The 66,448-nt window shown below is 38.9% G+C and overlaps 2 protein-coding genes, 2 long non-coding RNA genes and 1 pseudogene across 10 annotated transcripts in view; all 5 read right to left on the bottom strand.

The window, feature by feature from the left end:
* The window catches only part of LOC147477662 (uncharacterized), a 5,532-nt gene extending 756 nt beyond the window's left edge, over positions 1 to 4,776 (bottom strand). The window contains exons 1-4 of the mRNA XM_086586052.1: positions 4,764 to 4,776; positions 3,334 to 4,373; positions 434 to 1,203; positions 155 to 332 (exon numbers count right to left, since the gene is read on the bottom strand). Coding sequence (XP_086442178.1) covers positions 155 to 332; positions 434 to 1,203; positions 3,334 to 4,373; positions 4,764 to 4,776 — 2,001 coding nt within the window. The remainder of the gene's footprint in view (positions 1 to 154; positions 333 to 433; positions 1,204 to 3,333; positions 4,374 to 4,763) is intronic.
* A 21,285-nt stretch (positions 4,777 to 26,061) lies between these two features.
* Positions 26,062 to 27,181, bottom strand: LOC147477663 (uncharacterized). Its single transcript, XR_015209059.1, has 3 exons — positions 27,009 to 27,181; positions 26,752 to 26,882; positions 26,062 to 26,658 (listed from the first exon to the last, which is right to left on the bottom strand). It is a non-coding gene; the product is annotated as an uncharacterized LOC147477663 (long non-coding RNA).
* Positions 27,182 to 30,693: 3,512 nt separating this feature from the next.
* LOC147477664 (uncharacterized) lies at positions 30,694 to 33,308 on the bottom strand. Of its 7 annotated transcripts, none has more exons than XR_015208554.1 (7): positions 33,233 to 33,308; positions 32,646 to 32,707; positions 32,105 to 32,190; positions 31,655 to 31,770; positions 31,376 to 31,437; positions 31,162 to 31,267; positions 30,694 to 30,958 (listed from the first exon to the last, which is right to left on the bottom strand). It is a non-coding gene; the product is annotated as an uncharacterized LOC147477664 (long non-coding RNA). The 7 variants fall into 7 exon arrangements; XR_015208550.1 differs by having other exon boundaries at positions 31,376 to 31,440; positions 33,233 to 33,300; XR_015208553.1 differs by lacking the exon at positions 32,105 to 32,190.
* An 8,966-nt stretch (positions 33,309 to 42,274) lies between these two features.
* LOC147477665 (secreted RxLR effector protein 161 pseudogene) lies at positions 42,275 to 43,492 on the bottom strand (annotated as a pseudogene).
* A 20,719-nt stretch (positions 43,493 to 64,211) lies between these two features.
* On the bottom strand, positions 64,212 to 65,555 carry LOC147477666 (uncharacterized). Its single transcript, XM_086586053.1, has one exon. The coding sequence runs from the start codon at positions 65,553 to 65,555 to the stop codon at positions 64,212 to 64,214; it is 1,344 nt and encodes a 447-aa protein (XP_086442179.1).
* Between the last annotated feature and the right edge of the window lie 893 nt (positions 65,556 to 66,448).

The raw sequence follows: 66,448 nt of genomic DNA on the forward strand, positions 1-66,448 counted from the left end.
CATCAATTGTTTCATTCTTGCGGGCCAAGATGCTTCTTTCCTTGAGGTACTTTACAAAACCGTGATTGTTTGCAAAATCTGGATAAATATTTGAAACAATATCTTTAATTGAGTCTTCTGATTAAGGAATAAGAAGATCATCTGGAATCTGTACCCATGTTGGCTCGATATCGTTCTCCATAGAAATTGCTGGCAACTTTCCGTCTCCTAGATCTAGAACCCATTTGCTGAAATCTTCTATAGAGCTAGTTGTTTCTGGATCAACATTGTCACTTTTTAATCTCATGTTTTGAGTCAGATGAAAAACTTTACATTCTCCCCAGATTTTAGATCTGTCAAATAGAATTAAACATGGCAAAATTAAAAATTGTTCAAGGTTACTAAATGAATTATTTGATAAAATTAAGATTGTTTGATATATTCAAAATGGTACCTGTTTATTGAAGCGTCAACAATGTCACCTCTTTTACCCCTTGGAATAATTGGCAAAATCTGTCTGAAGTCTCCACCCATTAAAAATGTTTTTCCGCCTAAATATTTGTTATTTTCATCCATTATGTCTTTTAAAGTTCTGTCGACAGCTACGAATCCGTGCCTATGAGTCATTGGAGCTTCATCCCATAAAATAAGATCTGCTTTTTGTATTAGCTTCGCCAGTTCTTCATGTTTTGAGATTTTGCATGTCGACTCTTCATTGGTAGGAATTTCAATATTGAACCTAGAATGTGCTGTTCGCCCACCTGGTAAGAGTAGTGATGCTATTCCAGAAGAGGCAACTGCAAGAACAATTTTACCTTCAGATCTTAGCTTTGAGATGATAGTTTTGTACAGATACGTCTTTCCGGTTCCTCCACTGCCGTAAACAAAAAATACACCTCCATTCTTTGAATATACTGCTTGGATGACTAACTGGAATACTTCATGCTGCTCAGTATTAAGGACTTCATGCATTCTAACGTATTCATCACGTAGTGAACGACAATCATAGTCAAGTTCTCCTGCGATCAGTCTATTACCAGTTGGCATCTGGTCTTTCATATTTGGAAATGGGAAGTCATTGACCTTTGCCAAAGTTTTACCTCTTTTGAGCATGATTTTTTCAATCTCGCATAGAGTGTAGTTCTTTATTTTCTCCTCTGATAAAATCAATGTCTGATTTCCATTGATTCTTCTATACTGAAATAACATGTCATCTCCTAGTGCCTAGTGATGTTTTTCCCATAGTTTTTCAGGAAATGATATCTCGCACATCAAAATTAACGTCACAAACAACTCTCGCAATGCTTTAGGACATAACCATCCGCTAGCTTCTTTTAGTGCATCATCAAGCAAACCTAGTGCCTGGCAGGTAAATTTAATTGAACAATTAAATATGTATAGTTTAAAATTAAAATTCAGCATATATTAATTTCAGGAGTTTTTCAAAATAGACAACAGGAAAAAACAAATCTAAGTGTATGTGTTTCCTAAGTTTATTTGTAAAAGTTTTAGGAGAGTCCCTTTTCTTTATTGTCGGATTAAGTATGCTCCTCCAAAAGTGCTTCCACCGTCTCAGCCAACCTATCCACACTCTTGAGATGAAATCTTGGCACGAAAGTCTCTTAGCAAATGTTTTGTAATCGTTACCCTACTCCCTCCAATAACTGCTACCAGTTTAATTTAACTTCATGTTTTAACAGTAATCTATATATATTTAAAATTTTCCTTCTAGTTATCTAGCGTCTAAAGCAGCTTAAGCTTGGAAATGTGACTTGTAGGGACAGGGAAGACATCATGTGCTCGGGTTATCGCTAATCAAGCAGTAAGTAATCAAACACTATTTCCTTAGGGAAGACATCATGTGCTCGGGTTATTGCTAATCAAGCAATAAGTAATGAAAACTATTTCCTTTTTTCCCCATTAATACACACATTTGTCAGTTTCCGCCTATAAATAGACTTACATTTGTGACCCGTTCTACTTGAATTTTTTTTTTTGCTTGCAAGAAATCCTGTTTTCTGTTACTAAATTCAGCTAAACATGATTTACCATGTTTTGTTGTCATATCTATTCCTTTTACTTTATTTTACTTTGTTGTCATGACTCCACCGCTAAAAGAAATGTGTTGTCGCCAAAGGAAGCAACAGGATACTTAGTGATGAGTGATGACCTAATGAGCGGATGGACTGCCTTTCTCAGTTCAACCTTAACCTGCCCGAGTTTTGGGTTAAAGGTAGGGTAAGTTCTAGAAACCCACAGACATCACCCCCACCAATGCAAACACACATAATCCAAAAAAGCTTGCTAAATCTTTTTACAAAAGACAGGACCGGGGTAGGCCTTCATCTTGTCAGCAGGGCCAATCAACAGCTCCAAACCGGGGTATGGATGAACACTACTAACTTACTTCCACATATGCGTCAGGCCATACTTGCTTTGGTTTCTTCTACGTATATCATGTTCATTGTGAGTGCATGAATCCCAAGATGCACGCTGGCGGTCATTGATTTAGAATCCTGCTACTTCTTCTACATGCAATTATTTCTGCATTATATATGAATGTTGTTCTCTCTATATTGAAATAAGAACTTTATGTGTGTAATGTGCAAAACATTCTCTCTAGTACTTTTGAATAGCCTGTAAGACCATGGTTTACATGAGACAGGAATGGAGGCAACCTGGAGAGTACCGACTGAAATGGCTTTCACCTCCACTTTTCCTTACTTTAGGAGGTATTTGACTACATCCAAGTTGCAACCTTCATATGTTCCGGTGAGTCTTTTATTTTTTCTTCTTTACATTCTTTTTATATATTTCTCATTGTGAAGACAGAAGACTCTAATTAATTTAGGCCTAGATACTAAGTTTATGTAAACAGTTGACACCATAAAAAGCTTGTATACATCTTCTATGCCTGTAATCTATATTTTCGTAATTATATGTGGTGACTCTTCAAAATGTCAACGTAGACTTCAATAGAACTCCTTCCATTAGGATATTCATTTGATAATGTGCAGTGGCTTAGACTCCTCAATTAATACCCAGCTATGGGGTTCATCTCTGGTAATGTGGCTTTCAAGTCGAACCACCTAAAGCTGATGCAAGTGTGTTGTCTCCCTTTTGAGTATTTAGAAGATGTAAAAGCTTATATTAGTACAATGAGTCAGTCAGTGTGTGTGTGGTAAACAGTTAAATTATATTTTGGTAAACAGTAATTCAACAATATAGCATGGTAAAAATGACATTTAAATTATATTCATCTAGAAATAACTATGTGTTGACATGATTATGTTGTTTAACTTCCCAAGATCCAACAATTATAATGATATACGAAAACAAAATTTCATAAGTTACCTCACACGCTGCTTTGAAAGTAGGATAAATAGTTCCATTGATTGTTCTGATTTCTTCAAAACTTCTAGGACCTTTGACAATATTAAGCAACATCCGTAAGTAAAATCTCTCCCCTGATGTAGGGTGAGCATAGTAAACACGGCCGATCTTTCTTTTACCCTTTCCCCGTCTAGGAGTCCACACTCTGTCATTGACTTGCCAAACCCATTTAGTGGGAAATTCCATATAAGTAAGTTCTCTAGCAGATGGATACATGGCATTGGCTTTAAACCATTCTGTAAATTTTGTTTTTGAAGCTTTCTCGCGTTTGATGACTTCTTTTGGTAAATCATTGTCACCGTAGTAGACAATTTGTTCTCCTTCAAGATGAAATGGCAACCTCTCTATGCTTGGGTCTCTGTATTGAATTTCAAAGTTCAATAATCTCCAACATGCTTCAGAAGCAGAAAGATAACGACAATCAAGAAAACGTCCAACTTCGTCCACATCTCGAATGATTTGCTTCCCCGTGTCTACATCTGTTGCGACATTCTCAACAATAAAAGTAGTGGCTCTATCTTTGCCCTTGTTAATATATTTGAAAAGATACTTTATCGACCTTGCCTTATTACAATGCTCAACATTTATGTGTGCTTGAAATTTAACACACAAATCGACATTATGTGGTATTACCCACCTATTGGCCAGTTCCTCAGTCTTATCAAACACTTTAACCGTGACTTTACGACCGTTGTTTCTTCTCATATAAACGGTGAAGTCATTGTGATCAATTGTAGTATCACTGTTGAAAGCCTTCGGATAGTGTTTAGAACATTTATTTTCCAACATACATGGTGAGCTTGGATTTTTATCTCCACAGGGTCCGTGTATCATAAACTGTGTAACTGCTGCATACGCAACTTTATCTTTTGGGTCAGGAAGCTCGGCTGATATTAACTTATTTATCTGAGTAGGAGTCTTGGGCTTGGAACAATTATCCAAGAAAAGCAATATATGAGTATGAGGTAATCCTCTTTTCTGAAACTCTATTGTGTATATTGCTACAAAAACAAAGAAAAGACAATAAAAGAATATAAGGTAAGCTTTTCGTATAAGAAAAGATCATTAAATAAAACAGGGCATTAACTACCAAATTATGCAAAAAAACATTTTTTTTGGAAACTATAGGAAAGTATGGATTTTAGTATAACATCTATTTTGAGTATGATACTGCAAAGTAAGTCCTAGGCAAAATGGACAACTCTCATATTTAAGCTTTCAATAGATACACTAAAGAGCCTTTACGTTAGGGAAATATCCCTTAACAATCACAGTTGTCCTGCTCAGATGCAATCTATGGCAGAAGACATGCTTCGAGGACATTATTTTCTTGTTCGGAAAGATTGAAAGTCGGTGCGTCAATTTCAGTCCAATTCAGGGGTTCAAATAACGCAACTTGGCCATGTTAAAGTTAAAAGATTAAAATCTTTATCTCAAGTATAATGTACAATTCAAATTTACAGCTATAACTACTTCTTATTTTATTTTTATTTAATTGTTACAGGATTTGGCCACTGCCTTTATTCAGGTTCTTGGTAATGAGAAAGCACGCAATCAAATCTTCAATATCTCTGGAGATAAATATGTCACGTTTGATAGGTTAGCAAAGGCGTGTGCTAAGGTAATTATAGCAGATAATATAAAAGAATTTAACAAATGTTGTTCATTTGTTCAGGTTGAAGATTTTTCTTTTTCCCTTATTTGATTCCACTATTCACTATAATCCTAAGGAATTTGATTTTGGTAAAAAGAAGGCAATCCCATTCCGTGACCAGGTAAACACATACTAAATCAACTATAACATCTACTAAATTATGGCAACAAACATTGCAAAAACACATGCAAGGTAAAAGTAAAAAGTAAAAGAAATAAAGAAAAACATCTTGTTTTTTTTATGTGGTTGGTGTGTGTGTGTGTGGCGCTACATGGATGCTAAGTCCATGGTTATTTATGTTGTTTTCTATGCTAAGTCAGGATAGTGCAGGAGCTTGACTAAATGTGTTTGAGTTAGGACATATTTATTGTTTAACTTTTCAAAAGTAGGGTCATTGACATTTAAAACTTATGTGAAAACATTTAACTATAAAGACTGACCTGCCCAAGCTTTACCAAAATGTTTACGCCGTTGCAAATAAGTCATTAACTCGTGCAGTTTTATTTCAAATACCCGAGCAACAATATCAGGGGCATCTTCAGGTTTTAGTCCCTTAGAAACCTTGTCCAATGCCATTTGAATTTCAGACCACTTGGGGTTGCAAGTAAATGTGGTGAAAATGTCAGGAGTTCCAACCCATCTGGAAATGGCTATGGCATCCTGATAATTTTGTACCATATATCTTGGACCACCTGTAAAAGACAATAGTAAAACTAATCATTTGTCATTATAAATTCATTTTTAAAACTTGTAAGTGAATTTTGGGGATTTCAATAGACTTAATTACCTGTAAAAGATGATGGTAAAACTAATCGCCTACCAACAGATGCAGGTTTAGTGTCCCCAGAAACAACAGCATCAACCAAACCTTGGTACAATTCTGCATGAATAGTATGTTGGTTATTTCTAACCCATGAAAGCCTCATCTCCTCAATAGCAGTGTATGCATCTACCCAAAACTAGCTGTAGCTTCAATCGTTTACTTTTGAGTATTGTTAGCCCTTCATTTCCTCTCATTTGCATTCTAAATGCATAGTACTCTCTCATGGTAACATGTTGTCTTTTACCCACTTTACTACCATTTATGTACTTGGTTTCAGGCACATATCCATCAGCTCCGTCAGGAAATAAGAGAGGATATTGCATTGACATAAAACTTGGAAAAGTTTCATCAATTCTCTTTAAGACGTATCCTTTTTTGTCAACAATAATGTCACGGTGACCTTGAGATTCATCTCCATTACCAACAATGAGAGCAACTACCTCATTAGAAGTGGGTAAGTTATAGAGCCTTCCATCAGTTCCTCTTGTGCTAATGAGTCTTATACTAACATCAGCGGTTTTAGATTCTTCAAAACGATCTCTCGCCATTTTGTAAGTCTCAGCTATTCTGTTGTTTTCATTTAACATACTAATGAGTCCTGCTATAATGTTTGGATCCAACGGTTTCTTCTTTTCAATCTTCTTACTAAAAGAGTTCAATCTATTTTGCACTTCGTTGCCTGTATCATATATGTATAACTGCCCAAATTTAGGAGTCTGGCCTGGCACAAAGGGAAAAAACCAAATTAACTCATAAAGAACATGTAAAAACAAAATTATTACGAAAATTCAAATGACTAATTATTTGCTCAATTTTTCATTGAAGAAAATCATATTTACGGAAAAAATCTAATATCCTAATATCTAAGAATCTAATATTTTAAAATATTTTGAAGAGGGTATTGTACTTCATTAGCTGTATCATAGATGTATAACTGCCCAAATTTAGGAAGTGTACCTGGAATTGGTAGCAAGGAACCAATTTTGTGATGATTTTGTCTGCTGATCTTAAAAACATATGGTCCCCTACCATTGTTTATTTTTTTATCGACCACTCCCCCAGTTGATGTGAAAGCAAACATCGTGTTATACGCCCTCATGTTTTCTCTATAATTTGTAGACATTGAACCACCTTCAGAATCTAGTAGCTGGTTTAGGAATGGAGGTGCATCAACTAAAAGAGGAAGCTGAACTTTTCCATGTAGGCAGCATATTCCAAACTTTGGTTTCTTGGTCTGCTTTGTTCTACCAAACCTTTCTTCATACCAAAGTATTGCTCCACAAAACGAACACATAACCTTTGGCTCTCCAAAATTCCAAGCTTCATGACAATTTCCTGTGTTAAACACAAACATATAATTTTGTTTAGGAATTTTTTTCATAATAAAAAATTAAAATATATTGAAAATATTACTTTTATGTTTAGTTTCATTTGATATGTCTTCTTCATCACCATCTGATTCATTACTCCTCATTTGTGAATAATAATCTTCGTCTACTGATATAGACTCATTAAACTCAGCAACAACGGATTTTTTCCTCTTCTTCTTCAGGTCAGCTCTTTTTTGCTTGGAAATTGTTTTAATTGATTCATTTCTTTCCAGATTTTGCATACACTCAATACCAAGAGACCTTTTCCTTTTGTCCACTAAATAACTCATTCGATTAGATCGATTAAGTTTACATTCTGATTTGTTTAAAACTGGATAAGTGCCTGCAAAATCAATCAATTAGTGTTTTTCTGCCGCAATATTTGTGCTAGTGTATAACATAACTCAACAAAAAGAGGAGAAGGTATATGAACTGATATCATGAGGTATTGTGTACCATGACAACTTCACAACCACAGAGAAAAGTCCACTTGAAAGAGTGGAGGTGTAGAGTCAAATAGAATAGTAGCTTAACATAGAGAAGGTTTGTGCTTGAAATACCTTACCACTGCATACCTTTCCCCACAGAGTGAATATAGGTATTAAGATTGAAACAATACCTATTTTTTCCTTTGATTTTATTCTTGTCCTTCTTGCTGCTCTAGGTTTTCCTCTATTTTTTGATGCTCTACCACTGGTTGAAGCACGCTTTGATGTTCCTTTTGATACCATTGAAGCTATACAATTGAGAGTTTTTAGAAAGTTGAGTTTGATATAAGAAGTTGAGTTTTTGGTTTAGTAGGTTTTAGGAATTCAAAATCTAACTTTCATTTTGCTAGGTTTTGACAGTTTTAAGAAATAAGAAGTGGAGTTTTTGGTTTATTAGGTTTTAGGAATTTTGTTTTATTAGGATTCGTAGAGTTTTAAAAAATAAGAAGTTAAGTTTGTACGTGTGTTTTGGAACCTGTAATAATTGATATAAACATGCAATGTCATATAGTCGTTACTAATTGATTCAATTGAATACTATTCTGTTATTTGGACATGCGTAACTAATTAGCTCTAATCAAATAGGAAAGAAGGAGCTATTTTGATGAACCCCAAAGGGTGAATTTGGCATGTGAGTGAACCTTGCTTCAAGATATTGATGATGCAAAGGTAATGGAGGTTATCCTTGAACTTAATGTATGTATTGTGGAATTTGAGAACGGAAAAAAAGTGTTGAATTTATGCACATTATATATTTCCTATGAACTATATTTGGACTTTTTCGCATAAAAAAACATAGATAACTGGACTTGTTATGTTGAAAGATCTGCTTTGTTCTGCTTCTGCCTACCAGCAAACTATTGTGTGATGTTCATACTAATTATCTTAACATTAAGATACTGAAAACGTGTTAGTATGAATAGCGTCATAGGTTGATTTGTCCTGCATCCATCAGTTGATATTTGTTCCTTTTGACCCACCTTTCCTTGGAGTGTCGTAGTTGGTCTTGCGTGTTTTTATTCATCTAGTCGCGTGAAGATCCAATTGGTCTGTAGATTCTACAATACCTTGTGACAGATATGATGCGCAACCACTTTGCGTTTTGGTCAAATAGATGTGACAATTGACTATAACCAAATACCTGTAATTTGCTACTCTGCGTTTTGAAATGTTAGTTTAACTTATCACCATGATTACCTTTTAAGTCTTATTAAGGTATGGGGTCATAAGGTGATGTTCCGTTTCAGGATGATGATGAGGCAGACTGTAAATAGGCAGCGCAGATCCTGGTATTGCACTATTTCTAGGTTTGAGATCAGCTGAGCTGTTATGTATTGTTTTCTGGTCGAAATCAAAAACTTCTGATAACTCATGGGTTCTCAGTTACATCAACATCCCATATAATTTGGGTGGTCCGGTTGACATCATTCCTTTAAATTTATCAGCTCGTCTTCAAGATTAGAAATTATCAATTTTTTTGGAGCATATAAGCTTCCTTAAATGAAAGGGGCATTGATTTAGAATTTCTGTTAAGGTCCTTTTGGTGCATAAAAAATTCATTGGGGGCACTCTATGATTTTGAATCAAGGTTAAAACCTTATGAGCCTTGTTGTGTGAAATTGAGGTTATGGCCTTGTATGTTGAGATCTAGGCCTCAGGGAACATTGCTGAGTACAAAACCGTGAGATTCTCCATATCCTGGCCTTGATGCTTTCTTTTTTATCTTTTTATGCACTTGCTATTTGATTTGTCCAATAGTCAGACATTTTTTTTACCTGTATGCAGATAGCTCTATTTGTTTCTTCCAGCGATGCCATACGGCCCGGGTTGGCTTTCCGACATTTCTCAAGAGTGTAAGTCGTGGGAACATCAAAAGATGAGAGCCAACCTTGCCAAGGTATGTGTTTTTTCCGGGAGTGCTTGATCTTTCATGTTAATTGGTGGGATTTCTGCTTTCCCATTGTACGAACAACTCCACTTTGTGCGTGGAAAATTTGAACCAACAAAGTCGTGGCATTCACATTTTTATTATTAATTTGGAAGTGTATTTTGTGCTCTTTTCGTATAAGCCAGTTCCAGTAGGGGGATGGCTTTAATTTAGAACAAACTTTACTTGATTAGATATGTTCTCAAATTTTCAGTACTCTAGGGCTCCTACTAACCCCGAAGTTGAAACACATGCGAGGAGCCATGGGACCCCTTGAGACATTCATCTCTGTCTGTCTCCCACACATTCTTTACAGCTTGTTTTGTTAATTTCTCAACTCTCTTCTCGGGCAGAGTCCACCTACTTTCAATGGAGCAAGACATAGGCGGACTTCATGTAAATAGGCGGTATGAGATCCCGGTATTGATATATTTAAATAAGGTAGTATCGGGTTGTTGGTTCTATTTGTGAAGTGCTTTAGCTGAGGCAACTTTTTCCTCAAGACTACAATTAGCTTCCATCTCCAAATATAAACCTTCCGATGAATATATCCGGTCCATATTTGTATGTTTTCTCGTCTTCTCTTGAAAATACATTGACTCGATTCTTAACCTCTATCCGGCTTTGGCGGGGAACCTTCCTAACACCTCGCCGCATTAATCTCCTTACTCTGGCGACCTCACCCCGGTTACTGTCGATACAAGGATGTTGCCGAGTAACACATGAGATGCTAAATCGAGCGGATCCAGTTTCCATACACTATCGCTGCGCGACGCTTTGCAACCTCTACATCCCCACGATTTCGACATGCCGCAAGTAGAGTTTTAAACACCACAATGTCGGGATCAAATAACATTTGGTGATAAAGTTCTCGGCTTCCTTCGGACTCCCAAAGACGGGCAAGCATGTCAACCACACAACAACAAGTGTTCCCTTGTAGGTCTAATCCCATAGTCGGACTCCATGATTTTGTAGTAATTGCACCCTTCCTCTACCAATCCAACATGGTTGCAAGCAGAGAGAACCCCAACAAAGGTGACATTGTTTGGCTTGATACCTGCACTTCTCATTGTTTCAAAAGTTTGAGAGCTTCCGCCCCATAGCCGAATCAACAAGATACCCCACAATCAAAGTACTCCAAGAGACGACGCCGGGATGAGTCATTGATTCAAAATATTTTTGCGAGCATCCGCTAACCGGCGTGTAATGCGCATCAAATCCGCTTTTAATCCATTGCGGTGTTATATGATCAATCTTATATTCATAAGTATGCATTAGTTTTAGGAATCAGCAAGTGTCATTGGGCTGGTTGTGGACGAGACATCTTTGTTAGAATTGCATTCAAGAAACTGAATCCAGATTGCTAGTCATCTCGTCAAAGATATTGAATGCAGCAGAGAGATCCAAACAGTTTGTGTACATGGTAATGAGAGTGTTGCATACAGGAACATCAACGTCCAGACCCATCTTAAGAGCATATGCATGAACCTGTTTGCCTTGATATAATGAAGCAAAAGTAGTGAAAGAACATAGCAGACAACGGATGGTGTTCTCTTCTGGCAAACTTTGATCTCTTCATCCTCGTTTAGTATTTTAAGAATTTGGTTTAGTAGTTTTTAGGACTTTTATTTTATTAGGATTCGTTTTAAAAGAGATTAGGAGAACCAAATAAATAAAGAATAAAAGAAGGAGAAAGTAGCAAATCTAGGGAGGTCAAACTAATATATAGAGTTGCCTATTTTTTAGGAGTGAATGAGAATGCACGGTTTGGAAAATAGAGCCATATGGTGAGGAGAGAGGTAAGGTGCGAGCTTTTATATACATATATAGATAGATTAGGGCTAGTGAAGGCTTTGCCTTAAGACTTAAGAAATATGGACTTTATGCAATGCCTGGTAGTGTGGTTTATTTAGGTAAAAGGTGCTCCATCGCAATGTCATACCTGCATTATGATTGTATATCATTTCAAATTACGTAAAACTTCGTTCAATAAAGTGTATTGGATTGACGAGGATGTGCACCATTGTTTTATGATCAGAATCTATTGACAGCCAGATTATGGTATTACCCTCCTTTTAATTTTTTTCTTCTTTCCTAAGAAACAATTAACTTTTTTGGTCCCCCTGATTCACAACGTACGTGTAAAGAACATAATAAGTAGGTGCACCCTTTCGCTTTCCAAAAAGGTGTCTAAAAGGCGCAAATGTTATGTTTGAGAGCTTGAACACCAGATGATACCTTGATATCACGAATTCAAGAGCATGAACCCGCGAACCAACCTCTTACACAACTACATGATCATGTTTATTCAGTTCTCAAATTACTTCCGAAAACATTGGGCCTGACCGAAAATTCCATGATTCAGGATTTAACCTTCAAGCAAGATTTTCATTAGTTAAGAACCCAATTATAATTGGGTTAATTGGTTAAAACCCCCCATTTTTAGACATGCATTTGCGTTTACCCCAAAATTTTGAATCGTCACAAAAAACCCCCATTCTATCTCCGCCCCATCTACAAATCATCTATATTTACTCTATTGTCTAAAATACCCCTAGGGGTAAACACAAATGGTATGTCACCAAACTCTCATGTGAGTGTTCTTAGACATCCACGAGACAAGCTGCCAAGAACAATTGACTTTGAGGAGGGGATCTATTGTATTTCAAATCTGATGGATAATGTTCATCTCCTTCATCTTGCTTTTGACCATCAACAACCACCAATATCTCCATCATATCCGACCACCAACTCCACCCCAACACTTACTGTTGCCAGGGGCAGATCTAGGAGTTGGCTGACTTGGGCTATAGCCCCCCTAACTTCGCTCAAAACAAAATTTGAAGTGGTAACTGTTCATAATTTATACCCCAAAAAAGTAAAAAAAAAAAAAAGTAGTAGTGTGAATTAGTGCTAGTAGCCCCCCTGGTGGAGAATCCTGCATCCGCTCCTGACTGTTGCCACACCGTCAAAAAATCAAGATACAAGAATCCAGTTAAAGCAAAAAGTAAAGATTTAAGTAAATGTCGGTTTTTAAGAGAAAGAGACGCCCTCTTCATCAAGAAATTGAAGCTGTATGTGGTAACATTTATTGGCAGCCATTAATGGTGTTTGGTTCTTTGGTTCGAAAACCCATTAGTTACATGTGTGACAAATGTCATTCTCACTATGATTCAATTTGGTGTGAATGTGGAGTCAGAGTAGAGTATTGGCTCCTGAATTTGCAGTTCCTTTGTGTTTTGAAGCTTTTCAATAACAGCTTGAAGAAAACTAATTGTATATATTCTTATTACACTCTATGAAGTTCCTTGTCTTCTCTTACTTTTTCACTCTTTTAATTACTCTCTCTTTTTCCTTTTTTTCTTCTTTTCTTCCTCTCCTTTCTTTCTTTATATCTCTTTCTCTTTCTCTAACCGCCTCGTGTGGTCCGTTGATCCTCTTTCAATCTAGCGTCCCATGTCCTTCCACATGTCGCGGCGGTTTCAATGCAGTTAGATTACCGCGGATCCGATCCCCTGCTGCCGGTCTTGTATCTCCTATATTGCATCGGCCCACTTGACCCACCAAACTCTCATGTCATGGATATGCCCTATACAGATGCCCCTCTTGGTTTGGTTGGCATTCGGCAGCCCCCTATATGGTCTACAGACAGCCAACGGAACCGAGAACCATTCTCCTCTCTCATCTCCCCTCTTGGCACGTGCTTCGTCAGCATTCACACGAGTTCGAAACGCACGCATATTGACCCTGTCTTTCCGATTTTTGAGGCCCCACGCGTCACCTTCCTCCTGGTCCTTTTTCTCTGGAGATTACCTCTTTGCCCCTATCTCTTAGAATCCCGCTCAAACATCTCTCTTCCCTCAAAACCCCCACTCCAATATTTTATTCTCACTTCATCTTCTAGCTTTTTCCCCTTCCCTTTACTGTTCTCCATTTTCGTGGGCTCTCCAGCTTCGTTCAAGTCTTTCTTCCTTTTCGCTTTGTTGCTGCCTTGCACCTCAGGTTTGTCTCCCTCTTTTCTATCCCATAAATTATTATCTGGTTATAGTCATTTGCGCTTCTTTCCATCTTTTTCCCTTCTTATTTTGTTCTCTCCATTGTCGCTTCAGTTGCGTTCCTCTCTTTATTTATTCCATCATGTCGGAGTCTGAATCAAGGAGCACCTCAGCCACTAGATCCACTGGGTTGGAGTCCTCTACTCCCAGATCTAGCGGTCAGACTGTGGCTAGATTTGAATCCCCGGACTCGGGCTCTACCAGCCCTATTGCTGAACCGTCTACTTCGGGAAGGAAAACAACTCTTTCTCCCCCACCGTCGTACCACTGTAGACCTAACTTAGATGCAGTTAAAGCTGATTATGGTATCCCGGCTGACGTGGTACTTGAACACGTGCCTGGCATCACCTAATTCCCTCATTTGGTAAAGTCACGGCCCGGTTGCCTTATCGCTACCGTAGGCCAGATAGCGGTTGGCTTGCGTTTTCCACTAACCCTTCTTGATGTCGAGGTATGCAACCACTTCAACATTCCGCCGTGCCAAGGCATAGGTAACTTTTGGCGTATCCTTTATGCCGCAAATCATTACAATGAAACCCACTCTCCGAAAATCCAACTCCGTGATATGATAGCTCACTATTATATAAAAAGAGCACCAAACTTGGTAGTATAGGGTACCAGTCTTTCTGTACGCGTCCGCAGAAAAAGTTCTTTGTCCTCCACATCACCACTTCTGATAAGGTCTGGCACTATTATCCTTTGTATGTGTCGGGTAGTTTTATCTCCGCTGACCTTCCCTCTGAGGTTTCTCTAAGGAATCTCAGTTTCCTTAAACGTGGTACGTAAAATCTTTTGATCCGCGATGCTGCCTTCTAACCTTGATTTTAATTTGCCTTTCTTTTCCGACTCAGGTTGGAGACCCGACTTGCGATCCCAAATTTACACCGGCATATCCTCTGAAATCTTTCAAGGACTCCGCGACTTGGGAATTGCCCAGTGTGAAGTTCTCAGCATCAATCCAGAGAAAGGTAACCCTCTTCTTCTCGATCCCTCGTTGAAAAACATTGGTAAATACCAAGGACCCCTATATCGCCCGCCACCTCCCAAAGAAAGTCATCCCAAATCCTCCCCGCTCCCTAAGAGAAAGGCCCACAAGTCCTTCAAGTACACCACCAAAATATACCACTCCCAAGCCGTTGCTAGACGATCCGCTGCTAAATCCCATCCAGCTGTCCCAGATACCGCTGCCCCCTTTTCGTATTCCACTTTAGCGGACTGGGAAGATGATTTTGCTCATCAGCCTTCTACTACTTCTACCCCAGCCATGGCCCCCAACAAGCTGAAATTATGGGACAGCGACTCTGAGAGTGATGAGGCCACCGAAGTTGAGGCTAAAAATCCCCCAGCCAAGAAGGCTCGGACCGCGCCATCAAACCCTACTGAACCACCTGCTGTGCAGGCGCGGCCCATGGGTCCCGCACGCCATCACGGGAAAGACCTCCGCCCATCGGAGCCCCCGTCTTCCAGTGCGGCTGACATGTGGCAACCTCAGTTCAAGGCTAGAGATCGTGCTATTACTATTCGGGACTCAGCCTTGGAGAACCCTGCCGTCGCGGCATCCCTCTTCTTTAGCTCTCATCTTCCCAAGGACCAAGCCTATGGTGACTCTAGCTCACTGGCCTCTCATAGAGCATCTATCTACCATGGCTGGGAAAATGTTTGTTTCTTATCTTCTTCTCTATACTTTTTATTACACCCCTTCGTAACCAGTTTTATTTTAAGCTGAGTCTGGATGTCGGCTATGTGTTGCGCGGCCTCACCAGCACCCTAGAATCTCTGGAGGTCGCGAAACAAGAAATTCAGGGGCCTGACGGCTGGAAATCCAGGTATGCCACACTGGAGAAGGACCGGAACGATCTTTGAATCGTAGCTGTGAAGGCCCAAAGAGCTCTCCAGCAAGCTAAAGACAAGCACTGTGATTATGTAGCGGGTGTTACTTCCAAAATGGAGAGCCAGAAGGAGGCGGATAAGCTTGCCATCCAGGCCACCGTGGACCAGGCTGTGAAGGATGCCGCGGATCGCTTCCGAAGTTTAGCGGAGAAGAAGATTTTCCGCGAACTTAAACAACAGCTTGAAGAGCTCACTGCGGCCGAGAGTCTTCTTCCAGCTCTAGCTCCAGTACTTGAACCTCAAATCTCAGCTCCCACACCGATCATTTCCACAGTAGAAGCTGCTACACCAGTGCTACCCCTACCCACTCCTAGTGCAGCTACCTTACCTATATCTGTGGATGATGATCCTACTTCCGCTGTGGATGTGGATGAAGTTTCCTCTCAGCAAGACGTGGTAGAAGAATAACAGTGATGCCGCTACATTGTTTGAATGTATTTGGCCCTTGTATTTTTGTACTCTTGTAATCCACATACTGTGTTTGATGAAATTTGAATTAGTGTATATATTTTTTGCCTGTTTTTCTGGGTATGCCCAGCAGGTCCTCAATCGAATACGTTTGCTTGGTTCCCTCATCTCATATTGGGCAATTGAAAACTCTTTAAGAAGTGTAATTTCAAATCGTACTTTGAGGTTTATGTTGAGTTTTGAAGCAGGTTTAGTGCAGCTTTGTTTCCCAAATAAACTTCTCCTTCCGCGAAGTTTTCAGCAACCCCCGCTGTCTTTGGGTGGACACAAAGCCTGATGGGGCACTCGATTGCCCCCATCTTTGATTCGGACCCGTGGTCTGCGAAGGGCTCGTCCCCCCCGCTGTCTTTGGGCGGCTGTGAAGCCTAATGGGGCAACTCAATTTGCCCCCATATTTGATTTGGACTTGTGGCCCGCGAAGGGCTCTTCCCCCCCGCTGTCTTTGGGCGGCTATGAAGCCTAATGGGGCACTCAATTGCCCCTATGTTTGATTCGGACTTGTGGTCCGTGAAGGGCTCGTCCCCCCCCCCCTGCTATCTTTGGGCGGCTGTGAAGCATGATGGGGCAACTCAATTTGACCCTATGTTTGATTCGAACCTGTGGTCCGCGAAGGGCTCTTCCCCCGCTGTCTTTGGGCGGTTGTGAAGCCTAATGGGGCACTCAATTGCCCCCATGTTTGATTCGGACCTGTGGTCCTTGAAGCTCGTCCCCTCCCCCCCCCGCTGTCTTTGGGCGGCTGTGAAGCCTAATTGGGCACTCGATTGCCCCCATGTTTGATTCGGACCTGTGGTCCGCGAAGGGCTCTTCCCCCCCGCTGTCTTTGGGCGGCTGTGAAGCCTGATTAGGCACTCGATTTGCCCCATGTTTGATTCAGACCTGTGGTCTACGAAGGGCTCGTCCCCCCCGCCGTCTTTCTCATTTTTTCTCTGTGTGCATTTCTTCCCAGGGTTTCTCCGCTGAAGATTACATTGATGGTACCTAGAATTCTAGCTGGAGCTGGCACCCTCTCCTCTTGACGAACCTCTGCTACAAACTCCCTGAGCATCCCCTTTTCAATCATTCTCTCCACCAACCACTTCAAGGCGTAACATTCATTAGTTGCATGGTTCCTGATTTGATGATATGCACAGAACGGTTTCCCTTCCACTTCCACTGGTGTATTCTGGGGACCCTCAAAATATTGTTTCCCCTTAATTAGAGGCAAGATTTCCTTAGAGGCCTATTGAGCGGAGTCTGCTCCATTTCGCGATATGGTTTCCTTTCTCGGATATCCCTTCTGCCTCGGTCCCCCGTCCTCTCCGGACCATGGCTTTCCCCTCTATACACTCCTCTCTCTCTTTCTTCTACCTTACTTTTTCCTTTCCGTTCATCTCTGTCCACAGTCTGCACTGCCTTCCCCGATCTCTTCTATTCCTTCGGATTCCTCTGCATTATGTCCTCGTATCGTATCTATTTCTCTACCTTTGGATACAGAGCATGCAAAGAAGTGATTTCGATCTTGGACACTGACTCGTGAACTCTAGTTCTCGATCTCAAGCCGTGCTGGAAAGCAATGACCGCTGTGTGTTCATCCAAGTTTTCCACTCGCAATGTCTCCTCTTTGAACCTACACAAAAACTCTCTCAATGACTCCGTGGACCTTTGTTTTATGTTAAACAGGGCCGCGATATCAACCACCCTTCTTTTCTGATGTATGAAGTGGTCCACAAATGCGCGCTCTAACTCTTCGAACCTTTTGATGCTCCGCAAAGCCAACTTGTAATACCAATCTGAGGCTCCCCCCTTAAGACTGGCGGGGAACATCATGCAGCGAAGCCCATCATATTTATTTTCCTGCCATAACGGCATCTGTTGCCGAAAATGGTGCAAGTGATCAGTTGGGTCTCCCTTCCCATCATACCTCTCAAATCTGGGCTGAGAGAACCTCTTAGGCACTTACAAGGTCCATATCGAATCTGCCAGCGAATTCTTGCTGAGGCTTGCTACCTCCTTCTGCACAGCGCTCTGGCTCGTCTTGTCTGCAACGCGGTTCATCTCTCTATCCTTCTCAATCATCACCTGTACCACCTCCAGTGTGAGACCGGCAGTTTGTTCCGCGTCCGGTGGTGGATGTTCCTCAGTCTCATCTTCCCTTTCGCTGCCTTGGTGATCTGCTCTGTCCGTTCCCCCTGTGTGGTTTCCCTTTCCTTTCTTAGTTCGTCATTCTCGTTTCTCAACCTAACAATCTCCTCTTGAAGAAGCCTGGTGGTGTCTACCGCCACATCTGACACCTCTTCCTCCCCTACCCCTTCAACCTCGACACTCTCTGTTTCCTCTGCAACCTCTCTAACCGCTGTTTTTTTTTGTCTTCCCACTCCTCTTTTCGCTACGATGGCCATTTTCTCTCTTCTGGTCCCCACAGACGGCGCCAAAATGTATATACTCTTATTACACCCTATGAAGTTCCTTGTCTGCTCTTACTTTTTCACTCTTTTAGTTACTCTCTCTTTTTCCTTTTTTTCTTCTTTTCTTCCTCTCCTCTCTTTCTTTATATCTCTTTCTCTTTCTCTAACCGCCTCGTGTGGTCCGTTGATCCTCTTTCAATCTAGCGTCCCCTGTCCTTCCACATGTCGCGGCGGTTTCTATGCAGTTAGGTTATCGCGGATCCGATCCCCTGCTACCGGTCTTGTATCTCCTATATTGCATCGGCCCTATGCAGTTAGGTTAACGCGGATCCGATCCCCTGCTACCGGTCTTGTATCTCCTACATTGCATCGGCCCACTTGACCCACCAAACTCTCATGTCATGGATATGCCCTATACACTAATAGCTTCTAGTCTTTCAGGAAACTGGCGAGACACTTTGCCAGCAAAGTGTGAGAGCTTAAGTGGGTTGATCTTAGTCTCAAATTCCGTAATGAAGTTGTTATAAAGCTCAATCAAAGCATTCCTAGCCTATAATCAAATCAGGATAGATGAAACAGAAGGTTGGTTAATGTAAAATCTAATCAGTGATGTATGTACGTATACTTGAAAGACGGGGAGTGACCGAGTGAGATGAACTGATCGAGCTTAAGAGTGAGTTGATGCCAAAGCTTCCTTTTATACAGATAAGCTAACTCAGTGTACCATTCCGCTAGTTCTTGGTGCGCTTCACGCTGCGAATTTAAATACTGCAAACCCGCCGTGCTTTTTTTCTTGGGTTAACTAGTATTACCCCCTACTAGATGAGCCAATTAGGATTTCCCCCAACTAGACAGGAAAATTAAGGTCTCCCCCTGAGGTACACACAAAAAAAAACATGGTCAACCTTTTTCTTTGCTTCGATTTCAGCCAAACCCTATTGAGTAGTATAGAGAGCACTAATTAGACTTGGCTTAGCTTTGATTTTCCCATAGATGCAATATTTTTCTTATTTCCAGATATGCAAAAAGACCCATACATTTGTGTTTACCCTCTAAGAGTACTTTAGGCAATAGAGCAAATATGGATGATTTCTAGATGGAGCCGAGATGGAATTGGGAGGGGGGGGGGGGAGGGGTCTTTTGTGATGATTCAAAATTTGGGGGGTAAATACAAATGCATGTCAAAAAATAGAGGGTTTTTAACCAATTAACCCATTATAATTAGATATTAGGAGGGCAGAGTGCCAGTCAAGTAGGGAATTAAAATATATCATTAAAATCAAATAGAAAAGGAAAACATACATTGCCAAGTTTCTACTCTCAAGTAAAATTTATTTAGATCTCATCTTTTCTAGCTTTCATGAAGCTTAATTCTTGTGTTACCAGAAATCCTTCCATCTTTTACAATTTGCACAAGACCATTCAAGTGCATTGTACGATGCATGGTCACCGAACCCCACTTATGAAATCCAATCCGAGAAACCAAAGAAACTCCGAATTCAGCTGTGTTCCATTTAAAACATCTCTTTAAACAGTTATCCATACTTGTCCATTCACATCCATGCTCTAAAAGTAATGATCGATCTGTTGCTTTCCTACCTTGGTCAAAACCTTCAATGGTTGTCTCCCCAATAGATGTAGTTTCCCCAATTATATAACTTGCGTCAGTTGCATGATACAATATGACCTTTTACTTTTATATCACACTACTACATAAATTTAAGATAGAGCACAGTTGCAAGAATAGTTGAGATCACCCTTTATTTGGAACCGTGATCTATATGATAAATATATTTTGCTTATCTAAACTTATATTTAAATTTAGCATTTAAACGTGGTCTAGTAGCTTTTATGTATTAGTATCGTCGTAATAAAACATAATATACTTTCCAGTTTCTTATTTCTAAACCAAACGAGATTGTGTTTTCGGATTTCCATAAGTACCAATCGGAGAACTAGTATCACAACAAAAAAAAGTCTTAACGAATCACTTTTAAAATGTCTTAAAAAGTGATATGCTTCTCTAATTAATATAAAATTGTCTTACTTGCCGGCATCACTAAAAATTCGCAAAAGCATCTCAAGAAATGTATTTGTTGTGCCGGTTTCTATTTACAAAGTGACACAAAAAAACTGGTTAGTTGCGTCTGTTTATACTAAAAAGCGACACTAAAATAGTTTAAAAGCGTCGCTAAAAAAACACTTTGTTGTGTCGCTTTTTAGTAGCAATGATCTAAAAGGTGTTTTCAAGCCAAAAAGTGACACAATATGGTCATTAGTTGTGACGGTTTTCATAGAAGCAAGATAACATCAATTTTTTTTTAAAACTAAAATTGTAATATATATATATATATTATTACTATTTACTAATAACCTACTGCAATATGGATCACTTGCAAATACAATGAGCATAATCTACAGTATTATTATCAATAAACCTGCCTTAATTAAGATGCAAAACAATCTAGGTAGCAACAATAAAAATGAATTATTTTATTAATTGGAAATTCATCACCGTTCACATTAAGCAATACACTTTTTCACCTACAAAATAATAACAATATGACTATGTATCAATAATATAATCAAGTAAGAAAGAGATTTTAACCAACAATATCAATAACCAATAGTACCGAAAAAAAGTGTAGCCTTTAATCATCTAAGTACACAACATGAAACATCTCAAGCACAAAAGCAAATTCCTAAACCAGAGAAGTGAAAACTTAAAATCTTAGTACTCTCAAAAGGGGAGTTCATCCAAATTAACACGGATTGTCTTTCTTGATGTCTAGCTCTTTCACATGATGAAAGCAATAATAAAGTACTTGAGGCACAACTTATAAAATCCAAAATAACTGAATGCCCATAGTATTATGCACTCTGCTTCTTCAGCTTTGCCAGCTCCTACCTAATTGCAAGAGTCCTCTCACATAAAATAGATGAACTCATTAGCTAATGAAAGCTTCAGGATAATACAGTGTTGTATAATGTACTTCATTCTAATTACAAAAGTGTCACGCCCCAAATTTCATAATGATTGAATACCAAAGACACGTGGCCTCTACAGTCATTACAAAACTTAGGATGTGATACGGACCAACCAAGCAAAACCCTATACAAAGACAGAAAATCCTACAAAAATTTCGATAGAATCTCTTATGTATTTTCAACATTTCATAAACTTAAATCCTGTCATAACCTACACACACACACACATAATATATATATGTGTGTGTGTGTGTGTGTGTGTCATTGTTTAACCCAACTACTTAACCGTCTCGACGAATACCAGAACAGTTAAATAACCCTTACGCCTCGAGACAATTTAGTCCCTTCTCTCGGAAGGCATTAGTTTATCTAGCGCGTCTAAAATATACTAAAAACCTTGTATAATTTACATTAGGACTGTTAATTCCTTTATATACAGTGTTAGACATCCTTTTAGCATAGTTAACCAACAAATAAAATAAATTTACCTTGTGCAAAATCATTATATGATAATCCACCCCTGTAACAAGGTTAATATACTTACCATCCTGCAAAGCATGTTTTAAACGAGTAAAATTAAACTAGCTAACATATATAATAATTCAAACTTAACTACATAGTCTAAAATCATTATAATATAACACACAAATATCCATAGCCAAGACCACGATAGTCACCTCTACACACTGTTGTGACTAACACATATATCCATCTGTGTCTCCTCGCATAACCAGTCCCCATTATCAATAACAAACAACCATCGCAATCGGGGTATCGACTCAGGCCCACAGAACGCTGAGAAGGCTGGATCTATGCGTTTGTGCGCTATATATTATATCTCTCACCTACTCTTGAGGTTGAGGATTAAAACAACTAACCACTCTTTAGGCTAACATGGGCTATACCTATCCACCTTGGTGATCAGCCAATGAATTTTTCTAACACCTTGAACTTAACAAGGAATTTTATCCGGCATTTTCATTAATGCCAAGCCCAAAATAAATATAAAATAACAAAACCAGGAGTCGTGGCGGACTAGGGACAACACACAACATAGAAATTTACCTTGTAAGGTATATAAAAGTTCACGAAAGAAAAGTCCACAATTTATAACATGCCATTAAGTAATCCACTAATAATTAAAATTCTCAATGAACCAAATAATCATATCACAACAAAATAAAATGAAACCAATGTATATACCGATACAATTTCAATTCTTTTCAGGGTATACTTACAATACCCATTTATCAATACACAATCCAAGCTCCATCCATTTCAATTCTTATATCATCTTCGAAACCCCTAGATTCCCGTGGTAACACCACCACCAAATAAATATTAATTAAATTTCCACAAAATCCGAACGTGATCATCACATATAAATATATTACCACATGACCACCATTTAGTTTAAACAGTTCAAAAGAATACAACAATAATATTTAACCCCTACGTACATCACTACATCAAGACAAGTAGTTCCTCATACTTTCCGAGACTCGCGGGATATTTTCTCGTTTAAGTAGAGGCATATAGTTTCTTGACTAATATACGGATACAACAACCATCACAAATATATTAGTCGTAAAAACTAAAAATATAATTAATATATATATATATATATATATATATATATAGCGGCTGCACCTTCAACTAAGGCTACCTACGTACCCAAATCAAACCTTACGTAGCTCTTACAATTAATTAGGGTGTTTCTATAGGAATGGAAAGATAAAGATGGCGGCAAAGATATCTCTCTTTGTGGATTTAACTCTCTCGGTCTTTAAACACTCTAGCTGTTAGATTACTCCTTAGAAATGCCTTCTAAAACCCTTCATAGTCAACAGAGGTGATACACATATAAAACAAAATGAAGGCACACAATATACATACAAGAACCGTATAATACAACATAATTATGATCAATGAGGTTTAAGTAAAATTTTCAGTTTGAACACTATCTTGTAGGATGAATAACTCTTGCTACAATTATTCAATTGCAATTAAATTTACGTCATTTGAAAACACAGATAGTGCTAACTTTTCTGCCTAGGTTATTATAGTTTAAATTTGACTCTAACTATGCTAAAACACAGCTGAAAAACAGTCCAGTACAATAAAAATTCAGTTGGAGTAGTCCACCTATCGAAACCCATAACTTCCAACTCGGTAATCCAAACACCATGAAATTTGAACCGTTAGAATAAAGTAGATACAGAATACAAACTTTACTGCCTAGTTCACAAAAACCCAAATCTAACTCTAACTACTACAAAATCGAGCGCGAAGTCAGTCCAGGGCAGTTTTCCTGGCAGACTAGAATACCATCTTTGAACATGCGTAACTCCTGACTCAGATATTCAAATACCATGTAAGTGGAACTCTTAGAAAATAGATTCAAAGAACTAACTTTTCATCCTAGGTCACTATATCACAAAACCCACTCTAACTAAGACAAATTCTAGGACATACAATAGGACAAATGTTCTCTAAAATTATCAATGTAGCAAGTGGTCCACCAATATACAACGTTCAAGTGAATACTTACATGTCCCTTGCGCATTGATTCTCAGCGAGTAACAAAACAATGGAATCAACCAAGCTTTCTAATGAACATTAACAAACAAGAAAATCCAAATTCATCGACAACGATACCACTGTGTTACATTTTAGGCACCAAAGATGAAACCCACACAAGGAACCTGTTTAGTTTGCTACATCTAGTTTAACGACGTCGGCAATAACCGACATAACTGACTTGTTCAGAAATAATTACAGCTAGAAAACAAGCTCCTCAACCAAAACCATATTATTCTATCAAAACATTGTCGTATTCTATTAGTGTCGTTAAATTCCTTGGTGTTCTATAAGTTACCAACACACCCGAAGGAGAAGAAAAATTGAACCTAAGATAGTATCCGTACAAATCTACTGAACAAAGTAGAAAACTATCATACAAGCAATAATTAAAGGATGACTAATATGCTAATTGAAAGTGGGAAAACAATAGCACTTCTTTTCTTTATAGGTGTTTCCCTTTCCCCCTAATTCATAATGTATTAGAAATTAAAAAAAAATAATAATAATAAAATAAATAAATAAATAAATAATCAACACCCATTTCTAAAATATAACCAACAACATCAGGAACCTATATCTTGAACCTTCATTTTCGATATCTCTCCCTCCAACTAAAATATCTATCTTTAATTATAGGATGAGCATAACTTTCCAAAGTAAATAATCATAGGATGAGCATACCTTTCCAAAGCAAATAGTACCTGGACCTATACAAGTGAGAGGTGGTGTCACTCTTCTTTTTCTCCCACAATTGACCTGACTACTTCTCTTGAAGAATTCCCCCTCCATCAAAGCATGAAATTCGCACGCTTCCTTATCGCCATGTGTTCCCAAAGGGCTATACCCAACATTGAGTCCGGGTTATGAAATGAGACGATGGCCGAACTTCTCACTATCTCTGCCAAACTTTAAATATCGATCCACTCAACAATTATTTCACACTTCCCACAATATTTTTTGACAATAAATTAACCTTTCCTTAACTTAGTATAAACAACCCAACTAACTAAACTTCTCCTTTTACTGATCTCAAGCTTTAATCAAGTCCTTAAGATCGACACTCCTACCACGTGTGCACAACATCAATTAATACCCATCAACTCATCAATGAAACCTCCCTTCAAAGTCTCTTTTTCAATTGTTATTTTAAGGCTTCAATTTAATGGGGAACAAGACAAGGAAATTTAATAGGAAGCAAACTAGAGAAGGAAAGCTTTCTGACGTTGGGATGGAGAACAAAGGAAGTGAACAAACATCATTTTATGCTTAATAGATGATAAATGCTACTAAAATAAGGGATTAAAGTGGTGAATAATTTTGGAGAAAGCTATATAACAAAATAACTCAATGCAACAAATCAAATTACGGTGTTATAAAAAAACACGGGGTGTTACAAGAACTACATTTCTAACTGAATTGTCCTATTTGTTCTACGATCCGATCCACGCAACAACTACATTTCTTTCCACCTTTTTTTTTTCATTTGGAAAAAGCTCCTGTGCGGAGTTTAAACGACCCATACCATTACCAGTTTTTTCCCAACTATTTGTTTTAGCAATTACAGAGCACCTAGCTGAAGCTAGTGTTAAGCTAGCACAGATTAATTGTGTTCTGATTCCATGGAACCAAACAAGTCTTGAAAAAGGGGAATTAGTTGGTTAATAACTGAGGATAAACTAGTCTTGCTCGAACAAATTGTAAGTATCAGGTGTCAAAGAGGCATCAGATTGACTAACCCTACCAACTAACATTTACATACTTCTTTCATCCCCTTACTCAGTACCCACTAGCACTTCTTTCGGTCTATCCACTTGATTTAACTGAATTCTCAACTAAACACAGACACGCAATCATTTCATATCCTTGATCAAGGACTCAAGGTTTTAGCTAACAATTTACATCTTTAACAACAAAGTGATGCCTAAACATAGGGAATCTCTTCCAACTAAATGATCCTATTTCACAATCTCTTCCATAATATCATAAACTTCTACAACTAAAGTAAGTAAATGTGTATATCACCCAAACAAATCATTCATAATGAAATTCACATCAAATGTTATCCACAAACAAAGTTTAATTCATAGCAATTAAGCAGTTAAAATTACAAAATAAGTATAGAAATAAATTTTCAACCTCAACACAATGGCGACCGTTCTTGATAAAACTTAAAAGATAAAGAAGTTTTACTCTGCCTAAACGCCGGTTGAGATTTTCACTTTGTTCAATTGACCACAAGAGAACAAGTGTTCACTTTCCCCAATAAGTGAACACTTCATCATAACAGAAAACCAACATCACTAATAGTACCTCAACAACATATATTCCATCAAAATCTAACCATCCATCAATCTGGAAAAACAAGCTTAAACTAACTAAAAAATATAAGAAAATAGTAAAACAAAAGAAACCCAATTACCAAAAACCCATACGAATAGCAGCTCATTCTTGCCTCAACCCCGAAATTTTTAGGTGGAGCACGAACTACAGTAGCAATAGCAGCATTAAAAGCATCAGCCGTTGAAGAACACTCAGAAGTCTATGAAGCAGCTCTATGATGACTTCCTTTAGAAAACGCTTTCCAACCTGAACTCAAATCTCCTTAAGAGCTTCTCCATAGTTTCCATTTCTTATTCTTATTACCACTAACCTTCTCCTACAAAAAACACAATACCCAAACCTCAAAACTTAGTAAACAATAAAAAAACAAGAAGAAATAAAACAAAAATTGAGTTTTTTTCCCGCTTACTTGGTCATCTTTTTCTGGTTTTTTCATACCAACTGTTGATTTTAGCCATTTCCCTGAAGCACCCATTGTTAAAAAAATCAGATCTTTGAGCTGATTCGAGCTTCAAAACCCCAAAATATTCCTTTCTGCGCCTACAAATAGTTTGAGAGAGAGAGAGAGTGGGTAAGAATATGTTGGTGTGTGCTGCAGAGATTGAGCGTGCGAGGGATAGAAGGACGAGATTGAGAGAGCATGGGCTCTTTGAGAACTGTTCGTACCATAAGATTTTTCTGGGGGGCGCCAGACTCAAAATTTTCACTTCCAATTCGCGCACATTTTGAGGCTTTTCTTGTGTCGGTTTTTTCCCCACTTGACCGGAAGATCTTGTGTCACTTTCATTTAGTGGGAAAACAACACACAATATTTAAGTCTCAATTAATTTAAAAGCGACACATAAAGTTGTTCTGCTAGTGTCACTTAAGAACTTGTTTAAGTGTGTCATACCTCCTCCTCTTCTAAAGCGACAGATTAGGTCATATTGTGTCACTTTATCTAAAAATGGATACAAAGCCTCAAATAAAAAGCGAGACTAAAAGTCTTTTTTTCATAGCATATTCAGATTATAGTCTTGTATATTTGGAATATTGAGATCAACAATTATGTAGATCGGAGGTATAGGATGAAGGTATAACCATAACATGAGTGTAGTAAAGCCAGCACATATGAGCATTGTCACCAAGTACGGTACGGGTTTAAAATGGTGTACTTGAAAAAAACTTACTTCGTGTTTTAAACGGAACGCATCGGAAAAAAAATATGTAAAAAAACGTAGGGCATGAAACACGGGTTAAAAATGGTAAAACGGGTTTAAAACGTATAATACGTAAGGTAAAAACCGGTGATAAATAATATAATAGATAAGGAGTTTGATTTTTTTATAAAAGTGGAAAAAAAATAGACACATAGAATAAAAATAATAATAATACAAATGAAAGAAAATTCAAATACATGAAAGTATCAAATTATAATTACTCATCCAAATACTAGAAGTTCTAGATTCAGTACCAAAACACGACTCTAAATAAGATACTACTAATTACCAACTATAATGGCATAATCAAGTACTACAAATAAGTTAATAACTTTAAAATTTCCAATTATTAATAGTCCAAAGCAAAACATAACTGTCTCAATAAGCCAATCGTTAGCCCACTTTTCAAAAAGGTAAACTCCAAAACCCCTTTTTCTTATCGCGTTTTCTTTTAGATTATTATTAAAATAAATAAATAAACGGGAGCTTTTCAAAATCTCGGGTTTTAACGGTTTTTAAGTTTAAAATGCGTTTAAAATGCCTTTTTTTAAAAAAAAACCCGGGTTTTAAACTGGAATAAGACGCCTTGCCAATATCTTGGGTTTTAAACACATTTTTTTTTTCAAAAAAAACGCCGAATTTGGTGACAATGCATATGAGTATAAGAATAACAAGGCACACACAACAACCAATGTCTCTAAGCTACTTTTGTCTCAAGAAATACAAATGCATATTATATCAATAGGATCACAGATTCCCTGCAATTGTCTTGATCATCTATTAGGAAATACAGTCTATAATGGTGTATGCTTTGTGTTTGGCTAACTTGTCTCTGGTTTCATCGCACTGTATACATATTACATATACAAGAGTGTGATATATGCAAAAACCTGACCGTGTAACCGTGATAATTGTGTACAGTGTTGGTGTCAAAAACCTAAACTTGTTTCCAAAATTATAAAATATTTGGGTATCTAATATAAAACGATTCTTGAGTTTTAACAGGATCTTTTATCATATCACATGTTAATCACATAACAATAATTATAAATAAATCACATACCTTTATCCGATGTCATGTTTGCTTGCGAGAATCTTTAATGGGGGCAACTAGGTTTCTCTCTCTTAGCCTATAAATCGTAATTGTGTGTTTTAATGAATTGAATTGATTGATGGAAATCAATACATATTTATAGGTGGCCTGGAGAGAGGACCTTAGTTTCCTAATTCATAAGATTTCCACTATCCATCATGGTAGGAATATCGTAATTAAGGAAAGACTTCTGTTTAGTAAACCACTATAATCAGCAATTTCTATGTAAATAATCAATATACCATATATTCTCTATGGACCATATCTAGGGTTTCCATTAATAAGAAAATCTTGTGTTTAGAATATTTCCAACAGTCTCCCACTTGGTCCATGGGAAGATAATATCGTTTATGGTTTAATTTAGAAAACATTAGGCCCGCGTAAATGCCGAGTTAACATTTAATGGTTATCGTAAGTACCATAGTTAATAGAATCATTAATGTGAGTCATAGCGGTTCCATGCAAATTAAGCTACATGGTTCCTTCCATGTACCACAACACCAATGATCTTCTCAACTAGGTCTTAAGTAAGAAGTATCAATAATGGTCCAATAATGTCTTATCTAAAGACTATTTTTGTTATCATTCATCCATTCACTTACATGTGCATAAATAATGGAAAACATAAAATTCAGAACATTCTAAAATGAGCTCAAAACGATGTCATGCAATAAGCACTAAAGAAAATCCACAAAAATAACAATTACTGGTTACACTCAAGACCCATACTTTCAGCATGCTGCTTGAATACCCTGGATGATTGCCCCGTACTAATGTGTTCAATTGACACTCTTTGGTTCCGAACTTCTTCTTTGACTGAAAAGTATTTCATTTTCATGTGCTTAATACATTTAGAATACCTATTGTTTCAGCAAGATTTGCCTAAACACACCAGTTGGGTCGGAAGTGGTCTTTTTCGGAGGAGATTGCGAAAGAGATGGTTGTTGGGGAGAGTTAAGACTAGACTTTGGTTTTGAAGTTGCCAACATACCCAAAGATATTTCTTGGGATCAAGTCTCGATTGCGTAGTTCTGGAAAAATGATGAATGTTGGATTTTATAGGTAGGATTGGTGATAGTTACTTCCTCGTTCTCCAATATTCCGATCGTGTGATGAAGTTGGAGAACTGGCGGGAAAACTGTCCAATCATGGGATGAAGTTGGAGAACTGGCGGGAGAACTGTCCAATCATGGAATGAAGTTGGAGAACTGGCGAGAGAACTGTCTACTCGTGGGATAAAGTTGGAGAACTGGTAAGAGAACTATCCAATCGTGGGATGAAGTTGGAGAACTGGCGGGAGAACTGTCACACGATATGAAGTTGATGGAAGTGAATCTTGAAAGTGGATAAAGTTGTGGAAGTTGTTTGACTCGCAAAACATGTGCGCAATTGATATTGATTTTACGTGTAGGTATGTAGGCTTTGAGCATAAGCTCTGAGCGTGGGCTTTATTGTAGATAAGCTCTGAGCGTGGGCTTTTTGATAGATAAACTCTGAGCGTGGGCTTTTTTGTAGATAAACTCTGAGCATGGGCTCTAAGTGTGGGTTTTTTTGTATTAAATTGGGTTTTTATTGGGCCACATTTGTGGGGGTCGGAACATCGCCCTCTCTTTGTTACATGGGCAAAGCTCGCGTGGCAAAGAATAGATTTTTTGGTAGGTTTTATGAAATTGGTGAGATAGTTAATATATTGGAGGAATTCTTGTATGTACTTGGACATTAATTGATAGACAAATAGATAATCTTTTGAATAACTAGCCATTTTGCCCCGCCCATGGCGGGGATTGTTTATTTAATATTGAAAAAATTTGTTTATTATTTGTTTTTTTTATTGGAATTCATATTTTTATTAATAACTCTTATATTATATAACAAACATTAGAAATGGATAACAATAAAACCATTGATAAATATATATAGACATTTGAAATGAAAAGTTATACTCCACAGAACATTCAAATAGTATCGAGTAACTAACAAAGTTTACCAAAAACAAATAAACTAAAAGTTAGGCAAATGCATTGTGGAAATCCTACTATTTGGTTCTAAAAATGGCTAATAAAAAACTTATCTCTATATATACTACAACTACCATTTTGGAATGAAAAGTTGTTGGTAACAACATCAGGATTTCAATCATATGTCAATCAATATCATTACTTGCAACAACTATCACGACACAACATGACACTTCTGTCATAAACTTTCATATATAATCGTCGTCCGAGAATAAAATTGTATTGTCCAATGCTCAGACCTAGCTCCTATCCGCATTCACATTTCGAAAGTCATTGATAATTAGATTTACATGTTTCCTGAGACACCTGGAATAAAAAAGAACATTTTTCGTTATTAGATTAATGCTCAAAACATTTGAGATCCTAAATTGAAACAGAGTGAGTAGTTTATGTTCAATGATAAGGTACTAATTTTCATGTGTGCTAAACAACATAGCTCTAATTAAAATATTACACAATAATTCTTTCCATTATGCTAAGCAAGTTTACATAAAAATCTTTTCCATTACCTGAAATAGTTTAAACAATATGCTAAGCAGTAAAATTCTCAAACAATCGATGCGCTGCCACATGGAGAAGCGTCAGTCATATAGATGGTACTTTACCACTTTATCTCTGAAATACGAAATAAACCCATAAAAATAAAATTCAGGATGGTACTTAACACTCAATATATATAATTTAGGAAAGAAGAAAGTAAGATAAAAATAAAAATTCGCTTACATGATTTGAAGAAAGACATTTAAGATGAAAGCCAACAAAAAAGCCTCCGCTCAGTCTTTGGCCTGCTGAAGAAGAAAGTAATGATAGCTTTGATATCAGCTTTGAGTACGTAGTCTTTTTGCACTTAAGATTCAAGACTCATGGGTAGAAGAAAAAAAAACTAAAATAATGACATGCATGATTTAGTTTTTCTCATTATCAAAGCATGACAACTATACTTCATTCATGCTAGTACAAATGGTAGCCTGAAATTCATGACACCTTAAATAACCAACTTACCATTTCAGAGGAAATATCATTTGTAGCTATACCATTAGGTATAGTAACATTCTGAAGAAGGAATTTGTCTTTGCAATTCAAATCTGATGGTGTCTCCTTTTGTGCTTGCATCGTCACTAAAACAACAACGTAACAACAACTTATAAACTGCAACTCCAAGCATAAAAATGGATCAACACATCAATCTAAGTCAATTCCCTATTTGGTCATAATTTGACAAAATTGTCCAACCAAAATCAGAGCAACACACTACAAAATGGCAAACTTTGTATCAATCACAAACGAATTCCAAAGGATTTTCACCTTCATGTGTATAATGATTTTATTGTAAAATACTGAAATCTATCAAAGCAAACCCTAAACCATCTAAAACAACTATGTCCAATGTTCTAACCTAATTATCCTAGACAAAACCACTTTTAACAAAAGATCAAATCTAACGAAGCTAACCTTAGCTAATATGAGGTCCTTTAATTGGAGAGGTTTGAGTTGAGATAAATCCAGCATTGCCTCCAAAACTTTACTGGTAAACCACACTTTAAAAATAATACGACAATAGAATTAAAAAAATCTTTAACAGTGTCCCATATAAGATATGTCTACTATCTAATGTAGTGACTATATACAAAAAAAATATACATATAAAATTACTCTGCGTTCATAGCTGAAGCCTAAGCTCATAAGCACATACGAAGGTATCCTTCCATACTACATGTTAACAGTAACCATGATAAGGAGTTCCTGTAGGATTGAACATGTTGTCATTTTGTTCTAAAGTTTATCACTAAGAATTTACTTTGCAGATGAATAAGAATTTTAATAATGGTTTAATTTAAGCATAACGACACACACATATCTCAATTAGTAGAAAATGAAAAATAATGAAATCTATCAAGTGTCCTAGAAAGTATTTAGACGGACTTTTGTAAGGAATCCAATACCATAAAGAGCTTCATATTGCTCATGATAACTTTTTAGTTAGACTTCTTACCTGAGATCATTACAAAAATGTAACTCATCGCCCACTAGATCACCTAAGATCGCGATCAATCCCTTGAATGAAACATCAAAAAATTAGTTAAGGAAAAAAAAGTATATTACTCATCGAATTTCTTGTTAAGTCAATGTCATGGTGTGTCTTGCTAATTCAAGGACATAATGAAGATAGATTATCTATAAACTATCAACTCTATGCATTAAAATAAATCAGATATCTATTTCTAGAAAAAGTTCAATTAAAGCTAATTGCTAGTGAGGATCTAACATTACTTATATACACCTGAAATTTAGTTTTAGCAACAAAATCAATCAATTATTAGTTGTGCGTAGCTACCTGGAATTCAGATGTAGGAGCATATGGTTCTCATAATCCGTGCTCTTGATCAAAATCTAGGAATAAAATAAGTGAATAAAAACTAAGAAAAAATATCTAGTGTGTGCCTCGCCAATATAACTAAATATACCTTTAGAACAATGCAACATGTAGGCATGTAACTCTTTCCCGTAGTCATGTTCAACATATGAGAGCATAAAATTGTGCAATATAAACCCTTAGTTGTAATAGACTCTGAAACCCACCTATATCAAACTTCTTGCGGTCAATGTCAACACCAATGACACGTGAAGCACCAGCTGCTTTTGCATTTTATGCAATCTATTGAATTACAACCAAACAAATAAATAAAGAATAAATAATGAAATACTAACTCAGAGCCTATGTAGAATTAGAAGGTAATATGAAACAGTCTAAAATTGACTTTCATCATGAGACCAACGGTATCAAGACCAAGCACAGCCACAATGGAACCTGCATTCATCCATTATATTCTTGTGTGATGAAGATATGGATGCAAGTCCCAAACTAATAGGTCAAATAAAAACATATGAGAAATTGATATGGTCTTTTAATGCTATTTGTGCTATTTTAAACCTCTAATACTAATTGTGATATTGAGGTGGATCTATTGACAGTGACAACATTGTGTTGCTCTCACCTTTGTTTGAATTCAGTTTTCATCTTGCATCATATCATTAAAAAATTTCTTACTTGATTGAACTGTCTAGAACAACCTTTGGTGCCTTCTTCTTTATTGTGATTGGGGGTTTCCTTTTTCTGTTAAGAAGAAGAAGAAAAGTTACATTCTTTATAGTTTTGATTTGAATAGATTTCAAAACGTTAAAAAATAAATACTAAAATAAACTTACAAATCAATGGACTGCAAAATGTATAAATATATTTCGTTGATGATGTATATATATATATATATATATATATATCGATCAATTTGGTGTGCTATTGTAAAACAGAAGATATAACTATCAAAACGTAAACCTCTGCTATTTTAAACCTCTAATACTAATTGTGATATTGAGGTGGATCTATTGACAGTGACAACATTGTGTTGCTCTCACGTTTGTTTGAATTCAGTTTTCATCTTGCATCATATCATTAAAAAATTTCTTACTTGATTGAACTATCTAGAACAACCTTTGGTGCCTTCTTCTTCATTGTGATTGGGGGTTTCCTTTTTCTGTTAAGAAGAAGAAGAAAAGTTACATTCTTTATAGTTTTGATTTGAATAGATTTCAAAACGTTAAAAAATAAATACTAAAATAAACTTACAAATCAATGGACTGCAAAATGTATAAATATATTTCGTTGATGATATATATATATATATATATATATATATATATATATATATATATATATATATATATATATATATATATATATATCGATCAATTTGGTGTGCTACTAAAACAGAAGATATAACTATCAAAACGTAAACCCACTGGGTGTCTCCATTCAAGGCTTTAATCACATTATTCTTCGCTACTTCCTATTAATACCTCCTGGTTTTGTAAGGCATAGCCTACATATTAATCGAATTAATTCATGCAATTAGTTTATGATATACAAAAGGTGAAGGGTTAAATATAGTCTCATACTTTTCATAAAACTTACATATTAGAGTAAAAATTGTTTTTGGTATTTAACAAACACTATAAAAGAGCAAAAATATTTACCTGAGAAAATCCTCGCCAATGGATCTCAACACGGTCCCCCGGATGTAATTAGTCTAAAAAATCCAAGGCATGAATATTATGAGGGGGAATGTCTATTGGTGGTGCTCTTATCCTATCCCAGTGCACACATTTCTCTATCACTGGTGCCGTGAATAATGAGATGGATATCTGAAAACAGAGCAAACATCCAATGAACAAAATAAGTTCCAGAAGGTACATACACCCACTCAAATGAGCTAAAGATTCACTGAAAAGTGTCTATAGTGCTAGTGCTAGCATTTTGGTCATTTTCTATCCATCATTCTATAGCTTGAAACAATTAGATGTTTTGAGGCTTTAAATTTTAAAATTGATGTTGAATTAGAATAATAACAACATGAAATCAACTGTTGTGAAAACGAAAATGTAGGATAAACTTTAATACCTTGCTTGAAAGGTGTTTGAAGCAATCATAGCGAAGTTCGCATCATAACATGACAAATATATACTGAACATGCCCATTTTGAAATGAAAAGACGGAAAGAAGAACCTAAATTTCAGTCATTTTAAAACCATAACCGCCGACGTTGAAACTCATAAACCATTCATTACAAATCAAGAGTCAACCATTGTATTGTGATAAGTGAATCAAAACTAAAAATTAAAATAAGAAAGAAACAAAGGTTGAAGAGAAAGGGAGTTTGACAAAAATGGTCATTGTTGATTTGAGAAGATAGATTGGATTGAGGACGACGATGGTTTCATCCATTACCCAAAACAAATCATACAAAAAGAAATCTCTAACCAAAAAATACGAAAAGAATAACTCAAAATTTAATATAGATCTCAATTTCTTGAAAGAATAGTGGAAAAATAAGATTGGGTGTTGATTAAGATAGAGAGAAGATAGTTGATGAAGACTCCTCCGAGGTTTTGTAGGAGTTTAATTATGAAGAGTTTCAAAATATATGAAACTTGTCGGCTATTTGGGTTTTTAGGTTTCGTAGTTTAAAGTAGAATGGCGTTTTTTTTGTTTTTTGAATCAATTTTGTTGTTTTTACAATTCGTAGATATATCACGAATCCTTTTTTAATGTGGCGTATAATTGTTTTCTCATAATTTTATGGATCTCGAAAACACATAACCAATCTCGAGCAAATCCAATGTCTAGTGTAATTTTTAGTAGGGACTGACTTGCAAATAATCAAAATATTGTCCTGATTTTTAATTAATTTTGGATACCTACTTAAAATTTTTGCTGACGTGGCTCACTATGAGCATCCTGAAAGAACCGATATTAATGTAGATAGGATTTCAAAATATAAGCGGTCGGTCAATTTACATGGTAATTGATAAGTGGGGCTGTTTCGTAAATAAACTGGTAATTTAAAAGGCATGGGCCCATGGGCCTTTTTGGAGGGTTGTTATTTGGTTAAGTTTAGAGTGGGAATCAAAATTAGATAAATGATTGGACAAAATCTAAATGGATCGGCGTGTGATAGTGGTTTTAGGAGATTTAAAGTCAGGTACCCAAAATTGATACAAGAATTGGTTTAGGATCGGCATTCTCTAATTGGACAAAGCGGGTGGTCGGTTAGCCAAATGAAAATGAAGGGTCGTCAAAAAAGAATGGGAGTTTGCTAGGTTTGAAGAACTGGATCGATATAGATCGGCAAAAAGAATATGGTGAGCTTCTTAGGTCGGCTAGACCAATACAAATATGCACAATTACTTGCTTTGGTCGAGAGTAAAATCGAGCTACCAATCAAAGAGATCATGTATAAATTGATCGGGTTTTCATTGTATTGATAGTATTGATCATTGGATTGTATTGGCAGTATTGATCATTGTTTGATTTTGAGTAGTTATTGGATTGGGAATTGAATTGATCGGCAATTGTTTGATATAGAGCATTGGTTTAAACTTGGTATTAACAATGTAATCATTGATTGGCAATTTTGAAAATTGATCAGTTATTGAACGGCAACTTGAATTTCTGCTGTAAATATATTCATCCTTAACTTGATCGAAGTTCTCTTTTCGAAAACCAATCGGTTAAATGATTGATCGGCAACAATATGCATCGGCAATTCAAAGGATCGACAACTCATTCAGCGGCAATTCAAAGGGATTGGCAACACCAGCGGCAATTCAATTCAAAGGGATCGACAATCCACAACTCAATCGGAAATAGAATTGATTGCTAATAAAAATAAAGGAACTAGTAGAATCGGTTGGGTATTTAATACCAAATTGGAAACTCGATATATTACGTCGGTCACCTCAAAGGATCGGCAAATACCAAAGTTTGAAACAGATTAGAAAAGATCGAGTGTTTAAACATATAAGTAGTTGATCGGCAACTTCGGCAAATCGATCGGGATTTGCTTTAAACGGTTAATAAAAATAAATTTATATGTACAGCAATTTGAATGTCGCTGTTTGAAATTATAATATATATGCCAAAACCATAGAGATCTGGTAGGATGCAAATTGAATGATTGATGGATTATAAGGCTATAATTAAGTTACAATCGGCACACGAATTGACGAGAATTGGTGGATTTTATAAACTGTTCGGGTTTTGGAAATTGTTTGTTGGTTATCTGATTGAATTGTTTGATTTGAGTAATTGAAATTGATCAGAAATTTAATGGATCGGTTAATTGAATGCTAAAGTTTGCTTATAGTATGTGTCGGCACTGTTTAAAAAGAATTGAAAAGGAGCCTTAGCATAAAGGATCGGTTTAGCATACAAGGATCTGATAGCTAAAAATAAGTAAATTTTGAATTGGTAATTGGTCGGCAACTTGATTGCAAATATTCCTTTCCAAAAAACTGATCGGCTTAAATGGTTCATCGGGCAAATTCATCGGTTTGAGGAATTGAATTGGGTACAAGCTGGCTTTGAGTAACAAGTTGATCAGCAAGTTCAATTACATTTTCAATCACAACTTCAAACACATATATAACTTGACAAGTTGTTGAATTCGTTAGGCAATTGAAAAGGAAAGAAATTGGTAGGTTTGTTGGGTATGCAAATCAATATGGATTAAGAAATAAAACTTCCAACAAATTTAAAAAGGCAAGGGTTGGATGCTCAGTATTTAAGAAAAGTAGGACTTTTCAATATTGAAAATTGAGCAATTCAATGTGATCGGCAATTTATATAGATTGAATACCAGATAGGTCGGCAAGTTGTTCGGTTTGAGTAATCAATAGATATGCAATCGGTAAAAAGTGTTCAAAAACTTGGGGTGATACCGCCCCATAGCAATGATAATATTATGAAATTTAGGGTGTCGTTGCCCCAGATTGCAATGATGTATTGAAGTTTGGGCAGATTGCAATGATGTATTGAAGTGTGAGGTGTTGTCACCCCCATAGTATACTGATAACGTAAGAAATTTGAGGTATCGCCGCCCTCATATTGTAATGATAATGTATTGAAATTTGAGGTAGTGTACTGATAACGTAAGAAATTTAAACTGTTACCACCCTCATAGTGTACTGATAACGTAAGTTATTTGAGGTGTCGTCACCCTCCTAGTGTAATGATAACGTAAAGGAATTTGGGGTGTCGTCGCCCCCATAATGTATTGATAATGTAATTAAATTTGGAGTGTTGCCGCCTCCAAAGTGTAATAATAATGTAATGGTATTTGGGGTGTCGCCGCCCCCAGAATGTTCTGATAACGTAATTAAATTTGGGGTGTCACCACTCTCTAAGTGTAATGATAACATATGGAAATTTGGGGGGTCACCGACCCCATAATGTATTGATAACGTAATTAAGTAATTAAATTTGGGGTGTCGCCGCCCCCATAATATAATGATAACATAATAAAATTTGGGGTGTCGCCGCCTCTAAAGTGTAGTGATAACGTAATGAAATTTGGGGTGTCGCCGCCCCCATAGTGTAATGATAATGAAAGTTGAGGTGACGCCCCCAAATTGTAACGATTATATATTGAAAGTTGGGGTGACGCTGCCCCATAGTATAATAATAACATAATAAAATTTGGGGGGTCGTCGCCCCCATAGTGTAATGATAACGTGATGAAATTTGGGGTGTCGCCGCCCCTAAAGTGTAATGATAACGTAATGAAATTTGGGGTGTCGCCGCCCCCATAGTGTAATGATAACGTAATGAAATTTAGGGGGTCGCCGTCCCCATAGTGTAATGATAACGTAACGAAATTTGGGGTGTCGCCGCCCCCAAAGTGTAATGATAACATAATGAATTTTGGGGTGTCGCCGCCGCCATATTGTAATGATAATGAAATTTGAGGTGACGCCTCCAGATTGTAACGATTATATATTGAAAGTTGAGGTGACGTTGCAACCATAGTGTAACAATAACGTAATGGAATTTGGGGGGTCGTCATCTCCATAGTATTGTAATGATAATGTAATGGAATTTGGGGTGTCACCACCCCCATAATACAATGATTAAAATATTTTGAATGAAATGTTATATATGAATGCTAATTTAAATGTATGCATGTATGAATAATAAATAAATTATAAATGTAAAATGATATTTAAGATGCCCCTATGTATATATAGTCTTTCATTTTAACTATGTGAGACTCTGTCCAACTTTTGTAATAAAGTGAATGTCGTCATTCCTTATAAATTGCAATATTTTTTGCAGTGAATCAATATGACTTTGAAGCAAAAGAATTTTAAGTATCATCATTCTTTGAGCAGTGGTAAAACACTTCTTGTTGTATCGTTGATCCATTTTTTATTTAGGCTATAAACAGAAGAATATCGATACCATCATATTGGACTGATCAACATGTCGGTGAGCCATAGGCTTGGCATGTTATCAATTATACGAGTTCCTTGACGAGATCAATCACTTCTTGTTGTATACCAATCCATTATTCGGTGAGGCAACAAATAGAAGGCTATCGACATCATCATATATATGGACGGATCAGCATGTCGATGAGCTCTAAGGTTTGGGCTACTATCGACTGTGCGGTTCCATGACGAGGTCAATCACTTCTAGCTCCGATCCTTTCTTTAGTAAGGCAACAAATAGAAGTCTATCGACATCATCATAAAGACAGATCAGCATGTCGATAAGCCCTAAGGTTTTGGCTACTATCAACTGTGCGAGTTCCATGACAAGTCAACCACTCCTTGTTATATGCCAATCCATTCTTCAGTGAGGCAACAAATAGAAGGGCTATCGACCATCATATGGACAGATCAGCATGTTGATGAGCCCTAAGGTTTGAGCTACTATCAACTGTGTGAATTCCATGACAAGTCAACCACTCCTTGTTATATGCCGATCCATTCTTCAGTGAGGCAACAAATAGAAGGGCTATTAACCATCATATGGACATATTAGCATGTTGATAAGCCCTAAGGTTTGAACTACTATCAACTGTGCGAGTTCTATGATGAGGTCAATCACATACTTCTAACGGTATGCTAATCCATTCGTTGGTGAAGCTACAAATAGAAGGCTATCGACCTCATCATATTGGACAGATCAGCACATCGATAAGCCCTAAAATTTGGGTTGTTATCGATTGTGCGAGTTCTATGACAAGATCATCCACTTCTAGTTGTATGCCGATCTATTCTTCAGTGAGGCTACAAATAGAATGCTATCGACATCATCATATGGAACATATCAGCCATGTCAATGAGCCTTAAGGTTTGGGCTACTATCAATTGTGCGAGTTCCATGACGAGGTCAACTACTGTCCTTGTTGTATGCCAACTTCTCGTAGTTATATCTTGATGATCAAGCTAGTCAATATGAATTGATGGCAAACAGATCGGAATTGTTGAACTAGTCTACTGGTCATCAAATTGAGTCTTTTTGCTTGATGACCAAATTGAAAGAGCTTTTTGAAATAAAATTCTTGGAGCGCCAAAATTGAAAAAAAATTTTTTTTTTTTTTTTTTTTTGCCGATCATTTGGATCAGCAAAATATTCTCTGAAACATTTGGTCGATTTTTTTTTTTTTTTTTTTTTAAAGGTAGGTAAAATTAGATATTGGCAATTGGCAATTGAAAAGACCGAGCCAATTATGAAGATTGGTTCTTTCTTCGCCTAGGGTGAACATTTGGAGTATATGGACGGAAGGTTGGGATCCAATCACTCTTTTCATGGTCCTCTGTATGTGAGCCACCATCTACAGAACTACTATTGTCAACTGACATGTAATGTGAAACATGCATTGGTCGACAATGAGCTCGAGGTTGGGACACAACTTGTAGAGGGACCTTTCAGAGAGGTTGTACTACTAAAGCATGGTAAGTGATACATCCAGATAATTTCTTCTAGGAGAGAGCCGATCTCTTATAGCCTTTTGGCTAGGATTGGCTACACCAACATTGTTTTTCTTCATATCTTCGATGAGTTGTCTACCCTTCCATGAGTGGTCGACAGTAAAGTTAGCAGAAGAGTTTTTGAACTCACTCATGATCACACTTGAAAATATCTGTCTTCATATTGTAGTTTTGTTTGCTTCCCTTAATCGCACGATTTTTTTTAGTGCGTAAGGAAGTGCTTTGATTCTGTAGTTACTTTGCTCGACAACTATACATGTATATGTTTCTTTAATTTTCGGAGACGACGGTCGACTTGAGTTGTTGGATCTGCAATATGAATACTCACTTTCTCAGTCGCAGATGACTGAGAACCATCAGACTTGGAAATGAAATTCTCATTCGCAGAAGTTAAGTGTTGAACTTGAGCGGCAAGAGGAGAGCCTTCACCGTTGTTTGTTCTTTGTGAAGCTATTGACACAACTTTTTTGTGGTTGAGGATATCCCCACAGACGGCGCCAAATATGTTTCAGCAAAATTTGCCTAAACACACCAGTTGGATCGGAAGTAGTCTTTTTCGGAGGAGATTGCGAAGGAGATGGTTGTTGGGGAGAGTTAAGACTAGACTTCGGTTTTGAAGTTGCCTACGTACCTAAAGATATTGCTTGGGATCAAGTCTCGATTGCGTAGTTCTGGAAAAATGACGAATGTTGGATTTTATAGGTAGGATTGGTGATAGTTACTTCCTCTTTCTCCAATATTCCAATCGTGGGATGAAGTTGGAGAGTTGGCGGGAGAACTGTCCAATCATGGGATGAAGTTGGAGAACTGGCGGGAGAACTGTCTACTCGTGGGATGAAGTTGGAGAACTGGCGGGAGAACTGTCCAATCGTGGGATGAAGTTGGAGAATTGGCGGGAGAACTGTCTACTCGTGGGATGAAGTTGGAGAACTGGTGGGAGAACTGTCCAATCGTGGGATGAAGTTGGAGAACTGGCGGGAGAACTGTCACACGATATGAAGTTGATGGAAGTGAATCTTGAAAGTGGATGAAGTTGTGGAAGTTGTTTTGACTCGCAAAACATGTGCGCAATTGATATTGATTTTACGTGTAGGTATGTCGGCTTTGAGCATAAGCTCTGAGCGTGAGCTTTATTGTAGATAAGCTCTGAGCGTGGGCTTTTTTGTATTGAATTGGGCTTTTATTGGGCCACATTTGTGGGGGCCGGAACACCTATCATTTTTCGAAAAGAATACAGTTGTGACATTATCAAAATGAATTTTTAGCGGCTTAGATATAGAGTCCATAACTCTAAGTCCTTAAATGAAACCATAATCCATGAATTGTAGCCTCAAAGTATGCTACAAATTCAGCTTCCATAGTAGATGGTGCAATAATAGTTTGCTTTGCACTTTTCCATGAAACTGCTCCTCCAGATAAAAGGAACACATAACCAAAAGTGTTTTTCCTACTATCTACACATCCACCAAAATCTGAATCTGTGTAACCAACTACCTCAAGATGACTAGCTTTCCTATATGTGAGCATATAATCCTTTGTCCCTTGCAAATACCTTAGCACTTTTTTAGCGGCTTTCCAATGGTCAAGCCCTGGATTCCTTTGATATCTACCTAGCATGCCGACTACAAAGCTAATGTCTGGCCTAGTGCAAACCTATGCATACATCAAACTCCCTACAAGAGAAACATAAGGGATATCTTTCATTTGTTCTCGTTCCAATTCATTCTTGGGACATTAACTTAAGTTGAACTTATCCCCCTTCTGAATTGGAACAACATTTGGATCGCACATTGACATGTTAAATATTTCCAAAACTTTGTTGATGTAAGCCTTCTGAGACAATCCCAACAATCCACATGATCTATCACGAAATATTTATATTCTTATAACGTAGGATGCCTCACCCATATCTTTCATTTCAAAGTGTTTGGAAAGAAAATCCTTGGTGTCATGTAATAGACCAAGATTATTGCTAGCAAGTAAAATGTCATCAACATACAAAACTAAACGGATAAACTTACTCCCACTGATCTTCAGGTATATACATTGATCAACAATGTTTTCAGTAAACCCAAAGGAACTAATGGTACTATGAAACTTTTTGCACCATTGTCGGGAAGCTTGTTTAAGTCCATATATTGATTTCTTTAACCTACAGACCATATTTTCCTTTCCTTCTTTTATGAAGCCTTTTGATTGAACCATATAGACTTCCTCGTCTAAACTCTCATTCATAAAAGTTGTTTTCACATCCATTTGATGTAGCTCTAAGTCAAAATGAGCTACCAATGCCATAATGATTCTCAAAGAGTCCTTCTTAGAAACTGGAGAGAAGGTCTCATTGTAATCAATTCCTTCTTTTTGAGTGAAACCTTGGGTTACAAGTCTAGCTTTATGTTTGTCAATTTTACCTTGAGAGTCGTATTTGATCTTAAAGAGCCATTTGTTTTCTACTGTCTTTTGTCCTTCATGTAAATCAACTAACTCCCAGACATCATTAAGTTCCATAGATTTCATCTCGTCATTGATGGCATCAATCCATTTAACAGAATCGCTGCATTTAATGGCTTGTGAATACGTGACCGGATCTTTAGTTATCCCGATGTTAAATTCTAATTCCGACTTGTAAATACACCACGTAATCATTTGAAATAGCTTATCTTCGTGGCCTTTGAGATCTTTTTAATGCTACTTCTTGTGGTGTATTAACTGGTTGTTCAATAGCGACAACTTCATTATGGAGTTGTTGATCATTCATATGTTGCTCTTCATTATTGACAGGGTCAACAACAGGAGGAACAACAATATCATTAGTAATTTGCGGTATGGGAAATTGTACCCGAATTTCTTGAATGACAACTTCTTTAATTTTGTCACTCCCACTGACTTCGCCATTCTCAATGAATTTAGCATTTCCGGTTTCAACTATTCTTATAGTATGATTTGGACAATAAAACTTATACCCTTTGGACTTTTCTGGATAACCAATGAAGAAACCACTAATGGTTTTTGGATCCAATTTCCTTTCTTGTGGGTTATATACTCTTGCTTCTGCTGGGCATCCCCAAATGTGTAAATGTCTTAAACTGGGTTTCCATCTTTTCCACAATTCAAAAGTGGTCTTTGGAATTGCCTTACTGGGGACCCTATTCAAGATATACACTGCAGTTTGAAGAGCATGCATCCACAATGATATAGGTAAGTTAGAATTACTCATCATACTCCTAACCATGTCCATAAGAGTTCTATTGCGTTTTTTAGCTACACCACTTTGCCAAGGAGAACCTGACATTGTGTATTGAGCACATATTCTAAGATGCTCAAGGAATTTAACGAAAGGACCAGGACGTTGTCCTGTCTCATCATACCTTCCATAAAATTCACCACCTCTATCAAATCTTATAATTTTCACTTTTTTATCTTATTGCCTCTTAACCTCAGTTATGAATATTTCAACAACATTCACAGATTTAGATTTTTCATGCAAAAGATAAAGATAACAATATCGTATAAAAACATCTATAAAGGTAATAAAATATTTTTCACCACTAAAAGATGGAACATCAAAAGGTCCACATATGTCTGTATGAATTATTTCAAGAAGATGTGTACTTCTTGTGGCTCCTTTCTTTGTATGTTTGGTTTGATTGCCCTTAATGCAATCCACACACACACCAAAATCAGTAAAATCAAGATTCAGGAGAACCCTTTCTTTTATCAATCTTTTAACTCTGTCACTGGATATGTGACCCAGTCTTTTATGCCACAAAAAGAATGAATTTTCATTCATTAAGCTATGCTTAGTTCCAACACTATGATGCAGGGTAAGAAGGGATTCAGAAAAGGAATGCTCAAGGTTGAGTTGATATAAGCCATTAACAAGAAATCCCAAACCAATAAACTTGGCATTCTTTATTAAATTGAAGCAACCGGATCTTACTTGTAAATGAAAAACCATCACTATCAAGTTTGGACAAGGAAATTAAATTTTGGGAAACAGAAGAAACATAAAGGGTTTGTTCTAAATCTAAGTGGTAGCCAGAATCTAACACTAAACGAAAAGTCCTGATGGCTTCAACTGGTGTTTTTACCTATTTCCCATGAAAAGATAGGCTTCATTTAGACTTGTGGTCCGGGTTGAAAGGAATCCCTGTATCGTGTTCAAAACGTGAACGTTAGAACCATAATCAAGCCACCAAGTGTTAGAAGGAACTTCAAATAAATTTTATTCGAAACATACAAAAGCCCAATGCTTACCCTTCTTTTCGAACCAAGCTTTGTGTTTTATGCAGTCTTTCTGAAAGTGTCCACTTTTTTTTACAGAAATGGCACTTGTCATCCTTTCATCCTTTCTTTGGTGCGAGTTGATTAGGTTCGTTTTGACTGAATGTCCCACTCTTAATGCCTTTTCCAGTCTGCTTTCCGAATTTCTTCTTCTTATCGCCTTGAACCATAAAATGAGCAACATGGCTATTCTGCTGCTTAAGTCTGCCCTCTTCTTAAATCAACATGTTTGCCAATTCATTCACATTCCACTTGTACTTAATAGTGTTATAGTGAATTTGAAATGGCCCATACTGAGCAGACAATGAGTTTAGGATAAACTGGATGAAAAAAGAATTGCCCACAGTCATTCCTAAATTATTTAGCTTAGCAGCCAGATTAGTCATCTCAAGAACATGCTCATGCATGGTGGATGGTAAGGTCAACCATAAGTTTTCCAACAAGAGATTCATTAGCAGTGCGAAAACATTCTTTGATATTTTTCAAATAATCCAACGCATTATTAGTTTCAGGTAGGGTAGATTTGATGTTGTTTGCAACATTCATTTGCATAAACATCATGCTCAATCTGTTAGATCTAGTCCATGCCTGATGAATGCTTTTCTCTGCTTCAGTGCTTGTCACAGTAAGATCAGCGGGTCTGTCACAGAGAATTGCCATATGCAAGGTCTAGAACACCCAAGCTAAACTGAACTTGTTCATTCCACTCTGAGAAGTTAGTTCCATTAAGAATGAGAACAGATGAAGCTTGCGAATTAAGAACAACAGGGAGAGAAACGACAAGATAATAAACATGCTCACTATATTAAACTTTGAAACACATACACAACAAAACAAATATGACTAAGTTTTTCTATTAATTGGTTGACATATTCAATAATCAAACAAGCATGGTATCTGTGGATATCCTATGCTTATTTAACCAAAAAACATGTGTGGTCACTTAATGTTTATCAAATCTAGCATGTTTGGTGTACCTGTGGGTAACTCAAAATATAATTGAATAAACAAGCAATAATATTACTTAGTCTAACATTCAAAACATATTTGGTTCACTGTGGTGAATACCAAGTCATAATATGAATGTTAAAATTAACTCAGTATTCATTAACATAGTTGAGATCAATGTGGTGAACTCCAAATCATCATAATATGAATATTAGGCAATTTAATTTGTTAATCTAAAACATAGATCTCGAAAACAGCTTCGAAACAAGTACTTATACGAAAACAACAGAGTCATAGCGAATTATATGCATCAAAACAAGTTAAAATGGCTTAAAGGTCAAACATGGTTCATTAGTTGGGTTTGGATATGGACCAGTCTTTATGGATCTGTTCTGACCCGGTTAGCACTTAAGGGAGTTAGGGCCTAGTCAATCAAGACATACCCGATCCAGTTGGCCAAATCCAAAAAGCTAATTAGTAGCATGAGCTGGGTTTTAGTGACTTAAAGCCCAGAAATAGTAAAACCTATGGGCTTTGTCCTTTAAATGTTATTAGGCTCGGCTAACAAAAGAGATGATGTCATCATCATATTCTCCACGAGAACAAACCGACCAAAAAGGATACTTAACTTAACTAATAAAACATATGCAAAGCATACAATAACAAGTCATCATAAAACCCAATTAAATAATATATTACAATAAAATCTCTTATCATACATTACCGGAATCCGATGTCAACAAGTACCAATAAGGGCACCGGCTACCATTAATAACACCAAAATTCAATGAAATAAAACATGCTAAATGAATCTAAACTTCATCCATTAACCAACAGGTAAGAGAAAAACAAAGATTGCCAATACAATATCTTGCTTTAAATCTTTAGATAATAAATCTAAACATGGAAAAAACCAAAAGATTTGGGTTTTTGACGTGAAACTGTAATCAATGAAATAGATGGAACAGACATATACCGATACACATGAAACCCCACAGTACACTAATATCTCTTAATAACATACCCATGACGAAAAAACTTATTCTTTTACAGTAAAGTTAAATTCGACAGTAATGAATTTAATACGATATCAACAGTATCGATTACGATTCATAATAACAATGATGCATAAACTATAATAATCTTAACACGATATGACATGCTTCGGTTTCGAATATTGGATTAAACACATGATTACAACACAAGCGACTGATACCACATATAAAACGATTCTTGAGTTTTAACAAGATCTTTTATCACATGTTAAACACATAACAATACTTGTAAATAAATCACATACCTTTATCCGAAGTCATGCTTGCTTGCGAGAATCTTTAATAGGGGAGAACTAGGTTTCTCTCTCTTATCCTATAAATCGTAATTGTGTTTTTAATGAATTGAATTGATTGATTGAAATCAATACATATTTATAGGTAGAGAGAGACCTTAGTTTTCTAATTCATAAGATTTACACTATCCATCATGGTAGGAATATCGTAATTAAGGAAAGACATCTGTTTAGTAAACTACTATAATCGGCAATTTCTAAGTAAACCAATATACCCTATATTCTCTATGTACCATATCTAGGGTTTCGTTAATAGGAAAATCTTGTGTTTAAAATATTTCCAACTTCTAAAACCTTGATTTCCATGTTGTTCACGGTGAGATTCTGCACCAAAAAATGCTTTTAATAGCGGTGAAGTGGCTTGGAACAAGAGACTAGCTAGTAATAGTGTTCATTTCTTGATCAATTTATTCTGGGCAGAGAGTTTGATTTGAGTTGTGCACCTAATTTCATCTTTAATATATATAGGGAAACCCTATTAAACCATGAGCCATGTTTATATTGCAAGTGAAAATCTTGTACTATTCTTTAGCAAAAAAATATCTAGTAGTATTCTCCATATGCTAACTAAGAATGTAATTATTTGTAATTTCCATTTTAGGCTTGTAATTATCTTTCTTATACCTCCTTAAGTACAAAAAGCTATCCATATCCTAACTCCGAAGTGCAACAACGCCACCAGCAAAGAGAATAACATCAGCAAAGTTTGGCTTCTCGACACAACAATCTTTATGATCGTTCTATTGGGGAAAACGATACCAATCGATCCCCACTAAGATAGCTTGTACTTGGACAATCTACTACTAAAATAAAAAATCTAATCTTTCATTACAACCAACAACCACAATCCTAATCTATGGATATAACTATCATAAACAAGCAATAGAAATATAAAGTATGTAAAACATACCACAACACAAAGATGTATCATGGTTTGGCCAATGATGCCTACTTCCACAAGAGCTAATCCTTTTATAAGTATGGGAAAGAAGATTACAATCACTCCTCTTAAGTCTCTCCACCTTACTAGATCACTCCTCTCTCTTTACAAGCTTTTCTCTTCGCAAGGGTTTTCTCTTAATTTTGATTTCTCTCAAAATTGGGTTTCTATTTAAGACCTCTTTCACACAAAAACCTAACTTGGTTTTATAGCTAGTGTTCTGAAATTTCGACACATCTGTGAAATTACGGTTCCAAACTACGCGGTGACATCAAGATATCAGCTCCCAAACTACGCAGTGGCATCAGGCTGATACCTTGCCAATCTATGTGGCCACATCGTTCGAAGGCTGAAATTCCAGGAGCAAAAGTTCAACCGATGTGAGCAAATCGTTTGAACCACCCGAATTCCAGAGTCGAATATTCAACCGATGTGAGCAGATCGGTCATACTCCTTCCACCCGATCTCATGAGGTCGTTCCATCACATGGTGAGGGACCCCAACAATCTCCCCCTCCCAAAACCATAAGGGGGGATACCTCCACGTATTCCCAAATAACTAGGAGGAGTGTGCTACCATTCCAGTGGTAGCACAACAAACATCAAACTTACCTTTCGGTAAAACTTTGGTAATCATATCCGACCCGTTCTTGTCGGTATGGATCTTCTCAATACACAAATGCTTGTCTTCGAGAACTTCTCTAATCCAATGATAATGCACATGTATGTGCTTGGATCTAGAATGAAAACTAGGATTCTTGCTCAAATGGATGGCGCTCTGACTGTCACATAGAACTACAAACTATTTCTGCTTTAGCCATAGTTCATTAAAGAACCTCTTCATCCATAACATCTCTTTGCAACACTCAGTGGCTGCAATATACTCGACTTCTGTAGTTGAGAGGGCAACACACTTTTGCAACTTAGATTGTCAAAAAACTGCTCCCCCCTGCAAAAGTAAACAGATAACCGCAAGTGGAATTCATAGAGTCAACATCACTTGTCATATATGTATTTGTATAGCCTTCAAGTAAGGTCTTACTCCCACCAAAACACAAATACACTTTAGAAGTGCCCTTGAGATATCTCAATATTCACTTAACACCTTCCCAATACTCTTTACTCAGATTTGACAGAAAACAGCTTACAACACCAACGGCGAAAGCAATATTCGATTTTGTACACACCATTGCATACATCAAGCTGCCCACTGCGGATGCATAAGAAATCTTTTCCATTTGACTCTGCTCATACTCACCCTTTAGACATATATCTTTGGTCATGCAGAACTGACCACCAAGTAGACAATTGACTGGCTTCGCTTGATCCATGTTGAATCTCTTCAACACCTTCTCAATGTAGCTTTCTTGAGAAAGCCACAACTTCCCACTCTTTCTGTCATGAGTGATCCGCATACCAAGAATCTGCTTTGCTTGATCCAAATCCTTCATCTCAAAGGACTTACTCAAGTCTTTCTTCAGCTTGGATATCTTGTTGATGTTCTGACCAACTATCAACATATCATCCACATACAACAAGAGCACTATGAAATCTCCATATGGAAATTTCTGAACAAACACACAATGATCGGAAGCGGACTTCATGTAGCCATGCTTCACCATAAAGGAATCAAATTTTATGTACCACTGTCTCGATGCTTGCTTCAACCCATACAAACTCTTTATCAGCTTGCATACTAAGTGTTCCTGGTCTTTGACCTCAAACCCCTCTAGCTGGTCCATGTAGACATCTTCTTCAAGGTCTCCATGAAGAAAGGTTGTCTTGACATTTAGTTGCTCAACTTCTGGGTTCATACTTGCGGTCAGACCCAATACCACCCTGATAGAAGTCATCTTAACTACAGGAGAGAAAATTTCATCAAAGTCAATACCTTTCCTTTGACCGAATCCCTTCACAACAAGGCGAGCTTTCTGCCTTGGTTGTGGATTATTCTCCTCATGCTTGACTTTGTAGATCCACTTATTTTTTAGAACTTTTCTTCCTTTCGGTTTCTCAACTAAGTCATAAGTGTAATTCTTATGCAAAGAATCTATCTCATCATGCATGGCCTTCAACCACTTCTCTTTGTCTGTATCTTCAAGAGCCTCATGATAGTACATAGGTTTTCTACCATCAGATAGTAAAACATATGTATGTGGTGGATACCTAGTTGAAGTTTGTCTCTCTCTGTTAGACCTCCTTACCCCATCTTCTTGTGGCTCAGGAGGATGCACTTCATCTTGCTCAGGTGGTGGTTTATGCACTTCATCTGCATCTTCTATATCAATAGGTTTTATCTCATCATGAGCTTCAAACCCATGGTTCTCTGCATTCTCAATGCCTTCTGCACGTTCCACAGTAGGAACTTTTGGTTCTGAATCAACAAGATCATTAGTGAAAGTTTATAGCTTCTCACCATCCTCAAAGTCTGCTATGGTTTGGTCTTCTAAGAACACAACATCTCGACTTCGGATTACCTTCTTGTTAATGGGATCATAAAGTTTGTAGCTAAATTTCTCATCCCCATCACCCAGAAAAATGCACTGCTTAGCTTTGTCATTAAGTTTAGATATTTCATCCTTGGGAATATAAACAAATGCCCTGCACCCACATACCCTCAAGTATCCATAATCAACATCTCTGCCTAACCATACTCTTTCTAGATAATCACTATTCAGAGGCTTCGATAGCGATAGGTTGATCACATGTACGGCTGTGCGCATTGCTTCTACCCAGTAACTTCTAGGTAACTTAGAGTGAGACAACATGCATTTTATCCTCTCTACAATGGTTCGGTTCATCCTCTCGGCTATACCATTGTGTTGCAGAGTCTTGGGAACGGTCTGCTCATGACAAATCTCATGACTCTTGCAATACTCTTCGAACGGCCCAATATACTCACCCCTATTATCTGAGCGAATACACTTCAAAGACTTACTTGTCTCTCTTTCTACCATTCTATGGAAAGTCTTAAACACGCCAAGTACTTCATTATTGGTCTTCAGACTATATGCCCATATCTTTCTTGACACATCATCAATGAAAGTCAAGAAGTACAAAGCTCCCCCATGAGCCTTCACTTTCATAGGACTACATAAATCTGTGTGTACAAGCTAAAGGACATTGTCCTTTCTGTGAGAGGGGTATCTCTGGAAAGACACTCTGTATTGCTTTCCTACCAAACAGTGAATACATTTATTTAAATGTGTACCTTTGATGTTTGGCAAGGCTTTTTGCTTGGCAAGAACTTCTAAGTCTTTATCTCCCATATGACACAGTCTCTTATATCATAGTTCGGAGGAAGCTTCTTCTTGTGCCACATTTAACTCTGCTTTACACAAACTAGCATGTGTCTTGTAAAGTGAGCAAGTTTTCTTTTCTCTGGCTACTATAATAAAACCTCGATTTGCTCAGTTTCCATACCCCATTACCAAACTAGTTTAGAAAGCCATTATCATCTAACTTCCCAACGGAAATTAGGCTTAGCCGAATGTCAGGGACATATCTTATATCCTTGAGTGTCAAGGTGTAGCCAACATTGGTTTCTACATGAACATCCCCAATGCCTATAATCTTAGAGACACCACTGTTACCCATCTTTACCTCACCAAATTCACCACAGATGTAGGTAGTGAAGAGTCCCCTGTGCGGTGTGACATGATAGGATGTTCCTGTATCTATCACCCACTCTATATCCTGGCATGAGGTACTAACACATCACTCACCAAAATCTGACACAATTCCCACTAGACCATCGTCTACTAGTACGGTACTATCTCAGCCTGTGCTTCCGTTTATCTTTACCATGTCTTCATGTACACAGTTATTTTTCTCATCCCTCTTCAGTGTTCTACACTCATACCTGAAGTGACCCTTGGTGTCACAATAGTAACATTGTCTCTCTGCTTTAGGAGTTCTATCTTCACCCCTAGATTTGTTTATGTCATCACCTCTAGAATGAGATGGTTTTCTGCTCTTACCTCTCCCCTGCTTCTCTGTGACAAGGATCTTTGAGTAAGAGGAGCTACTTCGTGAACCCCTTCTTGTCTCCTCATTCAACAATGCCCCAGTAGCCATCTCCATGGAAATGATTCCATCCTTAGCGGCTCCGTTAAGAGAAACTGCTAACGTCTCCGTCAGGTTGAGAGTTTAATAGGAACGAAGCCTCAACTTCGTTACCCATATTAATTTTCATCAAGGGAAACTAATTGATGGTGTTCTGTACTTCATTAAGATGCTCAGACATTGAAGAACCTTCTTTGTACTTCATGTTAGCAAACTTCTTAATGAGCAGTACCTTGTTTCCGGCAGACTTCCTCTCATAGAGGTCTTCGAGTTTCTTCTACAAGCCAAAAGTGGTAGTCTCTTGGGATACATGGTGGAAGACACTGTCGTCAATCCACTGTCGAATATACCCAATTGCTTTTCTGTCAAGCTTGGTCTACTCAGCCGCCACTATTGCGTCTGGTTTTACTCATCCATTCTTAATGGGTTGTACCCACAATAGAGCAAGTCTTCCATCTTGGCTTTATAAATAGTGTAGTTAGCTCTATTCAGACTAGTCACGCAAGTGTTTACAGAATGGTCCATCTCTACAAGTTATTTCAACTTAAACCTTCTCTCAAGAATTTTATCAAACACCTTCTGGGCAAGATTTGGATAACAACCTTGTTGGGCTTAATCCAACCTGGCTCGATCTGATACCACTTATTGGGGAAAATGATACCAATTGATCCCCACTAAGATAGCTTGTACTTGGACAATCTACTACTCTAATAAAAAAATATAATCTTTCACTACAACCAACAACCACCAACCACAATCCTAATCTATGGATATAACTATCACAAACAAGCAATAAAAATATAAAGTATGTAAAACATACCACAACACAAAGATGTACCGTGGTTCGGCCAATGATACTTACTTCCACAAGAGTTAATCTTTTTATAAGTATGAGAAGGAAGATTACAATCACTCCACTCAAGTCTCTCCACCTTACTAGATCATTCCTCTCTCCTTACAAGTTTTTCTCTTTGTAAGGGTTTTCCCTCAATTTTGATTTCTCTCAAAATTGGATTTCTATTCAAAACCTCTTTTACACAAAAACCTAACTTGGTTTTATATTGTTATGAAATTTCGGTGCATCTGCAAAATTTCGGTTCCAAACTACGCGGTGGCATTGGGCTGATACCTTGCCATTCTATGTGGCCACATTGTTCGAAGGCTGAAATTCCAGGAGCAAAAGTTCAACCGATGTGAGCAGATCGTTTGAAACCCCAAATTCCAGATGTAAAGGTGGATTTTGGTTTTCCTTTACATACAATGGAAGAGAGGAAGATGGGTTTGGGTTTTGGAAAGACTGAGTTTGCTAATGAGCGAGTTGCCTACGTATCCTCTCTTGATTTTAAGGGGAGAGAGGAATCAGGTCTCACGTAGTTCAAGTAGGTGGTATTTATAGGCCTAAGGGAGTGTTGATCCTTGAGACACATGTACTCTCTTATACATATGTAGGGTGGAGATTATGAATGTGTGTTAGGTTAGTTTTAGTAGGAGTTGTGTGTTGATTGGGAGTTGGTGCAGTAGTCCATATTTCCCGGTGATGGGATGTAAAGGTAAGGTTTTGGTGATGATTACATCTGGTGGTGTTTTTATCTGAAGCATTTCGTCTCCAGTCATTTAATTGTCTTGAGATATTCTTGAACGGTCTTGGAGGTCGATGTCCTGAGTTCGCTTATGCTTCGCGCGTGTGCAATATTCCTTAATGAGAATATTACTCCCCTACACGCTCATATATCAGTCTTGGAGGTCGATGTCCTAAGTTCGCTTATGCTTCGCGCGTGTGCAATATTCCTTAATGAGGATATTACTCCCCTACACAGCCCCCTCTCAGTATAGTAGATTGTTTATGTCCATGGAAGCGATTTGCTGAGAGAAAGATCTAAGTACATGTGGAGCATGAGCGAGCTATTGTGAATGATCTGACTGAGATGCCGTAAAGTTTGAATCGTGTGGCATAATGATTTGGCGGGAAAGGGAAGTTGGCACGTGATTGGCGCGTGACAGAATCGTAGCAGTTGGTAAAGAAGCGTGTCATCGCGTTATTCGGAACTTTGAAAAGACAGGTCCTTGGAACACGTGTGCGGGCTAGGGCATAGGTTGTAATCATAACTTCTTGGTAACTGAACGGGCGGTTGCACAAAATCAAATTTGGGACACTCGAAAAAGTATTTCTTGTTTTCTTCTCCAGCAAAAACGCAAGCTAAGGTTTCTCAGGTGAGTGCTTCTGCTGCTGCTGCCTTTTCATTTTCAATTTGTTTTCCTCTTGTTCAAGTGCAATTTGTTGAGTAGGTAGGTCGGTGTTAGGCTGTAGGGTTTAAGCTTGGGTAGTTGATAAGAAGGAGACGTCGTAATGTCTGATTCTGACGATACTCGATCTGAAGAGGTTCGGGAGGTCTCATTAAGTTGTGGTGAGTATGAGGATGATAAGGAAGAATCGGTGAATCTTGGCATTCAGGTTGGGTGGGATGAGGAAGTTAGGGTAGACGAGGGTAATACACGATCTGGGTCGGAAGGTGCCGCGGGCAAGACGCCAGTCGAGGGAGGGTTCGTTGTCAAGTGGGTTGCTCCCTAGGACGATGGATCGTCGTGCTGCGAGGTCGTTCCCCGAACTGAGGGCAGCTTATGGGATCAACGTTCCCGATCTGGAGATATACGAACCACGGTTGAGTGAAAATGTACGTAGTGAGGAGTACAACCCACCGAATGGTGGGGTAATCATCTGTGAGGGCCAGCTGAGAGCGTATATGCAAATACCGTTCTCAAAACTGGTTTGTGACTTCTTAGCTCATTGTTGGAAGTCTCCCTGTTAGTTTGTTGGTAACACTTGGCGACTGTTTAGGGTGTTCGACCTGTTGAATGCGAGTGGGGAATACCACATAGGGGTATCCGACATAATTGAGCATTATGTTGTGAGGCGATCTGGTAATCTGAACTTTAGTTTGTAAACTATGACGATGCGTTCTGCTGTGATTGACGGTGTAAGCAACGAGGCCTAGACAAAGAGGCCGTTGCTACTAGATGGCAACTACTGTGCTAGCGGATGTAGGTTGCAAACTAGGATTTGTAACATATCCGGTGGGTAGGAATGTCTTTCTTTTTTCGCTTTACTTGGTGATTTACTATTGTTCTAACTGGTCCATGTCTTTGCTTTGTTTGTAGATTTTTCTGTGAAAACGCGAACTGATCATGGGGAGATAGAGAGGTTCGCAAGGCTGACTCAAGCACAAAAACAAGCGAAGCTACCTGAATTTGCTCATTTCTTTGTGGAAAAGGGTGGGCCTGCGATCTGGGAAAAAAGAAAGGCTCAAAAGGACCGAGCTCGAGGTCAGACCAGGAGAGGGGTGATGGAGATGCGCACGAGTGACTTGTTAACGCGGGAAGATAGGAATCGGGCTCGTGGCGGCCTGAGACGACCCTCTGGAGGTGGTGCTTCAGGGGCTGGTGGGTCGAGCTCCCGACCTGAAGGGGGGTCGATTGATGCTCCTGTAGAGCTGGAGACGGTGGTCTTCAATCCTCATGTAAGGAGCAGGTCGGAGAAGAGAAGAACTGACGCCTCTGAGCAAGATGCTGCCCGAGTTGCCAAAATTGCGTGGCATGCTTTTGGTGAAAGCTCCAGTAGCGAGGGGGGCAGGTGTGTCGGTGTCTTCTGCCGGTGCTCACGTTGTCACCGGGTCGGGCGCGACCGAGGCGGAGTCTTGGACTTGGCCAACTTTGGGGCGGGGTCTAGTCCGTCTCCTACGGTACGAGAACCTAGTCCGCTGGCGAAGGCGAAGGGTCCTCGCAAAGCTAGTGGAAAGTCAGCTATGGTTGCGGATGACTTAGAGTCACAGTTTGTGTATTTAGACCACAACGGGGTTCAACAAACTGTGAGGCGAACTGATTGTAGCTTCAGGTCAAGTAAGGTATCGGCTTGTCTGCTAGAACAGATAGCTCTGAACGGCAACCATAAGGAGCTGGATGACAGAGGGCTGGTTGATAACCTGAAGCGGATGGAAATCGCGCAATGTCTGGTACGTGGATTTGTCCCCCTTTGATGTATCTGTTCGCTTATGAACGCTACTATGACCTGGTTATTAACATATGTGTGCAATTGCAGCTTGTGAGTGGGTTTCAAAAGTTGAAAGAGATTGCTCAGTTCGCGGAGGCAGATAGAGAAACTGTCGTGAAGCTATCAGACGAGCTGAAAAACGTTCAAGATGCCGCTAAGATGGAACATGAAGAGCTTGAGGACCTGAAGAAAGCACACCAAGCTCTGAGTTTGGCAAAGATGCTGAAGGATACCGAGGCAGAAGATCTGAGGCTAAAACCGCAGCGAAGTCTTTGAAGAGAACGCCATCGCGATGGTGTGGAAATTGGTAGGTTGAACGAGTATGCCTTACACTACAAGAAGGTTGCTCAAGACACTACGAAGGCCTATGATGACCTGGATGCTGACTTTGTTGAGCTGGAAGCGGACTATAAAGCTTTGAAAGAGGAGCATGTACATGGGATGTCTCGTACCACACTGGAACAGGTGCAAGGAGATGTCGGTAGTGTTCTCGCTTCTTCAGTGGTCGTGCCAGAGGCCGTGGTACCGCGAACTGAAGCTGTTGCATTTGATGTGCTTATGAGTTTGGATTTGGATGGAGTGTCCATTGTGGTTGAAGGGAAGGATGCTGAAATTGATGAGTCACTTGTGGCTGGAGAGCTAGTTGTTGCGCCTGGAGATGGCGAGTTGTAACTTCATTTTGCTAATTTGTATGCTTGTAAGCTGATTTGTATGCTAATTTGAAGGGGCAACCTGGGCAGTTCGCTTTTCTTGCTTTTATGTGCTACCACTTTGAACGATCTAGTATCCCGTACTAGTTTGGGGTAACCATGTGATGATGAGTATTAGTTTGCCGGGTTGGATTTCCTGAGTAGGCTCAGCAACTCGGCTAAGGAACGAACTGTGGTTGGGGCCTATCCGAACAAGTCGTTTTTTGCTTATATGCTATGCTTGTTGCTTGTTTCCCTGTTATGTGTGTCGTTTGCTTGATTGAATGTATGAACGGTGATACTGCTATAACTATGCATGTCGGATGTACTGCGGTGATAACTGACCTTCAAGTAACCTGTAGGCTTGAATGAGCGTCTTGTCGTTAAATTGTCTTTAGTTTTAGGTGTCGCCCGTAATGAGGTTACTAGATCGCTGTGACCTGTACATAGAGTAAGACGTATGGTGTTTTGTTCATTGTCGAGAATGGCAGTATTTCCTCACGTGTGTGACACATGTAGGAAAATGAGCGGTTCAAGGAGCGTAATGATGGTGGGCAGATGGCCTGACGTTTGGCGTCTCAAGGTAATTATGATGTGCTTAGGGAAAAGACGTTACCTAATAAGTAAAATTGTTCGTAGAATACCAAAGGTATTTGGTTGTCTTCTTGTCTTAGCTCCTCTTTGCCTTAACGCTGTGCACTATCTTCGTCGCTGCTTCTACAGGTACGTTTGTTTCCATTTTTGGATGTATCTTTTTGAGAAGGAGTTGGTGGATAGTTCTTTAACGCATGCGGTATTATCTCTGTTCGTAGGTTTGATTATGGCAAGGTGCCGCAACTATGTGAGAGGAGAAGGGAGTTTGAGAGAGACTTTGCTTCTTGTAATGGAGGAGATGGAGTTCGACCCTCATGTGCACGGTGATCGTGGTAAGAGGAAGGCTGTTTCTGTAGGGGCCAAAGGCAACAAGCGACCTAGGAGATCTGGTCGTCCGGCTGGTGGCATTGTATTTAAGTCACCACAGTGGATAGGCGACACCGATCGTCATGCTACAGAGCGTAGCGACTTGAGGCAAGGTTACCAAGTCGCTGGTGAGAATTCGTCCCCGCGATTCGGGGATGTGGGGAGCGAATTCTACTACCTGGGGAAGACGGGGAAGAAGCGCACGGTGAAACGCTCTGACTGCAGCTTCCACTCGGCACCCATAGCGACCAGCCTTCTGAAGGGGATCGTGTTGGATGGTGACAAGGCGGAGATGAAAAATGAAGATATGGAGACGCTGTTGGGGACGATGGACATGGCCGCTTGTTTGGTAAGTTCATTATGCGCTAAGTTAATCTTTAACTTTGTACTCGCAGTTTCTTGCAGGGTATGATAAACTGAAAGATGTTGTGCAAAACGTTGAGAATGATGCTAACCCGCACGTCGAGCTGGGATGTATGCGAGCTGCGTAGGGAGTTGACAAGAGGAAGCTAGAGGTGATGACAAATAAGTATCAAAATGTTGCTGACGAGAACGCTGTGTTGGTTACGGCTATGACTGATCTAGAGGGGGAGTTAGCTAAGGTGACTGCATATGCCAAACAATGTCAAGGGGTAGCGCGCAAAGTGCAGAAGGCGTACACCATGGCCTGTGCCGAATATGCCTTGGATGAGAAGAAGTATCACCTCAAGAAAGTTTTAACCGAGGGCGGGAGGAGCGGGGGCGAGGTATGCGTGTGATCTTTGTGATCGCTTTCGGCCTAATCGCGCTTCTACTAGTGCGGCCCCGAAAGATAAGCATGTCTTGACTGATGTTTGATGGTGCAATCTATCCTTGTCTATTTCAGCTATGGAAAAAAAACGTGAGTGTTCTTTACTTCTCCTCTCTTATATGAGAGTTAACAATATAGCTGTATCTTCAGGCTTGCCTGAGCAGTTTATCACTTTGGTACAGAGAACTGGTTTCCACGGAAGTGGCAGTTCGATGTCTTGTTAAATTTGTAATAAACACCGATCTGGATTTCCTGGGTAGACCCAGCAGATCGGTGGATCTAGTCATTTTGGCATTGACCGAGTATTGCTACTGATTGGGTTTGGAATGCATGTTTCTGCTTAATTGCTTGTAGTTAGCATCCTGCTTATTATTCATGTGGCTTGAAATAACTGAGGAGCTTGAGACTTAGATTAAAGAAACGGTTTGCCTATGATTATCGCTTTCTTTCGTGGTCATTATGTTATAAGAGAAGAAACGTTGGGAGCATTCTAGATGATCTGAGTCTAGAATTAATACTCGAGAGAGTGTTTTGCTCAGGCAGAGTGTGTTGGCTTATAGAAGCGTAATGCTCACGGAGAGCGTTCTCGTATGGTCGACCCTAGAAGTATAGGTTCTCGACGAGCGAGGTTCGGAGAGGCTATGGAACCTGTAAGCTCCAGAGAGTTGTCTGCTCACGGAGAGCATTCTCGTTTGGTTGATCCTAAAAATATAGGACCTCGACTTAACAAGACTTGGAGAGGCTATGGATCCTGTAAGCTCCAGAGAGCTGTCTGCTCACGGAGAGCGTTCTCATTTGGTCGATCCTAGAAATATAGGTCCTCGACTTAACAAGACTTGGAGAGGCTGTGGAGCCTGTAAACTCCAGAGAGCTGTCTGCTCACGGAGAACGTGTTAGCTTATGACAGCGTATTGCTCGCTGAGAGTGTTTGACCATGTAAGTGTACTAGTCGTTATTCCGGTGCGAATTATATGACTTTTCGATGCAAGTAAATGAAGTAGATTGTAATAGGCAACATAAGAAATTTAACCTTGAGTTTATAATAAATGAAAAATGGAATATACAACATCAGTGGTTTTACTGATAAAATTTTTTCAGCAGATAAGTATTCCAAGGGCGAGGCAACAATTTCCCCTCTTGGGTTTTTATCCAGTATGCTCCATTGCCTATAACGCGTTCCACGATGTATGGGCCTTCCCACGTAGGTGCTAATTTGGAGTCGTCTTGCGTCTTTTTTAACACTAGATCGCCATGTTAAAAAGATCTAGGATGCACTCGTTTATTGTAGGAGTTCTTCAGAGTTTGTTGATAAGATGCGACTCTGATGGCGGCTAAGTCACGTCGTTCTTCTAACAAGTCGACCTCTCGTGCTAGAACGGAGTCATTGTGTCCCGTCTCTACGAGCTCTGACCGAGTCGTAGTGACTGTCAGTTTGGTGGGAATTACGGCTTCTGTGCCATAACACAAGGAGAATGGAGATTCGCCTATACTAGACCGAGCTGTGGTGCGATGAGCCCACAAAATGTTCTCCAACTGATTTGGCCATTGGCTCTTGTTATTTTCAATCTTTTTCTTCAAAGTTTCTAAGATTACCTTATTGCTGGCTTCTACTTGACCATTACTCTGGGCGTATTGTGGAGTAGAAAATGCATGAACGATCTTCCACTTGGCTAGAAATTCTTTAACTGTTCTACCTTTGAATTGGGAGCCATTGCCCATTACTAGTGTATGTGGCAAACCAAATATGGTGATGATGTGAGTCCAGATGAAGTTTCTGACATGTGATTCTTTGACATGTGCTAAAGGAATGGCTTCGACCTACTTAGTGAAATAGTCAGTTGCAGCTAAGACGAAGCGGAAACCTGTGCTTTTCTGTGGGATGAATGGTCCCATGATGTCCATGCCCCACATGTGAAATGGCTATGGGCTTGCTATACTGGTCAACTCGCAAGCGGGTTGGATGATGTTGTGGCAAAATGTTTGGCATTTTATACACTTGAGGACGTATGCTTTGGCATCGATCTGCATACGGGGCCAAAAGTATCCTTGGAAAATTGCTTTGTGGGCTAAAGAGCGACCCCCGGCATGATTTCCACATTCTCCTTCGTGGATTTCCACAAAAATCAATTGACCCTGTTCTGGAGTAATGCACCGCAAGTGTGGTCTACCAGCAGATTTCCTGAATAACTTGTTATGAAGTAAGCAATAACAACGTGCCTGATATGGGATTTGCCTGGCCTTGGTACGCTCTACAGGGAGCGCGCCATGCTGGATGTAGTCTATGATGGGCTGCATCCATGTTTGACTCAACTGATTACCAGAGAGAGGGAATAGATCGCTTATTGATAGGGCGTGCTCGACTTGGTACGCAGGTCGGTCACCTACTTCAATGAGTAGTTGTCTTGGAACGCAGTTCGGTGTTTGAGTGGCTAAGTAAGCTAAACTGTTCGCGTGACGGTTCTCGTCATGCAAAAAATGATGTATGGTAGCTTTCTTAAAAGAAGGCAGTAAATGATGAATGACTTGAAGATATTTCGAAAGGTTACCTTCATGGGTAGTGTACTCTTTTGCAACCTGGCGAACGACCAGTTGCGAGTCATTAAAGACTTGGAGTTCCTTTACACCAAGCTGTAGCGCCATACGAAGTCCCATGATCAATGCTTCGTACTCCACCTCGTTGTTGGAAGTTGCGAAGTCGATTCGAACTGACTTCTCTACCATAGTTCCATCGGGTGACACTAAGACGACCCCGATGCCACTCCCGCCAGGGTTGCTAGAGCCATCTACAAAGAGAGACCAGACTGATTTGATACGTTCCTTTGTGTCTGCGAGCTCCGTTTCTGGTTCCCAATTTGGGTCATCGACAGGGAAATCTGCTACGACTTGACCTTTCTGAGAAGTTTGAGGTATGAACTCCATGTGGTGTTCACCGAGCTCTTCGGCCCATACTGCCATACGAGTTGTCTTGTTTTCTTTGTGGAAGATTTTCTTCAAGGGGAGGTCGGTAAGTACTTTGATCGGATGTGCTTGAAAGTACGGCCTGAATTTTCTTGTCGAATACAACAAAGCAAGTACGACTCTTTCAATGAAAGAATAATTCTTTTCAGCTGGCGTGAGCATCTTACTTGTAAAGTAGATCGGTTTTTCTGAGTTGTTCTCTTCTTTGAAGAGAACTGAGCTGATGGCGAAGTCTGATATTGCCAGATAGAGCCCCTGTGTTTCTCCGTCTGTTGGTTTGGCTAAGACTGGAGGTGTGATGAGGTACTCTTTGAGAGTGGCGAATGCTTGGTGACATTGATCGTTCTATGAGAACTGCTCGCCTTTTTTGAGGAGTTGTAGGAACGGTCGGCACTTGTCTGAAGCCCTGGATATGAATCGGTTGAGTGCAGCGACCATGCCTAACAGCTTCTATATCTGTTTCTTTGTCTGTGGATCGGGCATGTCTAAGAACGCTCGGATTTGGTCTGGATTTGCTTCGATCTCATTTGGATGATACCGATATCCTAGAAACTTACCGGAGGAGGGCGGCTCAAAGAGGCATTTCTCTGGGTTCAGCTTCATTCGAGTTCGGCGTAACCTGGAGAACGCTTGCTCAAGGTAAGTGAGGTGGTCGCCTGCTTTCTTGCTTTTGACGACCATGTCGTCGATGTAAACCTCCATGGTATCTCCTAACATGTCCTGGAACATGTCAGTTACCAGACGTTGATACGTCGCTCCAAAGATTCTTAAGGCGAAGCGGAGGGGCGTTGTAGTAAGAAATTCCTTGCTCTGTAATGAACGAGGTTTTCTCTTGATCCTCCTCAGCGAGTGGGATTTGGTTGTATCCGCTGTACGAGTCCATGAAGGAGAGAAGTTCATGACCATAGGTTTGGTCGACAAGTCGGTCAATGTGAGATAAGGGAAAACTATCTTTCAGTGTGTCTTGATTTACATTCGTGAAATTGACGCATAGGCAAACTGTTCCATTCTTTTTAGGGACCACTACGATGTTGGCGATCCAATCTGGATAGTCTACCTTTCTGATGAAACCGACTTGCTTGAGTTTGTCGACCTCGTCGTTGATAGCTTTTTGAAATCGCAGGGATAGTCGGCGAGGCCGTTGGCGAACTGGTCTAGCATTGGGATTTACATTTAATCTATGACATGCTACATTAGGATCTATTCCGGGCACATCTACATACGACCAAGCAAAAACATCTTTATTCATGGATAAGAAGTTTACAAGCTGGGCCTTGATTGTAGGGTCAAGATTATCCCCTACATAGACGAACTTGGGGTCGTCTTCGGTTCCTAAATTCACTCGCTCTTTGTCTGCAGCTGGGGGTGTTGCCTCTGATGGTGATGTGTCTTTTGGCGATTTGATCTCTGGGAATGCTTTATCGCTCTGAGAGACGGTGTGATTGACAGCTGAGGTTGGAGCGACCTTTGTGGCGACGACAACAGTGGCTGGGGTGGCCTCTGTGGTCATAACAACAGGGGTAGGCGTGATCTCTGGAACCGGGGCTGGTTGCATGATACTTGATGGTGCGACTTCCGGGGTCGTAAATGGTGGCACGACAACATCTGATGCGACCTCTGGGGCTTTGATCGATGGAACGACGGATACTGGATTGACGTATGAGGTCTTGCCTAGTGAAGTAACGACTACTGGAGCGATTCCTGGCGTCTGAACAGGAAAGAAGGTCTTCTTGCTGGAGCCCCCAGCGTGCTGCGGTGCAGTTTGGACTTTGACTCCGGCAACTAAGTCGTTCGCCATTGTATAACTGGTAGGCTCGTGCTTTGTGTGGATTGGTACACTGGCGGTCGTGCTTGCTGATAGGATTTGATTACAATGATACGCTTCGAGCTGATTGCTTCGAAGCTCCATCATTCCTCTAGGGCCTGGAAAACGGAGAACTTGATGTAATGTTGACGGTATAGCTTGCATTTGATGGATCCAACGCCGTCCTAGTATGGCATTGTAGGACGACTTGATGTCTAGGACGCTGAAGCGTGTATTGAAGCTGACTTTGTCTTCTTTAAACCCTACCGATACTGGGAGTATGATGTCACCAACGGGGTCGGCTCTGGAGCCATTGAACCCGTAAAGGGGGGCAATCGGATTTATGAGGACTGATTTGGGTAAGCTCATCTCTTGAATGGTGTGGTAGAACAAAATGTCACACGAACTCGAAGTCGATCGGGGATGGCGCTTTGACCGTCCGGTCGCTAATCTTGACATGGACGACAAGTGCGTCGTTGTGAGGGAGGCAGACCTTGTTGAGGTCGGCCTCTGTGAAAATGATATCTCCTGTGTTGCGACCTGAGCTTCGCGGGGCATGTGCTGCTTGTGGAGTGAAATGATACACTTCCTGAAGAGCACCGACACGACGTCTTTTCTCTCTGGAGGAGGTTACAGAATCATCTGGGAAAGTAATCATATGAATGGTTCTAGCATTGTCGCGATCTAACGAGTGTTGTCTTCGCTCGTGGCGAGAACGGTCTCTGGGATGTCTTCTGCTTTGAGGCCGAGCTTGAACCTCTTGGTGGTTATGGCGAAGTGGAGATCGACTGCGTACTCGGCGAGCCATAAGTTTATGGCGCAAGTCTCCGTCAGGAATGTTGGTGTATTGTTTTATATGACCAGCTTCCACGAGGTCCTGGAGATAGTGCTTAAGCCCCCAGCACGCATTGGTTTCGTGGCATTTTGCTTTGTGGAATGCGCAGTAGGGCTTGTCAGGTCGATCTATTGGTTGCCTCACATCTGGTCGGAAATATGAGGCTCGCTGGATCTGGTCCAGTATGTAACTGGGGGAGCGTGTCAGGACAATGAACTCTCTACTGTTGTCCGGTTGGTTACCTGCCTTTGGTGCAAGCGACCTGGATCGCTTTTTGGCACGTGGGGTGTGATCAGAGATCGCTGCCACCTCCTGGTCCTCGGTTAAGCCATGGAGCTTCAAACTTTCTTGCAATTTAATATACTTGTCTACCCGAGCGTATAGTTCGGACAGCGTTTCTGGGCGTTCTTTCATCAATGATATGGAGAGGTCAGTATTACGCACTCGACAGGCGTTAGAAAATGCCAGTGTGGCAAAAGACTCTTTCAGGCCGCTTTCCATACATAACAGTTCAGCCTTGAACCGTCCTAAGAATTGGCGAATGGTTTCATCTTCCCTGAATGATAGCTGGAACAGTGAGTCAAGATTCGCTTTCTTTCGTCTGTTGTGCACGTATTGACTGGCAAACAGATCAGTAAGCTGTTCAAAGGTTTTGATAGAATCAGACTCAAGTGAGAAGAACCAATCAAGTGCGCCATCCTCGAGATTGGCTGGAAATAATCGACAGTGGAGGTGATCAAACTTGGGTGAACTGTAGAGCGCCAGACTTTGAATGTAGCGAGCCACGTGCTGACCGGAGCACGTGCTGCCATCGTACATTGGGAAACGTGGCTGGACAAAATCTTGAGGAGAGGGTTTATTGAGGACCTCGGCACTGAACGGAGACGCGCGGTATGTCTTGAGCATTTTTTGAACAATTTGAGTCGCATCATTTCTTACTGCATTCTGGCCGATCCTTTGCGATAATTCGTTAATCTGTTGATTAACAGTCCCATATCGGAATCTTCTCGACTCTGGAATGGTGTATGTTTTGTGCTTGTTGTGCTGAAAGGAATCTAAATTGATCACAAACAATCTATAATGTCAAGAGATTATAACATGTCTCGGATTTTATCATGGACTCGTGGTATATATAGTGAAAACGTCGCCGTGTTAAACCAAAGCTAATTGGGTTTCCTAAACCCCACAAAACATGATTTCAGTAGTGCTAGACTGCTAGTTAATAGTTACAGAGAAAGAAGGTTATGTGGAATTTAGGTGGCTTTAAGAGAAGCAGCAAGAGAAGCTGAACTATTGAGTGTTCAAGCATTTAAAGGCAGCTGCCACGTCAGCAAAAAAAAATGGAGCAAAGTCTCCAAGTAAATCTTAGGGTGAACACACCACCTTTTCAATTTATCTCGTTACTGATCAAGGATGAATGTTCAATTGTTAAGTCTAGTTTTTACTATCTCTTCAACTCACACTTACTCTCCTTGCTAGAAAGCAAACTTTTCTCCTCAAACTACATCTCCCTTCAAACCTTCTTGCACCTCTTCTCTTCCTACGATAACACCACCACCACCTCCCTCACTCACACCTCTTTTCTTTCCTCTATAGAACTCCCTTTCTCATATATTATGGATAAGCAACATCATGAACAAATTTTTGAACTTGAAGCATCTTTTAGTAGGGTGTTATCTCTACCGGGTGCAAAGATTGTAGAAACAAAATTTCCACAAGATGTGTGGGATGAACTTGTAGAGCATGGGAAACATACAGTAGCACTTCGGCTTTTCGAAAACAACAAAGCTCAACCCAAG

The sequence above is a fragment of the Coptis chinensis genome, chromosome 9 (assembly GCF_015680905.1).
Source record: "Coptis chinensis isolate HL-2020 chromosome 9, ASM1568090v1, whole genome shotgun sequence".
Classification (NCBI taxonomy): Eukaryota; Viridiplantae; Streptophyta; class Magnoliopsida; order Ranunculales; family Ranunculaceae; genus Coptis; species Coptis chinensis.

Excerpts from the sequence above, each read along its gene's own strand:
- LOC147477666 (XM_086586053.1), bottom strand. The coding sequence starts at position 65,555 with ATGCTCAAGACATACCGCGCGTCTCCGTTCAGTGCCGAGGTCCTCAAT.